General features: G+C 43.5%; 2 protein-coding genes across 2 annotated transcripts; both read right to left on the bottom strand.

Moving 5' to 3' along the window:
- Window positions 1–5,138: 5,138 nt before the first annotated feature.
- On the bottom strand, window positions 5,139–8,933 carry LOC139831553 (uncharacterized). Its single transcript, XM_071820844.1, has 2 exons — window positions 6,272–8,933; window positions 5,139–6,115 (listed from the first exon to the last, which is right to left on the bottom strand). The coding sequence occupies exons 1-2, from the start codon at window positions 8,931–8,933 to the stop codon at window positions 5,139–5,141; spliced, it is 3,639 nt and encodes a 1,212-aa protein (XP_071676945.1).
- Window positions 8,934–48,809: 39,876 nt separating this feature from the next.
- LOC127299587 (uncharacterized) lies at window positions 48,810–52,299 on the bottom strand. The gene is made up of 3 exons (XM_071819934.1): window positions 51,862–52,299; window positions 50,819–51,217; window positions 48,810–50,491 (listed from the first exon to the last, which is right to left on the bottom strand). The coding sequence occupies exon 3, from the start codon at window positions 50,082–50,084 to the stop codon at window positions 49,122–49,124; it is 963 nt and encodes a 320-aa protein (XP_071676035.1). The 5' UTR covers window positions 50,085–50,491; window positions 50,819–51,217; window positions 51,862–52,299; the 3' UTR covers window positions 48,810–49,121.
- Between the last annotated feature and the right edge of the window lie 19,790 nt (window positions 52,300–72,089).

Raw genomic sequence — 72,089 nt, 5'->3', positions numbered from 1 at the left:
AGTAAAAGAATGGCCCTTCTACGAGGGAAGCATCGATTGCTATATTTGTGCTAGAGCTTTGGTTTTGAAAACATATAGAGAGCATAAAAGTAAAATTTTGAGAGGTGTTTGTTGTTGTCAACGAATGGTAGTGGGCACACTAACTACCTCATCAACCGGACTCCCAAGAGCGGCTCCCATTTTATTTATTTTTGGGTGGCACTCCTTCCAACCTTTCTTTCACAAACCATGGCTAACCGAATCCTCGGGTGCCTGCCAACAATCTCATACCATGAAGGAGTGCCTTTTTATTTAAGTTTTATTATGATGATGACACTCCCCCCAACCTTTGCTTACACAAGCCATGGCTAACCGAATCCTTCGGGTGCCGTCCAACAATCACAAACCATGGAGGAGTGTCTATTTAAGTTAATTAATTTGGGACTGGGAATCCCATTGCCAGCTCTTTTTGCAAAATTATTGGATAAGCGGATGTGCCACTAGTCCATATGAGAGTCCGTCAAAAGTAAATGACAAGGTTGAAAGCTAAACACCACATACTTCCTCATGAGCTATGAAACATTAACACAAATTGAGAAGCATTTTGAATTATTTAAAGGTAGCACTCAAGCAATTTACTTTGGAATGGCAGAAAATACCACATAGTAGGTAGGTATGGTGGACACAAATGGCATAGGTTTTGGCTCAAGGTTTTTGGATGCACGAGAAGTATTCCCTCTCAGTACAAGGTTTAGGCTAGCAAGGTTGTTTGAAGCAAACACAAGTATGAACCGGTACAGTAAAACTTACATAAGAACATATAGCAAGCATTATAATACTCTACACTGTCTTCCTTGTTGCTCAAACACTTTTACCAGAAAATATCTAGACCTTAAGAGAGATCAATTATGCAAACCAATTTTAACAAGCTCTACGGTAGTTCTCCACTAATAGGTTTAAACTACATGCAAAAACTTATGATCTACTTGAGAGCTCAAAACAATTGCCAAGTATCAAATTATCCAAGACATATGAGGCATTTTCTTTTCCCAACCAAATAAAGATAAATATTGTAGCTTCCAACTTTTATTCATTGAACATTAAAAGTAAAACGAAGAACAAGGGTTCATATGAAAAAGCGGAGCGTGTCTCTCTCCCAAACATGGATTGCTAGGATCCGAATTTATTCAAACATAAACAAAACGAAAAATAAACACACAGACGCTCCAAGTAAAGCACATATGATGTGACTGAATAAAAATATAGTTTCAGGGGAGAAACCTGATAAGTTGATGAAGAAGGGGATGCCTTGGGCATCCCCAAGCTTAGACGCTTGAGTCTTCTTGAAATATGCAGGGATGAACCACGGGGGCATCCCCAAGCTTAGACTTTTCACTCTTCTTGATCATATATCATCCTCCTCTCTTGACCCTTGAAAACTTCCTTCACAACAAACTTCTCATAAACTTCATTAGAGGGGTTAGTACTCAAAAAATTTGAATCCACCTTGGTCCTGTAGTGGCACATTGCAAGAACTCAATAAAACATTAGCTACAGCTCTCCACGTCTAGAAAGCCTCACATAAAGTCCACAAGAGACAATGCAAAAAACAGAGACAGAATCTGCCAAAACAGAACAGCCAGTAAACACGAATTTTTACGGGGTACTTCCGTTGCTCAAATCAGAAAACTCAAAACTAATGAAAGTTGCGTACATATCTGAGGATCACGCACGTAAATTGGCAGATTTTTCTGAGTTTCCTACAGAGAAATTTGCCCAGATTCGTGACAGATAGAAATCTGTTTCTGCGCAGGAATCCAAATCTAGTATCAACCTTCGATTAGAGGCTTCACTTGGCACAACAAAACACAAAACTAAGATAAGGAGAGGTTGCTACAGTAGTAAACAACTTCCAAGACACAAATATAAAACAAAGTACTGTAGCAAAATAACACATGGGTTATCTCCCAAGAAGTTCTTTTCTTTATAGCCATTAAGATGGGCTCAGCAGTTTTAAATGATGCACTCGCGAGAAACAAGAGTAGAGGTAAAAGAGAGCATCAAAAAGCAAATCCAAAACACATTTAAGTCTAACATGCTTCCTATGTAAAGGAATCTTGTAAATAAACAAGTTCATGAAAAGCAAAGTAACAAGCATAGGAAGATAAAACAAGTGTAACTTCAAAATTTTAAGCATATAGAGAGGTGTTTTAGTACCATGCAAATTTCTACAACCATATTTTCCTCTCTCATAATAATTTTCAGTAGCTTCATGGATAAACTCAACAATATAACTATCACATGCAGCATACTTTTCATGATTTCCAAACACATAATTTTTATCAATCTCAAGAATAGTGGAATTAAAACTTTCAAACTTACTTTTATCAATAATATAACAAGGTAGTTGATCAATCTCAAGAGATATGGGACACATAGATAATGTCAAGAACTCTCGAATCCCATTTTCATTAGTAGTACAATTAATATTATCAAGTAACATAGGACCATCATCAAGAGCTTTATCATAGACATTTGCCAAACAAAATTCTTTAGTACCATGCATTTCGACATCAGGCACAAACAAAGCATTATCATAAGATTTATCAAAGTAGCATGGATTATCATATATAACAGTAGCATAATCATTCTCACAAGTTTTACTTATAGGAAATATTTCAAGAGAATCCACAGGAACATAACATTCAACCTCTTTCGGTAAGCATGGAGGACAATCAAATAGTGTAAGAGATGAAGAGTTACTCTCATTAGAAGGTTGGCATGGGTAGCTAATCCATTCTTCCTCCTTTTGTTCATCACTCTCCTCTTCTTTTTCATCCAATGAGCTTTCAGGTTCATCAATTTCCTCCTCTTTTTCATCCAATGAGCTTTCAGGTTCATCAATTTCTTCTTCCACCGGTTCCTGCAAATTGTGAGTGCATTCTTGTGTATTAATGTGTCTCTCTTTATAATCAAGGATATAAGGATTCCTACTGTAGCATTCTATGCAAGAATTAAGGATAGTAGAGACATAATCTTTAAGGTCCTTACAAATAGCACAAGTTTCATAATTCTCAACCATGAAGGATTCTATCTCGGAGGCTCCCATAAATAAGACAAATTGTTCTACCTCTTCGAACCCATAATGAATATAGCAATTCCGATTATAGTTCTTAATTAAAAATTCCTCACTAGAGCCACATTGAAATTTAAGATGTTTAGTATCATGTTGAGAGCAACAGTTTATATCATGGCGTCTAAGCAAGATTCTAGCAATTGTATTCAATTTTTCTATCATAGCACTCATTATTTTACCACTTCTTGATTCTCTATAATTATTATAACATTCTATAAGCTCCAAGTAGTTTGTTGGTTCTCCCATAACAGCAATTTTTAATTTTTAGGTTTTTCAAATTTTTATGGATTTTTGGGTATATGAGGAAAATAAAACAAGACAAAAATAAACTAAGCAAAAGTAAACTAAGCAAATTAAAACTAGACAGAAATAAACTAAGCACAAATAAACTAGACAGAAATAAACTAGCAAGACAAAATAAAATAAAAGCAGAGAGAGAGGTAGAGTGTACTCCCCAGGTGAACTTATGAGTAGAGCTATGCCTCCCCGGCAACGGCGCCAGAAAATAGTCTTGATGACCCACAAGTATAGGGGATCGCAACAGTCTTCGAGGGAAGTATTACCCAATTTATTGATTCGACACAAGGGGAGGTAAAGAATACTTATAAGCCTTAACAACTGAGTTGTCAATTCAGCTGCACCTGGAAAAGCACTAGTAACAGGGGTGATGTGAAAGTAGCAGTAATATGAGAGCAGTAGTAACAGTAACACAGCAGCAGTAATAGCAATATGAGAGCAATGGTACCAGAAAATAGTTGACATGTAGAACGAGTATATGATGATGAAAGATGGACCGGGGTTCCCAGCTATCTACACTAGTGGTAACTCTCCAATAACAAGTGTTGGGTGAACAAATTACAGTTGGGCAATTGATAGGATTGATAAGGCATTAAGAAAGAACATCAATTCATTAATCATGTAGGCATGTTTTCCATATTTAGTCGTACGTGCTCGCAATGAGAAACTTGCACAACATCTATTGTCCTACCAGCCGGTGGCAGCCGGGCCTCAAGGGAATCTCCTGGAGAGTAAGGTACTCCTTTTAATAGAGCACCGGAGCAAAGCATTAACACTCCGTGAAAACATGTGTCCCTCACATCACCGCCATCCCCTCCGGTTGTCCCGATTTCTGTCACTTCGGGGCCTTTGGTTCCGGACAGTGACATGTGCATACAACTTGTAGATACAATCTAAGCAATAAGTATAGAGCTCAAATCTAAGATCATGCCACTCTGGCCCTAGTGACAAGCATTAAGCATAACAAGATTGCAGCAACAATAACTTCACAAACTTTATAGATAGACTAATCATAATGTATCATCCATCGGATCCCAACAAACACAACACCGATTACATCAGATGGATCTCAATCATGTAAGGCAGCTCATGAGATCATTGTATTGAAGTACATGGGGGAGAGAATACCAACTAGCTACAGCTAGAACCCGTAGTCCATGGGGGAACTACTCACGGAGCATGATGGAGGCGATGGCGTTGATGGAGATGGCTTCCGGGGGCACTTCCCCGTCCCGGCAGGGTGCCGGGACAGAGACTTCTGTCCCCCGAATTGGAGTTTCGCGATGGCGGCGGCGCCCCTGGAGTCTTTCTGGAGTTTCGTCAAGTGGTACGGTGTTTTTAGGTCGAAAGGGGTTAAATAGGCGAAGAGGCGGCGTCAGAGGGGCACCAGGGCGCCCTCCTCATAGGCCGGCGCGGCCAGGGGCCTGCCCGCGCGGCCTTGTGGTGTCGGGGCCCTGGGCCTCCTCTCCGTCTCCCCTTCGGTGTTCTGGAGCCTCCCGGGAAAAATAAGATCTTTGGCGTTGATTTCGTCCAATTCCGAGAATATTGCCCGAACAGCCTTTCTGGAACCAAAAACAGCAGAAAACAGGAACTGGCACTGTGGCATCTTGTTAATAGGTTAGTTCCGGAAAACGCATAAAAACATCATAAAGTGCAAGCAAAACATGTAAGTATTGTCATAAAACAAGCATGGAACATCAGAAATTATCGATACGTTGGAGACGTATCACGCCACCGCACAGTCTGTCTCAATAGTAAGAGGCAGGTGCGTCCATAGTAGCGCCAACTTCAGGCCATCTTCCAGCGCCGTGATCTCCGCTTCTGTAGCGTCCTGACAGCCAGTCAACTGACGGCAAGCGGCCAGTACGACATTGCCTTCACTATTCCTGATTACCATCCCAACCCCAGCTGCTCCACTAGGCGCCCAGGACCCATCCACATTAACCTTGAGTTCGCCCGGTTTAGGAGGAATCCACTTCTTCTTTTCCTTCTGCCTTCCCACGCTTGGATCATGGGTTCGTTTGAACCCCTTGTCATGGGATACAACCATCTTCCCCTTCTCCAAATCTTTGTCGGGGCATTGCTTAATCAGCATGAGAGATTCCAGGTAGCTTAGCAGGAAACGTCGCGAACCCTCCACAGATGGCAGAGGCTTGTCGTGGGTGATCTCGTTGTGCACATACCAGATCCGCCAAAGCAGCATGAAGGTTCTAGCTCGCTGTTCCTCCGACAGGCCATGAATAAGTTGTAACAGCCACTCCGTTCCCGTGTTCTTTAGTTCAGTATCCGCCGGGATGTCCCACTTTTCTCGCATGGCATTCCAAAGGTCCCTGGCAGGCGGACAACGGACGAAAACATGGAAAGTATCTTCATTTTCCCGTCCACAGATGAGACACAGCGGGGGAGTTTTAATTCCTCGTCTGTGCTTATTCACTTGCGTGGCGAGGGCATTGCGACCAATTTTCCAAACCAGGTTCTGGACCTTAGGAGGCACCGGGCACTTCCAAATCAACTTCCAGCTTGGACGGTCGCCATTTGGCCGGCTGCTAGTAGCTTCAAGGCCATGACCATGAAGATGTTCCTCAAACGCAAGGCGGTACCCACTGCGCACAGTATAGATACCTTTTTGCTCTGGAGCCCAAGATAGGAAGTCATCCTCATTCCTCGCTGAGGTCTTTATCTGTAAAATCTTAACGGCATCCTCTGGAGAGAAATAATGATTTACTCGCTGGCTATCCCATGTCCCAGTTGCCGTCAGGAAGTCCGACACCCAGCGAAACCTACAGCTCCGACGTGGTGCATTAGCCTTGAAATCCCCTCATGGTATCCATGGATCGCGCCATGCTCTGATTTTTGTACCGTTTCCTACCCGCCACAGAACACCCTTTTTCAGAAGTTGAAGCCCGTGCTCGATCGCCAACCATGTCGATGAGGCATTTCCTGTGAAGACGGTATCAATCAGGTTGCCATTAGGGTAATATTTGGCCTTTAGCAGCTGCGCACAGAGAGAGTCCGGGAATTGGATGAGCCTCCAGGCCTGACGAGCGAGTAGGGCCTGATTGAACAACCGAAGGTCCTTAAACCCTAAGCCTCCCTGGTTTTTGGAGCGCAGGAGCTTGTCCCAGGCTATCCAATGAGCTTTCCGTTGGCCATTCTCTGTACCCCACCAGAAATCTCTAATCATTTTAGTAAGTTCATCACATAGTCCATATGGCAATTTAAAAACTCCCATGAGGTAAACTGGAAGCGCCTGTGCCACAGACTTAATGAGCACTTCTTTAGCAGCCTGTGTCATGAAATTGTCCTCATAGATGGTTAACCGCTTCCCTAACTTTGCTTGTATGCTTTGAAGCTTCTCTTTATTCATCCTACCCTCGGGGGTAGGCAGACCCAAATATTTCGTTTCAAACGCCTCAGCTGATATATGCAGGGCATTCTTAATCTCATCTCGAATAATCTGAGGGCAAGACGAGCTGAACATGATGGAGCACTTCCCCGGGTTTATGAGCTGACCAGTACTCCCAGTGAAATCTCCTAGCACTTGCTTAATCCTGTTAGCCTGAACCACATCTGCCTTAAAAAAGAGCAAACTATCATCGGCGAACAGGAGGTGTGAAATGCCCGGAGCTCGCCTGCAAATACGGATGGGTTCAATTGTGTTCTGCTGAACTTCCTTGTTTAACAGAGCTGACAAACCATCGGCAACAAAAAGGAACAGAAAGGGGGACAGGGGATCACCTTGCCGGAGTCCCCGGGAAGGCGAAAACACATCAAGAAGGGATCCATTAAATTTAACAGTATACCGCACCGTGGTCACACATGACATTATCCAATCAACCCACCGGTGTGCAAACCCCATTCTCTGCAGCGTTTTCTGAAGAAAATCCCAATCCACCCGATCATATGCCTTTGAGAGATCCAGCTTGTAAGCGCAAAACTGCTTATTCGGATTTGAATTCTGCTCCATGAAGTGAAGGCATTCGAAAGCTACCAAAGCATTATCAGTTATCAATCTTCCTGGGATGAAGGCGCTTTGATTTTTTGAGATGAGCTCCCCAAGAATTGGTCTTAGTCTGTTGACCATGCATTTGGATAGAACCTTGTATAACACCGTGCAGAGGCTTATAGGCCTAAAATCTTTCAAAGTCTCCGGATTATCTGTTTTGGGAATAAGGACAATGGCAGTATCATTTATGCCATCTGGCATTCTTCCAGTAGCGAAGAACACCTTTACTGCATTGACAACCTCTGCTTTCAACGTCGCCCAGTTTCGCTGGTAAAATCTTGCCGGGAATCCATCTACACCAGGCGCCTTGAGCGGCCCAATTTGAAAGAGCGCGTCACCGATCTCCTCGTCACTGAAATCCTTGCACAATGCCTCGTTCATTTCTGGAGTGACCTTTTCCTGGAACAAGCCCACAAGGTCATCTGAATTTAAGGACGGATCTCTAGTAAACAATTCCTTAAAGTAGGATGTCGCCATTCTCTCCATATCAGATGGCGTCGACTGCCAGCTTCCATCATCATCCTTCAGTTTCTTTATCTTATTCTTCCGCGCCCGCCACACTGCCTTTTGGTGAAAAAAGCGAGTGTTACGGTCTCCTTCTTTGAGCCAGCTAATTCTAGAGCGTTGCAACCACAGAAGCTCCTCGCGATATAGCATTTCCTGCATATGATCAGACGCTTTACGAATTTCTTGCTGGCTCGCTCCATTTAACATAAGGAGCTCAAGCTGTTTCCTAGCTTTGTCCAATTCCCGCAGGATGTTTCCAAACTTGCGTTTGCTCCAAGACTGTAAAACTGTCATGACCTCATTTAAACCCTTGCGCACTGCAGCTAAATCGCCCTTAGGGCCTGCCTCCATCCATGCATGCGCAATCTTCTCTGGTAACTCAGCTGCCCTCTCCCAGAGCACTTCATATTGGCGTTTTTTAGGTCTCCTAGCTCCCCTCTCTTCCTTCGTGAGGGACACAAGGATAGGGCAATGATCTGAACATGGGGAAACGAGGTGCTGGACCCTAGTATCAGCATACATGTCTCTCCAGTCCATCGTGGCCACGGCTCTGTCCAGGCGAACCTTCACATTTGCCCTTCCTTTTCGCATATTGTCAAAGGTATAAGGAACCCCTGCAAAGCCCAAATCTGTTAGACGGCAATCATTAAGTACATCACGGAAAGCTTGCATCTGTCCAGCTGGGCGAGCTGTGGCGGAGATGTGCTCTTCGGGCCATAGGGCCTCATTAAAATCACCAACAACAAGCCATGGAAGGTCAGACTCAGCTCTGATCGCACGGAGTGCATCCCACATGAGATGACGGTTTTCGACACGGGGTTCTCCATAGACGCAAGTAAGGTGCCATTGCGGCGCATTCGGGGACTCTCGCACATACACATCAATCATTCTTTCATTTATAGCTTTAACTTCTACAACCAGACTCTCATGCCAAAAAAGAGCTAACCCTCCACTTAAACCATCACTACTATGACCAGCAAAACCCTTTAAACCTAACCTATGACGCATGCTACGCATCTTATTTTTCTTTTGCCTAGTTTCACACAAAAATAGTAAACGTGGACTCCAAACTTGGGAAAGGGTAGACAGCTCTCTAACTGTCGGGGCATTCCCGGCTCCCCGACAGTTATACGATAGGCAATTCATTGCTGCTGACGAGACCACACATTTGGTCTCGTCAGTGTGCCGGGAGCCCCTTGCCCGGTCGCTGCCTTCTTCCTGTTCTTATCCCCCAGCTGGATCACTCTCCCGTGCTTCTGTGCCACTGGTTTCTGCGTTCCCAGCGTCTGCAGCTCCGGCTCCTTCACCATCGCAGTGGTCTTGCCCTTCTTCGGTACTCCTCCGCCATGCCCTCCATAGTCAAGAGCTAGGGACAGCTCTAACTTCTCCCCTTGCACCTCACTTTCCTCCACTCCACGCTTGCCAAGCACTGTATCTGCATTTGCCATCGACACATCCGAGGCACTGCTATAAGTGAAATCCAGATCATCCAAGCCTCTCAACGGTGGTATCATGTCACTCGACCTTGCACCAGAATGCGAGCTGCTACTAGCTGGCTGGATAAACGGTTGCTTCTTCAGCAGCGATTGGAACAAAGGGTTTACGTACATCTCTGGCAGCTTCTGTTCCTGTTGCCCAGGCGCAATCTCCTGAATGACTGGGCCCTTGGTACCTCCCTGGTTCCCAGGCATCTGCTGTTCCCTACTCATCCTCAGGTTCAGCTTGTCTACTGTCTCCGCCAATCCCTGCTCCACCGCTGCAGATGTCCTCTTCTCAGTCTCCTCGAAACCATCATGGGTGTCAACAGTCTCAGGATGTTCAACGATATAGGGCAGCACAGGCTCAGTGATTATCTGCGCCGATTTACTCGGGTTACCCAACGATGAGGCGCTCCCCTTACTATTGGGCGTGCTGAAGAACAGACCACGCTTCGCCGGAGGGCCACCTGGAGCAGATATAGTTCTGCGCATAAACTTACGCGTCGGCGAGCACCTGAGGGTCGCATCATAGTTCAAGGACGGCACACCCCGATCCTTCATCTCGCACTGGTCCTTATCATGCCCAATGAGACCGCAATGAAAACAGAAGTGTGGCACCCGCTCATAGCGTATGGGATAGATTCTCGCCTTCGGCTGTCCCGTGATTGTTGTTTTGAACCTTGCCATCAGGCGCCTGTTGAGTGGTAATTCTATACGCACACGCAGATAGTCTTTGAATCCCAGTCCAGCTGCATCGACATCCACTTCCTGCACCTCCCCAAGTTTTGAGCCAATCAGTCTCCCATACTCCTCGTTCTGTTTATTCCATGGCACGTCGAAGAACTTCACCCAGAGTTGGATTGAGTCCAGCACTGCCTCCGAAGGTTGGGCCCTGCCATCCAGAGGGGCAACCAGACAAGCCACACCTCGATGAATCCATGGCCCTCCCCGAGCAACGAACCTATAGTCACCCTCAGTGTTAAAAGTGATGATGAATAAGTTGTCCTTCATTGGCGCAAACACCATCTTTCCACGGATCTTCCAAACTTCCCTATAATGGTTGTAAATCACCGTGTAATTAGCAGCCTTCAAGGAGTAGTACCGTGCCAGCAGGCGCCATTGAACTGGCGCTTTTTGAGGCCCGATCTCCTCCGGTTCTTCCTCCATGCAAACCTCATCTTCCATGTCCATCTCCCCCGCAAGGCGAGCTTCAGGTCCTACGTTTCGTCCGTCCTCCTCCATGCCATGCCAGTTCCCATCGTACTCCTCATCCTCTTCCTTGGTCTTGACAACTGCCAACTGACGATCCAACGGCGTCGCAGCGGCCCCGTCATCAACAAGCGGCTTCGAGTGGGCAGGATCCTCACCGGAGCCCCCTTTTTCACTCCCACCGCCGGCCGACGACATGGTTCGCTTAGACGTATAGATTGGATCGGCGCCCGGATCGTAGATCGTGAACTGGGCGTCAGGGTTTTTGATGTGGTTTGATACCTGATCAGGTGGCGCTTGCTTTATAGCCGACTCTCTGCCGATCCGATCTGGTTTTCCTTCGTGGGCATCAAGGACTCCTTGCAGGTTTCCTTGCGTTTGGACCTTCCTAGACTCCTTCCGACGCGCATAGACTCGTAGACGTCCGGGATCCGAAGCATTCCCGTCCATGGCTAGGTGGCGGCGCGCGATCGCCTCGGCGTCGCCCTCCCTAAACCCTAGACGTAACGTAGACGAGGCAGTAGAAAGAGCGCCGCTCAATAAGCAACTTATAAGAACTAAGATACACAAGCGACATATTCCTTACCACAATAGTTTTTTAGGCTACTTTCCCATGAGCTATGTATTGCAAAAACAAGGAATGAATTTTTGAAAGGTTTTAAAGGTAGCACGCAAGCAATTTACTTTGGAGTGGCGAGAAAAATACCACATAGTAGGTACTTATGGTGGACACAAATGGCATAGGTTTTGGCTCAAGGTTTTGGATGCACGAGAAGCATTCCCTCTCAGTACAAGGCTTTGGCTAGCAAGGTTGTTTGAAGCAAACACAAGTATAAACCGGTATAGCAAAACTTACATAAGAACATATTGCAAGCATTATAAGACTCTACACTATCTTCCTTGTTGCTCAAACACTTTTACCAGAAAATATCTAGACCTTAGAGAGACCAATCATGCAATCCAAATTTCAACAAGCTCTACGGTAGTTCTCCACTAATAGGTTTAAACTACATAATGCAGGAGCTTAAACATGATCTACTTGAGAGCTCAAAACAATTGCCAAGTATCAAATTATTCAAGACAATATGAAACATTTTATGTTCATTTTATGTTTCCAACCAAATAACAATAAGTATAAGTGCTGCGGCTTTCAGTTTTCGCCATGAATATGAAAAATAAAACAAAGAACACAACTGTTCAAATGAAAAAGCCGAGCGTGTCTCTCTTCCACACAAGCATGTTAGGATCTGATTTATTCAGAAAAATAAAATAACAAACGAGAATAAAAGCACACGGACGCTCCAAGTAAAGCACATAAGATGTGACGGAATTAAAATATAGTTTCACTAGAGGTGACCTGATAAGTTTGATGAAGAAGGGGATGCCTTGGGCATCCCCAAGCTTAGACGCTTGAGTCTTCTTGAAATATGCAGGGATGAACCACGGGGGCATCCCCAAGTTTAGACTTTTCCCTCTTCTTGATCATATTATATCATCCTCCTCTCTTGATCCTTGAAAATTTCCTTCACACCAAACTCAAAGCAATCTCATTAGAGGGTTAGTGAATAATCAAAAATTCACATGTTCAGCAAGGACAAAATCATTCCCAACACTTCTGGACATTACCCAAGGCTACAGAAATTTAGTGGAGCAAAGAAATCCACTCAAACACAGGCAATGCGAAATAAACAGCAGAATCTGTCAAAAACAGAACAGTCCGTAAAGATGAATTTTTTCGAGGCACTTAACATGCTCAGATGGAAAAGCTCCAGTTGAATGAAAGTTGCGTACATATCTGAGAATTACTCATGAATTTTTTCAGAATTTTAAGATGTTTATACAGAGAGAAAAGATCAAATTCGTGACAGCTAAAAATCTGTTTTGCGCAGAAATCCAAATCTAGTATCAGCTTTCTATCAAAGACTTTACTTGGCACAACAATGCAAGAAAATAAAGATACAAAGATATTTCTACAGTATTAGGCAGTACCTTGACTCAAAAATAAAACTAAAATTGCATAAATAAAACAATGGGTTGTCTCCCAAGAGCGCTTTTCTTTAAAGCCTTTTAGCTAGGCATGATAATTTTCATGATGCTCTTATAAAGATGAGAGTTGAATATAAGAGAGCATCAAAAAGCAAATACGAAACACATTTAAGTCTAACCCACTTTCTATGCAAACGAATCTTGTAAGAAAACAAATTATTGAAGCATGAAGCTACTATCATAGAAAGACAAAGCAAGTGCAACTTCAAAATTTTCAACAAAAAGAGAGGTGAATTAATATTATCGAGATATATAAAACCATGTCTCCCTCTCTCATAATAATTTTCAGTGGCATCATTGATAAACTCAACAGTATAGCTATCGCATAAAGCATTCTTATCATGATCCACATGCATAAAAGTATCATTACTCTCCACACAAGCATAATCAATTTTATTAGTAATAGTGGGAGTAAAACTATCACATCCATGATTATAATCATCATAAATTGGAGGCATAGAATAATCATAAGAAATAGAATAGTTATCTTCCAAAGTGTGTTCATCTGTAACATACCATCATTGTTACTAGAAGGAGATGTATCAAACATATAATCATCAGTAGCAAAAGGATTTTCAAACACCTTATCCCCAAGCTTAGAGCTTTCTATATCATCATGGGAAGAAACATGGATAGTACTAATACTATGGCAATTCTTAACATCATCATTTTCAGAATTAGTGTCCCAGAGACCTTCAATATCAAAAGAAGTGTGCTTTTCCCAATCATGATCACTAATATAAATAACATGCATAGGTTCATCATCAAGTTCAGAATCATCGAATTCAGAATTATAAGTATCAATTGTAATAGGAGCAACAAGTTTGGGAGAAGATACCGTTTCCTCTATCCTTTTACTCCTCTTCTTCTTCTTCGTTCCCTTCTTCTTCTTTTCCTCTTTAGGAGGGAGAGGCTTGAAAGGAAGCTTCTCCACATAACCTGGTTTATTATTAGAAACAATAGAAGAAACTTGGGAGGATACCTCTCTTTCATTAATAAGAACAAAACACATATTAGTCCTGTCATATTTTGGTAAAGTCCCATCCTTTATAACACTTTGTATGTAGGTGTTGGCATGGCAATTATTTACACAATAGAGATAACATCCATGCAACACACTATTCATATCAAGATCACTCATATCTAACAAAGAAATTTTTCTTGATAACTCTTCACATCCCAAAAATAAATTAAGTTCATCATGCTGATTAGGAGTGATCATGTTATCACAATATAGACTTGAAGTACTCATTAAATTCTAAATACTATCATCATGACCAGAACATTGAAAATTAAAATGACCCACTTCATAGCAAAGTTCACAAATAAAAGGATGGAGGTCACAAACTTTTTCACCAAGATCTTTTAGAGCCTTGTACCACATTCTAGTTTTTTCATTCCTATGATGGATACAATATTTATCTTCGATTTGATTAATTCCACAAGGTCTATGCATTCCACAAAAATTAACATGCTTATAAGAAATAGTATTTTCAGAAGTTTGGGCATGTTTATTGCAATCATTAACAACAATTTCATTTTCCATGCAAGTGTCTTTGAAAGGTTCATGATACACGTCCCAATTTTCTTTAGGAACATTAATATGAGAAGCAAAGGTTCTACAACAATCAACAATAATTTGAGAATCAAGACCATAATTATCACTAAGCTTTTGAAAACCAGCAGTTTCAATGAAAGACTTAATGCATTCATATTCATAGTTTATACCTGATTCTTTACCTTTGTCGTTCTCCCAATCTTCAGTATTGCTTTGAATTCTTTCAAGAAGATCCCATCTAGCTTCAACCTTCTTACTTGTGAAAGAACCCTGTGAACATGCATCTACATAATTCTTGTAATGACTTGAAAGCCTTGCATAAAAATTAGTAACCATTATTTCCTCAGAAAGCTCATGGTTAGGACATTTGAGTATTAATGTTTTTAGTCTTCCCCAAGCTTGAGCAATGTTTTCTCCATCATGAGGGTAAAAATTATAAATGTGATTCCTATCTAGATGCACTTCATGAAGTGCATAAAATTTAGAGTAAAAGAGAGATTCAAGCTGTTTCCAATTCGATGGTTGTTCATCCAGCAGCCTATACCATTCCTTTGCTTTGTCCTTAAGTGACAATGGAAATAGTTTCCTCATAACATTTTCTCTTAATAAACCTGCAATCTCAAATAACTCACAAAGTTCTGTAAGTTTAGACGAGTGAACACTTGGATGGACTGATCCATCCCCTACATACTGATCATTCATAACCCTTTCAACAGTTTTCATAGGTATTTTAAAAGGAATACTTTCAACAGGTGGATATGGAATATCACAAGCATCATTCGAATTACCACATATTGGAGACAAAGCATTATCAAGGCAAAATACTTCATCCAAAGCTGAGGAGCAAAAAAGATTATTTTTATATAAACTAGCTTCCCCAAGCTTGGGTTTTTCCATAGCATTAAAAATAATGGTGTCCAAAAAATTTATACTAATAACATTACTAGCACTATTATGCAGACAAACTTCCATAGGTTTTTTTATTTTCTCTTTAAAAGCATCATTTCCTAATTCAATATAAATTTCATAAAGATCTCTATTTTTTGTTGTTTTCCATTAAGCCTAACTAGTAAAATAAAAACAAGAAACAAAAAGATATAATTGCATAATCTAAAGGAAATAGCTTCGAGCACTCACACACCGGCAACCGTGCTAGGAAATAGCTTAGAAGTCGGAGGATGTGAATACCTTTTACCTTACCTTCCCGGCAACGGCGCCAGAAAATAGCTTGATGTCTACGCACGCTTCTATTCCTGTAGACAGTGTTGGGCCTCCAAGAGCAGAGGTTTGTAGAACAGCAGCAAGTTTCCCTTAAGTGAATCACACAAGGTTTATCGAACTCAGGGAGGTAGAGGTCAAAGATATCCCTCTCAAGCAACCCTGCAATTAAGATACAAGAAGTCTCTTGTGTCCCCAACACACCTAATACACTTGTCAGATGTATAGGTGCACTAGTTCGGCGAAGAGATAGTGAAATACAAGTAATATGGATGATTATAAGTAGTAATTGCAATCTGAAATAAAAATGGCAGCAAGCGAACATGTAGCCGAACTTGTTGGAAACGGTGTTTCAATGCTTAGAAACAAGGCCTAGGGATCATACTTTCACTAGTGGACACTCTCAACAATGATCACATAATTGAATAAATAAATGCTACTCTCAAACACTCTCTTGTTGGATAACAAACACCATTCATTGTGTAGGGCTGCAAAAGCACACCTCAAGCCGGAGTAAACAAGCTCCACAACGTCATAAAGGAATCACACACGATGCGCACACTGTCACCATCACACCGTGGAGAGTGACTCCGGAGTTCATATTAAAATAACCTCTAGAGTGCATAATAGACAAGAGTAACATCTACATATTCAACTAGATTACAAGGCTCATGATCACATAAAGATCACACCATGGGAGAGAGAGATGAACCACATAGCTACCGGTAGAGCCCTCAGCCTCGGGGGAGAACTACTCCCTCCAAATCATGGGAGTCAGCAGCGGCGATGAAGATGGCGGTGGTGTCGATGGAGATGACTTTGGGGGCAATTCCCCGTCCCGGCGGCGTGCCGGAACAGAGATTCTGTCCCCCGAAACTTGTCGTCGATGGCGGCGGCGCTGCGGAACCCTTCGTGGAATATGACTGATATATTTAGGGTTTTTGCGACGGAAGGAATATATAGGCGAAAGGGCGGCGCAAGGGGGTGCCCGAGGGGCCCACCCCATATGGCGGCGCCCCCCCCCTCTTGGCCGCGCCGGCCTATGGTGTGGAGGTCGTGGGCCTCCCCCTGGCTTGCCCTTCTGGCTCCGTGTGTCCGTCGGAAAAATAGGTGGTTTGGCTTTTGTTTCGTTGAATTCCGAGAATATTGCCCGAACAGCTTTTCTGGAACCAAAAACAGCAGAAAACAGGAACTGGCACTTCGGCATCTTGTTAATAGGTTAGTTCCGGAAAATGCATAAAAATGATATAAAGTGTGAACAAAACATGTAGGTATTGTCATAAAACTAGCATGGAACATAAGAAATTATAGATACGTTGGAGACGTATCACCTTCTCCCTCAGCCAGCTGACGAAGCGGCTCAAGGAGGCCAGGCAACCGGTGAAATTCTGGACGGTTTCTCTCAGATCATCAAGGAGGATTCCTCTCCTTGGTTTTTACAACGACATCATCCACATATGCGTGAACATTTATGCCGATTTGCTCTTGTAAGCATTTTTGCATGCACCTTTGGAAAGTGGCGCCTGCATTTTTCAAGCCGAATGGCATAGTCGTGTAGCAATAAGCCCCATACGGGGTAATGAACGAAGTCTTTATTTAATCAGTCAGATTCAAAGGAATCTGGTGGTAGCCTGAATAGGCGTCTAAAAAAGACAACAGTTCACAGCTGGCAGACGAATCTATGACCTGATCTATGCGCGGCAGGGGAAGGGGTCCTTCGGGCACGCCTTGTTCAGGCTGGTGTAGTCGACACACATACGCCAGGAGCCATTCTTCTTCAAAACCAGGACTGGGTTTGCAAACCAGTCCGGATGCAGTACTTCCATGATGAAGCCGGCTGCTAGGAGCCGGGCGATTTCTTCACCAATGGCCCTCCTTCTTTCTTCGGTGAAGCGGCGGAGGGGTTGCTTCACCGGCTTGGCCTCTGGCCTGACGTGGAGGTGGTGCTCAGCCAACTCCCTCGGCACACCCGGCATGTCCTTTGGAGACCATGCGAAGATGTCCCAATTCTCACGGAGGAAGCTGGTGAGCTCGCTTTACTATTTGCTGCTCAAGCCGCACCGATGGTGACGAACTTGTCTGGCTGCGCCGAGTCCAGCAGGATCTTCTCCGTGTCGTTCGCCGGCTGGAAGTGAGTCGTCTCAGCCGGGTTGCCTACAGCCGGCATATTTGTCTGCGCAGCTTTGGCCATGGCCACGGTGTCGTGGATGAGCTGCTTCTCGGCAGCGATGACCAGCGTCTGATCCATCTTGGAGCTCTGCGTGGCGCATTCCATGGAGCGGCGGTAGTCGTCGGCTACGGTGATGACCCCTTTTGGGCCTGGCAGCTTCAGCTTCAGGTACCCGTAATGGGGCACCGCCATGAACTTGGTCAGAGCCGGCCGGCCCAGGAGCGCATGGTAGGGACTGACTAAGTCCACCACCTCAAACTCGACCTTCTCTGTGCGGAAGTGGTTCGGCTTGCCGAACATGACCTCCAGCGTGATTCGGCCAATCGGTTGGCACGAATGACCCGGCACGATGCCGTGGAAGATGGTGGGGCTGGGGCGCAGCTCGCTCTCCTGGATGCTTAGCTTGCGGGCTGTGTCGCTGTAGAGGATGTTGATGCTACTGCCGCCGTCGATGAGGACGCGTGAGAAGCGCACGCTGCACCGGCTCGTGCCGATGGTGGGGTCGAGGACCATGGCGTAGCTGCCCGACCTAGGCAGGACAGCCGGTGTGTCGCGGAGATCAAAAGTGATGGCCTGCTCTGACCAGTTGAGGTACTGGGGGACCGGCGGTATGACCGCGTTGACTTCGAGGGAACGGCTCTGCTGGCTCGTTCTGTCCTCCGGCTCGGTGGTGAAGGTGATGTAGGTGGCATCCTTAGCCAAGTACCGGCCATGGTGCACTTGGTTAGCCTCGTAGTGCTCGAGGTTGGCGTTCTCTGCGCCGGCTTGTCCACCTGGCCCGCCGGCTGGTGGAGGCGGGGGTGGAGGCGGCAGCGGCTCACCGTTGTTGAGCCGCTTGGTGAAGTGGTAGTCGGGGGTGGTGTGGTTGGAGGGGTTCTTGCCGCGGTGGTACCTGCACGGCGAGTCGAGCATCTACTCAAATGTGTACTTCGGCTTCCAGGGCCGGTCTTGCTTCTGGCGCCAGCTTCCTCCGGCCGCCTGGTCTGCCACTGCCGCCACATGGGCGGAGCCGTACCGGCGGTCCGGCTGGTCGATGTGCCTCTTCCCGCGGTAATTGTCGCGGCGGCTTCCATGGGAGGCTCCCTCGGCCGACTTGTGCTCGGCCGGCTTGTGGTGATCGCGCTTGGGCGCAGCCGGCGAAGCTTCAGCTGGGGACTTGCCGGCTTCCTCAGCCAGTGCATATTTGTCGGCAATGGCCATCAAGGCGGCCATCGTCTTGGGTTCACTGCGGCGCAGCTTGTGCCACATCATGGTGTTGTGTCGGCAGCCAGCCATGAAGAAGTTGACCGCCTGGATCTCGTGCACGCCCTCGCAGGAGTTTCGCATTTCGCACCAGCGCGTCAGGTACGTGCGATCCGTCTCCTCCGGGCCCTGCTTGCACATCTCAAGCTGCTGGGGGCGACCCGGCCGGCGATAGGTGCCGGTGAAGTTGTTGACGAAGGCTTCTTCGAAGTCCAGCCAGCTGTTGATGCTGTCGGCTGGCAGGTTGTTGAGCCAGGTGCGGGCGGAGCCGACCAGCATTAGAGGGGAGTAGCGCACGGCCCAGCGCTTGTTGCCTTTGGCGATGCCGACTGCTGTGGTGTAGTCCAGCAGCTAGTCCTCCGGTTTGGCGGTGCCGTCGTACTTGGGCGTGTCGCGCGGGAGCGTGAACCCGTCAATCATGGGCTCGTTGAGGATCCGCGGACCAAAGCACTTGGGGCTGGCTGGGCCTTCTTCTTCCGCGATGCGGGATTCGACAAGCTGGTCGAGGCGGTCTCGAGCGTCTGCCGGCTCGATGCGGGGACCCAACCGGGAGTGGGCCAGTTGGCGGGCGCCGGATGCTTCCGGAGCCGGCCGGTACGGGCGCCTTGGTGCCGCCTGATCGGAGTCGTGCTCCTGGTTCCAGCTTGGTGGAGGCCGGCTGCGGCCGCTTGCGCCGCTTCTCAGCCGGCTTGTCCGGCTTGAGCTGTTGTGTGTGGCCTGGGAGTCTCGGCGCCGACTCGGCGCGGGTGAGGATGACTCGGTCGTGTCCCTGGGGCCGTCCCTGTGGTTGCCGGCTGTACCTGGGGCGTACCTTGGATTGGCATGCTGCTTGGTGGCGATGTGGAGCAGCTCTTTTGCCCGCTCTGTTTGGCGGCGCAGCTCTTCGCCCACCAGGCGGCTCAGTTCTTCTGTGGCGGCTTTTGCCGCGCGCATGTTCTTGTCGGGGTTGTTGTAGACCGGCAGCTCCATGGAAGGAGCTGGCTCCTCCGTGTCGTCGCGGTCGATCTCAGCGCCTAAGGCGCCTCCCCTGCAGCGGATTCGTCCGGCTCGGCTAGGGTTGTCGCCGCATGGCGTCAAGCCATGAGCGTGGGCGTACTCGCGCCGGGTGATCTCTAGCTGGCGCTTTGCAGCAGCCAGTTCCTCAGCCTGCTTGAGGAGCAGCTGGCGGTGTGTCTCCAAGTCCGCCTCGACGGTGGAGGGATCGGCTCCGGCTGTGAGCGGAGAGCTCGGCTTTGCCCGGACTTCGTCCAGCCGGGACGGTGGTGGTGGCGCTTTTGGGCCCGAGCTGGATGCCCCGGCTGCTGCGGTGCGCTCCAGGACGGGGCCGCGGACACGCGTGGTCTTGTCGGTGGCATCGTCGCCGACTGCCATGACCTCCTGCACGACGCAGGGGCTGGCGATGTTGTGGCTGGCGTCGGCTCCAAGGGGAGGGCTTGCACAGCGCAGGATCTGGCGCGGGTAGCGCGGTGGTGCAACGGTGGCGACGTAGACGTCGTGGCCACCGAAGGAGATGATGTTTCCGCCGGCTGGGAAGGGCCGGTCAGCGAAGCAGCCAGCGTTGTCGCTGACGAAGTCGAGGGAGCCGAATCTCCAGACCAAGCCTGAAGCGACTCGCTCGCCGGTGGTGATGGTGAGGCCCGTCCAGATGAAGACACCGGCCGAAGACGCTGATTGCCCCACGGTGGGCGCCAAATGTCGTGGTATCGTCACGGCATATGCCATAGGATGGCTAAAGAGAGTGGTTCCTGCAATGGTCTAAGGTGGTATCCGGATGCGGGTATGGGCACGAGTGACACAGCGACGTACCCAGGTTCAAGGCCCTCGTATGGAGGTAACACCCCTACTCGCTCTAGAGTGTATAAAAGATAACACAGTACAATGGTGCTCCTTGAGCTGTATCCGGCTGCTCGGGGAGGCTAGAGGTAGACGAAGGTCTCTCTCCCAGAGCAGCTCTAAGACTAGAAATGAGAAGTGATCGATCGTCCCCCGCATGGGAGGGGGTAGTGCAGCTTATATAGGCGTTGGCACTTTACAGAGAAGTCCCTATGACATACTGGCCGGCTTCGCCGGCTCCGGCTTTCTGCTCCTTCCCGAGGCGCCTGCGTTAGCACCGTTGAGGCGTTGAGGCCTGTCTGTCCTTCTGCCAAAGTCAGCGGCGACAAGACGTGCCAAGCGTCGTGGGAGAGGCATCTCGGTCGGTGCCGGTACCCTGTAGTAGTACGGCGCAGCTCCAGCCATGATGGTCTATCGGAGGCGGGGCACTGTTCCTCTATAGTGCCCCTTGCTTTACGGGAGATGAGGTCAGCGTGGACCTTTCACCCGGATCACCTTTCCGGTTCCTTCTCCTGCAAGGCCCGCCAGCCTCGAGCCGGTCAGGGGAGAGACAAACCCAGTCAGATATGGCATGTAGAAGCCGGTCCAGCCATAGCGCAGACGGCCATGGCGAGGCCGACGTAGACTTTGAGTCAGCCGGCTCCCAAGGCAGCCGACTGATACGCGTGGATGCACACGTCCGTTGGGAACCCCAAGTGGAAGGTATGATGCGTATAGAAGCAAGTTTCCCTCAGTATGAAACCAAGGTTTAATCGAACCAGTAGGAGCCAAGAAGCACGTTGAAGGTTGATGGTCGCGAAATGTGATGCGGCGCAACACCAGGGATTCCGGCGCCAACTAGGAACCTGCACAACACAACCCAAGTACTTTGTCCCAACGAAACAGTGAGGTTGTCAATCTCACCGGCTTGCTGTAACAAAGGATTAAACGTATCGAGTGGAAGATGTTTGCAAAGAAAACAGTAAAACAAGTAGATTGTATGCTATGTAAAGAATAGGACCGGGGTCCACAGTTCACTAGAGGTGTCTCTCCCATAAGATAAAAGCATGTTGGGTGAACAAATTACAGTCGGGCAATTGACAAATAGAGAAAGGCATAACAATGCATATACATGACATGGTAAATATAGTGAGATTTAATTGGGCATTACGACAAAGAACATAGACCGCCATCCAACTGCATCTATGCCTAAAAAGTCCACCTTCAGGTTATCGTCCGAACCCCCTCCAGTATTAAGTTGCAAAGCAACAGACAATTGCATTAAGTATGGTGCGTAATGTAATCAACAACTACATCCTTAGACATAGCATCAATGTTTTATCCCTAGTGGCAACAGCACATCCACAACCTTAGAACTTTCTGTCACCGTCCTGCATTCAATGGAGGCATGAACCCACTATCGAGCATAAATACTCCCTCTTGGAGTTAAGAGTAAAAACTTGGCCAGAGCCTCTACTAATAACGGAGAGCATGCAAGATCATAAACAACACATGAACAATAGATTGATAATCACCATAATCATAGTACTCTCTATCCATCGGATCCCGACAAACACAACATATAGAATTACATATAGATGATCTTGATCATGTTAGGCAGCTCACAAGATCTAACAATGAAGCACAACAAGGAGAAGACGACCATCTAGCTACTGCTATGGACCCATGGTCCAGGGGTGAACTACTCACTCATCACTCCGGAGGCGACCATGGCGGTGTAGAGTCCTCCGGGAGATGAATCCCCTCTCCGGCAGGGTGCCGGAGGCGATCTCCAGAATCCCCCGAGATGGGATTCGCGGCGGCGTCTCTGTAAGGTTTTCCGTATCGTGGCTCTCGGTACTGGGGGTTTCGCGACGGAAGCTTTAAGTAGGCGGAGGGTCAACGCGAGGGGCCACACGAGGGCCCAGGGATAGGTCGGCGCGGCCAGGGCTTGGGCCGCGCCGGCCACCCCCGGCTGCCTCGTGGCCCCACTTCGTTAGGTCTTCGGTCTTACTGGAAGCTTCGTGCAAAAATAGGACCCTGGGCGAAAGTTTCGTCCAATTCCGAGAATATTTCTTTACTAGGATTTCTGAAACCAAAAACAGCAGAAACAAGAATCGGCTCTTCGGCATCTTGTTAATAGGTTAGTTCCAGAAAATGCATAAATATGACATATAATGTGCATAAAACATGTAGGTATCATCAATAAAGTAGCATGGAACATAAGAAATTATCGATACGTTGGAGACGTATCAGCATCCCCAAGCTTAGTTACGCTCGTCCCGAGCGGTAAAACGATAACAAAGATAATTTCAAGTGACATGCCATCATAATCTTGATCATACTATTTGTAAACATATGTAATGAATGCAGCGATCAAAGCAAAGGTAATGACATGAGTAAACAACTGAATCATAAAGCAAAGACTTTTCATGAATAGTACTTCAAGACAAGCATCAATAAGTCTTGCATAAGAGTTAACTCATAAAGCAATAAATCAAAGTAAAGGTGTTGAAGCAACACATAAGAAGATTAAGTTTCAGCGGTTGCTTTCAACTTGTAACATGTATATCTCATGGATATTGTCAACATAAAGTAATATAACAAGTGCAATATGCAAGTATGTAGGAATCAATGCACAGTTCACACAAGTGTTTGCTTCTTAAGGTGGAAGCAGATAGGCAAACTGACTCAACAATAAAAGTAAAAGAATGGTCCTTCAATGAGGAAAGCATCGATTGCTGTATTTGTGCTAGAGCTTTTATTTTGAAAACATGAAACAATTTTGTCAACGGTAGTAATAAAGCATATGAGTTATGAAAATTATATCTTACAAGTTGCAAGCCTCACGCATAGTATACTAATAGTGCCCGCACCTCGTCCTACTTAACTTGGACTACCGGGTCTTCGCATGCCATGTTTCAACCAAGTGTCACAAAGGGGTACCTCCATGCCGCCTGTACAAAGGTCCAAGGAGAATGCTCGCATTTCGGATTTCTCGCTTTTGATTATTCTCAACTTAGACATCCATACCGGGACAACATGGACAACAGATAATGGACTCCTCTTAAATGCATAAGCATGTAGCAAAGATTATTATTCTCATATGAGATTGAGGATATATGTCCAAAACTGAAACTTCAACCATGGTTCATGGCTTTAGTTAGCGGCCCAATGTTCTTCTCTAACAATTTTGCATGCTCCAACCACCAAAATGATAGACCTTCAGACAAGACGGACATGCATAGCAACTCACATGATATTCAACAATAGTTGATGGCGTTCCCCAGAAGCATGGTTATCGCACAACAGGCAACTTAATAAAATATAAAGTGCATAAGTATATATTCAATACTACGATAGTTTTTAAGGCTATTTTGTCCCATGAGCTATATATTGCAAAGGTGAATGATGGAATTTTAAAGGTAGCACTCAAGCAATTTACTTTGGAATGGCGGAGAAATACCATGTAGTAGGTAGGTATGGTGGACACAAATGGCATAGTAGTTGGTTCAAGGATTTTGGATGCATGAGAAGTATTCCCTCTCGATACAAGGTTTAGGCTAGCAAGGTTATTTGAAGCAAACTCAAGGATGAACAAGTGCAGCAAAACTCACATAAAAGACATATTGTAAAAATTATAAGACTCTACACTGTCTTCCTTGTTGTTCAAAACTCAATACTAGATATTATCTAGACCTTAGAGAAACCAAATATGCAAATCAGATTTTAGCAAGCTCTATGTATTTCTTCATTAATGGGTGCAAAGCATATGATGCAAGAGCTTAAACATGAGCACAACAATTGCCAAGTATCACATTATCCAAGACATTTTAGAATTACTACATGTAGCATTTTCCAATTCCAACCATATAACAATTTAACGAAGAAGAAACTTCGCCATGAACATTATGAGTAAAGCCTAAGGACACATGTGTCCATATGCAACAGCGGAGCGTGTCTCTCTCCCACAAAGTGAATGATAGGATCCATCTTATTCAAACAAAAACAAAAACGAAAACAAACCGACGCTCCAAGCAAAGAATACAAGATGTGATTGAATAAAAATATAGTTTCAGGGGAGGAACCTGATGATGTTGTCGATGAAGAAGGGGATGCCTTGGGCATCCCCAAGCTTAGACGCTTGAGTCTTCTTAAAATATGCAGGGGTGAACCACGGGGGCATCCCCAAGCTTAGAGCTTTCACTCCTCTTGATCATAGTATATCATTCTCCTCTCTTGACCCTTGAAAACTTCCTTCACACCAAACTTCAAGCAAACTCATTAGAGGGTTAGTGCACAATTAATAATTCACTCATTCAGAGGTGACACAATCATTATTTTCACTTCTGGACATTGCATAATGCTACTGGACATTAGTGGATCAAAGAAATAAATCCAACATAGCAAAAGAGGCAATGCGAAATAAAAGGCAGAATCTGTCAAAAACAGAACAGTCCGTAAAGACGAATTTAGAAATGGCACCAGACTTGCTCAAATGGAAAAACTCAAAACTAATGAAAGTTGCGTACATATCTGAGGATCACGCTCGTAAATTGGCAGATTTTTTAGAATTTTCTACAGAGAATTATGCCCAGATTCGTGACAGACAGCAATGCTGTTTCTGCGCAGCAATCCCAAATATAACATCAACTTTGACATAGAAACTTTACTTGGCACAAAAACATGATAAGGAGAGGTTTCTACAGTAGTAAACAACTTCCAAGACTCAACAAAACAAAAAATTGCTGTAGTAAAAACATGGGTTATCTCCCAAGAAATTCTTTCTTTATAGCCATTAAGATGGGCTCAGTAATAAGAGTTGATGCAAAAGAGAGCATCAAGAAGCAAATTCAAAACACATTTAAGCCTAACCCACTTCCTATGAAAAGGAATCTTGTACACAAATAGATTCATGAAGAACAAAGTGGCAAGCATAGAAAAGCAACACAAGTGCAATTTCAAGATTCTCAACATAAAGAGGGGAAACTTAATATTATTAAGATGCATATAACCATGTTTCCCTCTCTCATAATAACTTTCAGTAGCATCATGAACAAACTCAACAATATAACTATCACATACAACATTCTTGTCATGAGCTACATGCATAAAATCATTACTCTCCACATAAGCATAATCATTACTATTAATTGTAGTGGGAGCAAATTCAATAAAATAACTATCATTATTCTCATCACCATAATCATCATATATAGGAGGCATATTGTAATCATAATTAATTTTTTCCTCAATAATAGGTGGACTGAAAATATCATATTCATCATTGCAAGCATCATATATAGGAGGTAAAGTATCATCCAAGTAAATTTTCTCCTCCATGCTTGGGGGACTAAAACTATCACAACCAGCTTCCCCAAGCTTAAATTCTTCCATAGCTTTAGCAATAATGGTGTTCAAAGAGTTCATGCTAATAACATTGCTACAACTATTTTGCAAACAAAGTTCCATGGGTTTTTTAATTTTCTCTTCAAACACATCATGTCCTAACTCAAGATAAATACTATAAAGATCTCTAATTTTTTTGTTGTTTTCCATTAAGCCTAACTAGTGAAAATAAAAACAAGTACAGGACTAGACATGATAATGAAAGTAAACTAAATGCAAGTAACTAATTTTTTTGTGTTTTTGATATAGAGAGCAAGACAGTAAATAAAGTAAAACTAGCAACTAATTTTTTTGTGTTTTGTTTAGGTGCAGCAAACAAAGTAGTAAATAAAATAAAGCAAGACAAAAACAAAGTAAAGAGATTGAGAAGTGGAGACTCCCCTTGCAGCGTGTCTTGATCTCCCCGGCAACGGCGCCAGAAATTTAGCTTGATACGCGTGGATGCACACGTCCGTTGGGAACCCCAAGTGGAAGGTATGATGCGTATAGAAGCAAGTTTCCCTCAGTATGAAACCAAGGTTTAATCGAACCAGTAGGAGCCAAGAAGCACGTTGAAGGTTGATGGTCGCGAAATGTGATGCGGCGCAACACCAGGGATTCCGGCGCCAACTAGGAACCTGCACAACACAACCCAAGTACTTTGTCCCAACGAAACAGTGAGGTTGTCAATCTCACCGGCTTGCTGTAACAAAGGATTAAACGTATCGAGTGGAAGATGTTTGCAAAGAAAACAGTAAAACAAGTAGATTGTATGCTATGTAAAGAATAGGACCGGGGTCCACAGTTCACTAGAGGTGTCTCTCCCATAAGATAAAAGCATGTTGGGTGAACAAATTACAGTCGGGCAATTGACAAATAGAGAAAGGCATAACAATGCATATACATGACATGGTAAATATAGTGAGATTTAATTGGGCATTACGACAAAGAACATAGACCGCCATCCAACTGCATCTATGCCTAAAAAGTCCACCTTCAGGTTATCGTCCGAACCCCCTCCAGTATTAAGTTGCAAAGCAACAGACAATTGCATTAAGTATGGTGCGTAATGTAATCAACAACTACATCCTTAGACATAGCATCAATGTTTTATCCCTAGTGGCAACAGCACATCCACAACCTTAGAACTTTACATCCTTGTCCCAGCATTCAATGGAGGCATGAACCCACTATCGAGCATAAATACTCCTCTTGGAGTTAAGAGTAAAAACTTGGCCGAGCCTCTACTAATAACGGAGAGCATGCAAGATCATAAACAACACATGAACAATAGATTGATAATCACCATAATCATAGTACTCTCTATCCATCGGATCCCGACAAACACAACATATAGAATTACATATAGATGATCTTGATCATGTTAGGCAGCTCACAAGATCTAACAATGAAGCACAACAAGGAGAAGACGACCATCTAGCTACTGCTATGGACCCATGGTCCAGGGGTGAACTACTCACTCATCACTCCGGAGGCGACCATGGCGGTGTAGAGTCCTCCGGGAGATGAATCCCCTCTCCGGCAGGGTGCCGGAGGCGATCTCCAGAATCCCCCGAGATGGGATTCGCGGCGGCGGCGTCTCTGTAAGGTTTTCCGTATCGTGGCTCTCGGTACTGGGGGTTTCGCGATGGAAGCTTTAAGTAGGCGGAGGGTCAACGCGAGGGGCCACACGAGGGGCCCAGGGGATAGGTCGGCGCGGCCAGGGCTTGGGCCGCGCCGGCCACCCCCCTGGCTGCCTCGTGGCCCCACTTCGTTAGGTCTTCGGTCTTCTGGAAGCTTCGTGCAAAAATAGGACCCTGGGCGAAAGTTTCGTCCAATTCCGAGAATATTTCTTTACTAGGATTTCTGAAACCAAAAACAGCAAAACAAGCGGCTCTTCGGCATCTTGTTAATAGGTTAGTTCCAGAAAATGCATAAATATGACATATAATGTGCATAAAACATGTAGGTATCATCAATAAAGTAGCATGGAACATAAGAAATTATCGATACGTTGGAGACGTATCACCGACCACGGCTCCAGCCGGCTGCTCCTCAGCCGGCCTTTGCCGCGGGCCAGTGATACGTCTCCAACGTATCGATAATTTCTTATGTTCCATGCTACATTATTGATGATATCTACATGTTTTATGCACATTATATGTCGTATTTACGCATTTTCTGGAACTAACCTATTAACAAGATGCCGAAGAGCCATTGTCGTTTTCGCTGTTTTTGGTTTCAGAAATCCTAGTAAGGAAATATTCTCGGAATTGGACGAAATCAACGCCCAGGGTCCTATTTTTGCACGAAGCTTCCAGAAGCGTGAAGAGGGAAGGAAGTGGGGCCACGAGGCGCCGCCACAACAGGGCGGCGCGGCCCAGCCCTTGGCCGCGCGGCCCTGGTGTGTGGGGCCCTCGTGTGGCCCCCCGCGTTGCCCTTTCGCCTACTTAAAGCCTCCGTCGCGAAACCCCCAGTACCGAGAGCCACGATACGGAAAACCTTCCAGAGACGCCGCCGCGAATCCCATCTCGGGGGATTCAGGAGATCGCCTCCGGCACCCTGCCGGAGAGGGGGATCATCTCCCGGAGGACTCTTCATCGCCATGATCGCCTCCGGAGTGATGAGTGAGTAGTTCACCCCTGGACTATGGGTCCATAGCAGTAGCTAGATGGTCGTCTTCTCCTAATTGTGCTTCATTGTTGGATCTTGTGAGCTGCCTAACATGATCAAGATCATCTATCTGTAATTCTATATGTTGTGTTTGTCGGGATCCGATGGATAGAGAATACTATGTTATGGTGATTATCAATCTATTACTTATGTGTTGTTTATGATCTTGCATGCTCTCCGTTATTAGTAGAGGCTCTGGCCAAGTTTTTACTCTTAACTCCAAGAGGGAGTATTTATGCTCGATAGTGGGTTCATGCCTTCATTGACACCTGGGACAAAGGATGAAAGTTCTAAGGTTGTGTTGTGCTGTTGCCACTAGGGATAAAACATTGATTCTATGTCTAAGGATGTAGTTGTCGATTACATTACACACCATACTTAATGCAATTGTCTGTTGCTTTGCAACTTAATACTGAAAGGGGTTCGGATGATAACCTGAAGGTGGACATTTTAGGCATAGATGCAGTTGGATGGCGGTCTATGTACTTTGTCGTAATGCCCTGATTAAATCTCACTATATTTATCATATCATGTATATGCATTGTTATGCCATCTTCTATTTGTCAATTGCCCGACTGTAATTTGTTCACCCAACATGCTTTTATCTTATGGGAGAGACACCTCTAGTGAACTGTGGACCCCGGTCCTATTCTTTACATCGCATACAATCTACTGCAATACTTGTTTTACTGTTTTCTTGCAAACAATCATCTTCCACACAATACAGTTAACCCTTTGTTACAGCAAGCCGGTGAGATTGACAACCTCACTGTTTCGTTGGGGCAAAGTACTTTGATTGTGTTGTGCAGGTTCCACGTTGGCGCCGGAATCCCTGGTGTTGCGCCGCATCACATTTCGCCACCATCAACCTTCAACGTGCTTCTTGGCTCCTCCTGGTTCGATAAACCTTGGTTTCTTTCTGAGGGAAAACTTGCCACTGTGCGCATCATACCTTCCTCTTGGGGTTCCCAACGGACGTGTACATCTACGCGCATCAAGCACTTTTTCTGGCGCCGTTGCCGGGGAGATCAAGACACGCTGCAAGGGGAGTCTCCACTTCTCAATATCTTTACTTTGTTTTTGTCTTGCTTTATTTTATTTACTACTTTGTTTGCTGCACCTAAACAAAACACAAAAAAAATTAGTTGCTAGTTTTACTTTATTTACTGTCTTGCTCTCTATATCAAAAACACAAAAAAAATTAGTTACTCGTCTTTACTTTGTTTGTCTAGTTTACTTTTTGCTTATTGCATTATGTTTCCTTTTAATTTTACCGCAAAAGACATACCGGTAGGACGTGGGTCTATAGTTGGGAGAAATAATATAGAAGAATTTTTCAATCATGTTAGTATTACTGAAGATTTTGAAGATAGACACTTGGTAGAACTTGCACCTACCTATGAAATTGCTGCTGCTGCTTTAGTTCGCATGTTGGAAACTAAATTTGTTAATCTCAATCCTATAATCCAACACATGTTTCTTACACTCGGTGATATGGAAGAAGGGGAAAAGAAAGATTTTGTTTTAGAAACACTTCTTAGAGAATTTGGTGGTCTAGCAAGAGAGGCTAGAAAGGTCTTTGCTAAATTTAATATGCTAGGTTCTCATACTAATTTTGTTGGTCTCCTTGAAAAAATGGACATGGATATAATAAGGTACACTAATAATATTAATGATGGTGGGGAGATCAAAGCACCAATACCATGTAAACTCCTAGCTATGAATGATGCACTAGAAAATAACTATGCTTGGCTTGTTCCTGAAAATTTGTTCGATGAGAATAGCAAGCCCAAGACTAATGAAAAGGGAGACGCTGAAACTTATATATCCAATATACTATGCTTGGTTGAGAAAACTCCAAACCCCGCTGAAGATGCTTCATCTCTTGATAATACTTGATATACACTTTCTGCGCCTAGCTGAAAGGCGTTAAATAAAAGCGCTTATGGGAGACAACCCATGTTTTTACTACAGTACTTTGTTTTATATTTGAGTCTTGGAAGTTGTTTACTACTGTAGCAACCTCTCCTTATCATGTTTTTGTGCCAAGTAAAGTTTCTATGTTAAAGTTGATGTTATATTTGGGATCGCTGCGCAGAAACAGCATTGCTGTCTGTCACGAATTCTGGCACAAGTCTCTGTAGAAAATTCGAAAAAATCTGCCAATTTACGAGCGTGATCCTCAGATACGTACGCAACTTTCATTAGTTTTGAGTTTTTCCATTTGAGCAAGTCTGGTGCCATTTTAAAATTCGTCTTTACGAACTGTTCTGTTTTGACAGATTCTGCCTTTTATTTCGCATTGCCTCTTTTGCTATGTTGGATGAATTTCTTTGATCCATTAATGCCTAGTAGCTTTATGCAATGTCCAGAAGTGTAAAGAATGATTGTGCCACCTCTGAACATGTAAACTTTTATTGTGCACTAACCCTCTAATGAGTTTGCTTGAAGTTTGGTGTGAAGGAAGTTTTCAAGGATCAAGAGAGGAGTATGATATACTATGATCAAGAGGAGTGAAAGCTCTAAGCTTGGGGATGCCCCCGTGGTTCATCCCTGCATATTTTAAGAAGACTCAAGCGTCTAAGCTTGGGAATGCCCAAGGCATCCCCTTCTTCATCGACAACATCATCAGGTTCCTCCCCTGAAACTATATTTTTATTCAGTCACATCTTTTGTTCTTTACTTGGAGCGTCGGTTTGTTTTTATTTTTATTTTGTTTGAATAAAATGGATCCTAGCATTCACTTTGTGGGAGAGAGACACGCTCCGCTGTTGCATATGGACAAATATGTCCTTAGGCTTTACTCATAATATTCAAGGCGAAGGTTGAAACTTCTTCGTTAAATTGTTATATGGTTGGAATTGGAAAATGCTACATGTAGTAATTCTAAAATGTCTTGGATAATGTGATACTTTGCAATTGTTGTGCTCATGTTTAAGCTCTTGCATCATATACTTTGCACCCATTAATGAAGAAATACATAGAGCTTGCTAAAATTTGGTTTGCATATTTGGTCTCTCTAAGGTCTAGATAATTCTAGTATTGAGTTTTGAACAACAAGGAAGACGGTGTAGAGTCTTATAATGTTTACAATATGTCTTTTATGTGAGTTTTGCTGCACCGGTTCATCCTTGAGTTTTCTTCAAATAACCTTGCTAGCCTAAACCTTGTATCGAGAGGGAATACTTCTCATGCATCCAAAATCCTTGAGCCAACCACTATGCCATTTGTGTCCACCATACCTACCTACTACATGGTATTTCTCCGCCATTCCAAAGTAAATTGCTTGAGTGCTACCTTTAAAATTCCATCATTCGCCTTTGCAATATATAGCTCATGGGACAAAATAGCCTTAAAAACTATCGTAGTATTGAATATGTACTTATGCACTTTATCTCTTATTAAGTTGATTGTTGTGCGATAACCATGCTTCTGGGGACGCCATCAACTACTCTTTGTTGAATATCATGTGAGTTGATATGCATGTCCGTCTTGTATGAAGTAAGGGAGATCTACCACATTAATGGTTGGAGCATGCATATTGTTAGAGAAGAACATTGCGCCGCTAACTAAAGCCATGAATCATGGTGGAAGTTTCAGTTTTGGACATATATCCTCAATCTCATATGAGAATAATAATTTTTGTCACATGCTTATGCATTAAAGAGGAGTCCATTATCTGTTGTCCGTGTTGTCCCGGTATGGATGTCTAAGTTGAGAATAATCAAAAGCGAGAAATCCAAAATGCGAGCTTTCTCCTTAGACCTTTGTACAGGCGGCATGGAGGTACCCCTTTGTGACACTTGGTTGAAACATGTGTATTGCGATGATCCGGTAGTCCAAACTAAGTAGGACAAGTTGCGGGCACTATTAGTATACTATGCGTGAGGCTTGCAACTTGTAAGATATAATTTACATAACTCATATGCTTTATTACTACCGTTGATAAAATTGTTTCATGTTTTCAAAATAAAAGCTCTAGCACAAATATAGCAATCGATGCTTTCCTCTTGAAGGACCTTTCTTTTACTTTTATTGTTGAGTCAGTTCACCTATCTCTCTCCACCTTAAGAAGCAAACACTTGTGTGAACTGTGCATTGATTCCTACATACTTGCATATTGCACTTGTTATATTACTCTATGTTGACAATATCCATGAGATATACATGTTATAAGTTGAAAGCAACCGCTGAAACTTAATCTTCCTTTGTGTTGCTTCAATACCTTTACTTTGATTTATTGCTTTATGAGTTAACTCTTATGCAAGACTTATTGATGCTTGTCTTGAAGTACTATTCATGAAAAGTCTTTGCCTTATGATTCATTTGTTTTCTCATGTCATTACCATTGTTTTGATCGCTGCATTCATTACATATGCTTACAATAGTATGATCAAGGTTATGATGGCATGTCACTTAAGAAATTATCATTGTTATCGTTTTACCTGCTCGGGACGAGCAGAACTAAGCTTGGGGATGCTGATACGTCTCCAACGTATCGATAATTTCTTATGTTCCATGCTACATTATTGATGATATCTACATGTTTTATGCACATTATATGTCGTATTTACGCATTTTCTGGAACTAACCTATTAACAAGATGCCGAAGAGCCAGTTGCTGTTTTATGCTGTTTTTGGTTTCAGAAATCCTAGTAAGGAAATATTCTCGGAATTGGACGAAATCAACGCCCAGGGTCCTATTTTTGCACGAAGCTTCCAGAAGCGTGAAGAGGGAAGGAAGTGGGGCCACGAGGCGCCGCCACAACAGGGCGGCGCGGCCCAGCCCTTGGCCGCGCGGCCCTGGTGTGTGGGGCCCTCGTGTGGCCCCCCACGTTGCCCTTTCGCCTACTTAAAGCCTCCGTCGTGAAACCCCCAGTACCGAGAGCCACGATACGGAAAACCTTCCAGAGATGCCGCCGCCGTGAATCCCATCTCGGGGGATTCAGGAGATCGCCTCCGGCACCCTGCCAGAGAGGGGGATCATCTCCCGGAGGACTCTTCATCGCCATGATCGCCTCCGGAGTGATGAGTGAGTAGTTCACCCCTGGACTATGGGTCCATAGCAGTAGCTAGATGGTCGTCTTCTCCTAATTGTGCTTCATTGTTGGATCTTGTGAGCTGCCTAACATGATCAAGATCATCTATCTGTAATTCTATATGTTGTGTTTGTCGGGATCCGATGGATAGAGAATACTATGTTATGGTGATTATCAATCTATTACTTATGTGTTGTTTATGATCTTGCATGCTCTCCGTTATTAGTAGAGGCTCTGGCCAAGTTTTTACTCTTAACTCCAAGAGGGAGTATTTATGCTCGATAGTGGGTTCATGCCTTCATTGACACCTGGGACAGTGACAGAAAGTTCTAAGGTTGTGTTGTGCTGTTGCCACTAGGGATAAAACATTGATTCTATGTCTAAGGATGTAGTTGTCGATTACATTACGCACCATACTTAATGCAATTGTCTGTTGCTTTGCAACTTAATACTGAAAGGGGTTCGGATGATAACCTGAAGGTGGACTTTTTAGGCATAGATGCAGTTGGATGGCGGTCTATGTACTTTGTCGTAATGCCCTGATTAAATCTCACTATATTTATCATATCATGTATATGCATTGTTATGGCCTCTTCTATTTGTCAATTGCCCGACTGTAATTTGTTCACCCAACATGTTTTTATCTTATGGGAGAGACACCTCTAGTGAACTGTGGACCCCGGTCCTATTCTTTACATCGCATACAATCTACTGCAATACTTGTTTTACTGTTTTCTTGCAAACAATCATCTTCCACACAATACGGTTAACCCTTTGTTACAGCAAGCCGGTGAGATTGACAACCTCACTGTTTCGTTGGGGCAAAGTACTTTGGTTGTGTTGTGCAGGTTCCACGTTGGCGCCGGAATCCCTGGTGTTGCGCCGCATCACATTTCGCCACCATCAACCTTCAACGTGCTTCTTGGCTCCTCCTGGTTCGATAAACCTTGGTTTCTTTCTGAGAGAAAACTTGCCACTGTGCGCATCATACCTTCCTCTTGGGGTTCCCAACGGACGTGTACATCTACGCGCATCAGCCAGCCGGCCCTGAGCCAGCTGCTCCTTGTCTTTTGCCCTACCCGGGGTCTTCCCCCGACAGGAACTCAGCGTTTAAAACTGAAACAACAGGATGGTGAAGCTTCAATATTTCGGTAAGGATCCCGTAACTTTAGCGACCATCGGTGCGGTGGGATACGACCGTACCGCCCGACCTTACCGAGTCGACCGCCTTAAACCTAAGGCGGCTGCACTTGGTACGGACGGGATGCGCCCGTACCGTGCGCCCGTAGCACGTGTTGGAAGCCACAAATAGGTAGGGAAGAGGTAAACCGAATCAAAATTTCATATCCTCTCTGTCTCTTCCTCCTCCAATCTCAAAAGCCACTCCTTTAGATCTCCAAATTTGTTCGTTTTTTTATTCGATTCCTCGCACTCCATCGAAGTATGGTACGTTTCTCCTATGATCCCCAACTTTTTATCCGTCGATCCATGCTCTAGTTTTTGTCATTATCAATCTAGACTTAGGTCATATTATGAACTTCATCACCTTAATGAGCATGCTAGATTTTGAAATTAGAGAAGATTCTTTTATAAGATGTATAGAGGATGATCATATGTCTATTTCAGATTTTTATTTTTGTTACATTTTTAATCTGTGCTTAAGATACTAAAATGCTAATTACTTTGTAGATGAACACAAGGAGCCGCTCGCGGGCTGTGGCTGCACAGGCTGCACTACCGGTTGAAGACACCCCCGCTTAACTCGGTATTGAGTTTAAAGAACAACGTCATCTCAACCGTTTCAACCGTCTCAAGGACCGCGAGCTCAAGTCGACAAAATGGGCATGCCCCCATGTTCTGAACTAACTAGGCCTATGAAGTGATTTCAATACTCTTTGTAATAATGTTGGTTTGCTTGACTTTGTTTTCCAGGAGGCTGCCACCTATTGCCGCTTGACACTTGAGTTCCTCAGCACCCTGAAGAATAATGTGGGACAATACCACAAATCTAAGGAGAATCAACCCGGAGTCGAACAGATATCATTCTGTTTGATGAACCGTGAGTATGAACTGACTCCAGATGAGTGGTGCAACTACTTTGGCTTTGAGAATAGCACCACCGCCAACCTCTATGCATGCTCTACTTTGAACCCATCACCTAGGAGATATTTTACTGGGATGAACGTATCTAGCACACTCCCCCAGGGGAATTGTATTGAGTGCCATGTTATTCGCTATTTGTACTATGTTATTGCTAACACCTTGCAGGCACGTGTCGATTTCACAAGACTCAATGGAGATGATATGATGATCCTCGCAATGGCTGTGTTCCGAGACAGCAACATCCGCCCAAACTTGGGCGCCCTTCTCATCCTCTACTTGAACCACCAAGCACTTGAAGCTCGGGGCCCCATATGTGGAGGTGGAGTCATCACCATCTTGGCAAGAGGACTTAACATCAATGTAAGTAATTTACAAGCATTGGAAGGCCCTCGCCGTCTTGGTTTTACTACTCCGAATGCATGTGGTATGGTTAGGAACATAGATGGTAGATATTACTTCAACATATCGGGAGTTGATCACTTGATTGATGCCCCTCTGCCTAATGGCATGTTATCTCTCGAGGATATGCGTTTGCATTATGATGCGCAGGTTGAGGCAAATATACCACGACAACAAGATGAACCCGAAGAAGAAGAGGAAGTTGAACAAGAACATGCAGGACCAGAACATGAGCAGCAGCCACTCCACGACTTCACCACCTATCAGGACATGTACATGCTCGAAGGAAGCATTGAGAACCTGAGCAACCTCACCATCAACCTTCAAGACAACACCACCGACCTCAATTCCCAGTTCACTCATTGGAGAGGCTAATGGAACTTTGGGAATTATCCTCCACCACAATGAGCTCAACAAGAGGGCTTGTAAAATCCTAAGCTTGGGGATGTGTTCCTCAAGCATTTTTATTTGTGTTGAATAAATTTGTACTCTAGTTCTTTGAAAGAGCTTTGAAACACTCGTGTTGGTCTGTTCCAACACTTTGTTATTTATTTGCTTTTTGTTTTAGTTCGTTTTCCTTTTTATTTGTTTTGTTTTTAGTTCCTTACTATGTCGCCAATATTTTTCTTTTTCCCTCTCAATCCCAATTCACAAAAACACAAAAATAGTTTTCCTTTTATCCTTGTTCTTGAAAGAGCTGAATTGCATTTGCCTCTTTGCTTTGATATCATTAATGAGAGAGATCTACCAAGAGTTCTGAAGGAACACATCATAAGGAAGAGAAATATGAAGTCGCCTACAAGAGGTATGTCTTATGTATCCCACTTTAGAAATTTGAATTGTTTATGCTAGTCAGTAGACTTGTTAAGATATGATACTAGTGGGAGTGATTTGAAGCAATTGGAGTTGAGTTTTTATTTCTATGTTTAGTTAACTGTGAAAGCTCTTACTCTAGTTCATTTAGTTAACAGAGTCTTGCCTTGGAAATGATATTGCCAAACAAGTACAACAAGAAAAGTATAAAATTATGACTTGTATGATGACCGATTGTCTTAAGGGTTTAACTTTGAAGATACTTAACTCCATAGATGTTGAGATAGACTTTATAGAACTCTTGATAGGATTTGTTTGATAGAATTGAAACTTAGTGGTAGCTGAGGTGCATGCCAAGATGTAAGGTTCTTAATCAATATGTGATATTGCTATGCATGTGTCAACATGTGAATCAGTGTATGATATTGCTTTACGCGTGTCAGCATTCTGTTGTGCACACTCTTGGGATGCTAGCAACTCCACTGGCCCCATGATTGTCGCAAATCTTACTAAAAGGTCATTCATGACTCTTGCTTGGAAACTATCAAAGGAATCCAAAAATATCACTTCTCAAGTCTTGGCATGGACTCGCTACTATTAGATGAATATTCTTAAAAGAAAATGAATAGATAGTAAGTGTTTTGATAGCCGTGATCAATTGATGTGGGTGTAATTAAGATACTTCATTGCTTATACCTCTTTTGACATGAATGTTCATACTTAATTTGATGATAATAAACTTCCAGTGTTCCTTGTCAAACTGAGAGTTAACTACTTAAGCTAGAGTAATTGTTTACACAACTAGTTATTCATACTTATAATATTTATTGTAATTGTCTCGAGTTACCGATGCTTGTATTGTATTCTTGGCACTTCGCTAACTATGATAAGATTTCAAATGGAAGAAGTGCTAGACTCATAAGGCTACCACTTTTAAGTGATTTTCTTCTCGTTGTTTTGGTTTAAACGCCAAGTTCCTTGTGGTTCTTTGTTTCTTGCTCGAGGACGATCAAGTTTAAGCTTGGGGAAGTTGATGGCTGTGAAATACGCCACCTTTTCTCGCGTTTAAACCCTTAGCCAAGTCAAGAAATTGACTAAGTTCACCTCTCAGCATGCCATTAATGACTAATTAATGCAAAGATGTGCAATCTCTTCTATTTTTGGATGATGTGCAGGAAATCACGTCATAATGACAAATGGATCTGCAATTACTGAAGAAAATCGCGTCAGGAGTATGGCAAAGTTGACTACGCTCGAAGAGGCAGTTCCAGGAACTTTAACGGGCATCAGTACGGGAAAGCCCCGCCCGTAGCGTCCGCCTGTACCATGCGCCGCAGCCTTCCTGGCGTCAAACCCTATAAGTTTTGTGAAGGGACCGGCGCCAAAAAGAGATCCATTCGTCACCAAACAGAGCCGCCATCCATCAGATCCATCGGCACCACACCGAAGGAGATCCACCACCATAGTTCATCCATCCCATCTCCAATCTCCTCCATAGCCATAGCCATCACCATTGTAATAAAGATCTCCTTGAGAATTGGCGACCATTGTAAGAATATTGTGATTTCAATCAAAGTATCTTGCACAATGATTTCTATCTTTGATATTGATCTTGATATTATACGTGAGTAGTCCTCACGGGCTGCGGGTTGAGGTGAATCCTCGCAGCATTTATGTGCATCTAATCTTATTATATATGTAAAGGAGTTTTGCAATCTTGTATCCTTGTCTCTTTGCCTCGTTTCAATGATCTGCAGGTACCCATATCATTCGGATTGATCAAGGGAAGAGGTGGGATGAGTGGAGAACAGCGTGCTACCACGAAACCTCAGTGACTGAAAGGGGAAAGTAACGGTACATGTTTAGTGATTCATTCAGGATCACGGCACAATCACTAGCTTAATCCTTTGGTCTGTATTCATATACTTAATAACTATTGTTGCTTGCGGCTGTGAGGACAGTGGTTGGACCAAGAGGCTCTTGTCACCTTTGGCTTTAGGGGCAAGAGTATTTACAGGTGTGCTAATCACAAATCTCTTATCTCTTATTCGTTACACATATGCGCTTCAATTATATATGTATGCATAGCTGCAGGAGAAACATTAACCCTGGCCTATTTCCATCATTGAACACAACCCCTAGTAAAATAGAAAGATCTGGTAAACAGAAAAAAAATAAACTTGCAAGTCTTGTAGACATTTCTTTTACACTATTTTAGCAGTGCTTTCCAAGGTTCGATTAAACCTAGGTCTTCTAGGGGAAAAGCTTATCATACTACAATCCATTATCCGGATCAAAGGTATCAACCTCCCATGAAGCCCTTCTAGTTAAGGTCAATTATCTTGACCCTGATGGTGATCATTTTATTTTTTTAAAGTGTAACACCCACTCCAAAAAAAATTAGCTTTAAGTGTGATGACACCATCATCATTCGGTTTGACCTTTTTCTTTCTAGGGAAGTGAACTACAAATGGTTCTCTAGATGTAGGTCCTATTCTCACATTCCCTTCATGTAGATTAATCAAAGATTTTATTGTTCTTAAGAATGGTCTACCTAGAATTATAGGTTGTATGGGATCTTCAGGCATGTCTACAATAACAATATCAATAAGAGAAGGACATCCTTTGATTTCAGCAACTATGTTTTCTTTGTCCCAACAACTTTTTTATAACTTGAGTCAGCAAGACGGAGTCTCATTTCAGTAGTTTCAAATGGCCCAAGGTTTAGCTTGTAAAATAGACTTTTAGAAATTGTTGAAACACTTGCACCAAGATCACAAGTGCAGCTATCTCATTAAATCCAATTTTAATTTTAATAGCGGGCTCAAAGATATCATCAAGATTAGCCGAAAGTTTGTTGGCTCTCCTCTTATATTCCATCTCCAACTCATGTACCTTTGATTCTACTTCTTTTATGAATTGTTGGTACATGACATCATTTACATCTTCAATACCGTGATTCTTCACAATGATCATCTTCAAGAGATCTTCCACAATATAGTCTAGAGACGGTGCATTGTTATAATCCAGATCTTTGGGCTTCTCATCTTTATTTTCAACCTTCATCATCTTGAGGTCTTCTACTGAATTTGTCTTGCGCTTTCCTGCAAATTTTACAAGTATGAGAGTTTGACTCTCAGCTATCTTTCCCAGTTGTGCCTCCACGGTATTGGTTCTTTCCTATAGAGCATGCACATCATTTCCAGTAGCAATTGATTGATTAGATAATTTACCAATAATATTGTCATGGTTCTCCGTTATTTTGATCAGTTTGTGCTTGCATAATTTTTTAAAATAATTCTCAACATGGAGATTACCATTATTAGCTCCATTATAATCATTAAATCTTTTTTTTGCAGCACCTGCAGCATTAGAATCATTAAATCTTTTGGAATTTTGAGCCATATTTTTGACTCTTCCATGCATGGTTATAAGGATTACAAGCTACAAAGTTAACTTCATTAGTACTGCTACTGATAGCATTAAGTTGGGTATCTTCCTTACCCTTGATAATATTTAGTAGCTCATCTACCTTTGATGCAAGCTCTTCATTGTGCTCCTTGGTGATTGATTTCACTCTTTTTTAGGAGGTTCTCTCTACATGCCATTGGGCATGGTTGCATTGCATAACGTCAAGAAGTTGTTTTGCAACATCCACTTGCTTCCACATGAATGTTCCTCCTGCTGCGGTATCTAACATAGATTTGGACATTGGGTTAAGAGCATTATAGAATAAATTTAATATAAGCCATTCTTTTTGGTGTTTTTAATATATGATAAACAATTAAATTTTTGGATTTTCAAAAGATGACAGAAAGTAAACTAATAATAAGAAATAAACTAAAAACAAAACTAAACTAAAAACAAGGTCTCTAGTAACCTTACCAGGATAGCGAATTGCTTCCCGGCAACGGCACCAGAAAAAAGGTTGATATCTTCGATCTGGATTACGAATCTAGTACAGTAGATTTTTCCCTAGTAGACCTAGGTTTATCGAACCTTTGGAAATATTTGCTGAATGGTAATCTAAGGAACTTCTACAAGTCTTGTTTACTCGTTTTGTTTTATGTTTACCGGTCCTTTCTAGTTTACTTTGAATCGTTGGTTGTTGCAATGGATCGAAATAGGTCAGGATTGAATATTCACATAGAGATGCACATACATATGGGATAAAGATAAAGATAATAATAATAATAATAATAATAATAAGCACATTCATGTGTGCAATAATCTAATATATATAGGATTGTGGGTATCACATCCATAAACACTAAAGCCCTTGCGAGTCACATGCATAACAATAGTGTTTTGATCCAACAGTTATACCACGAAGTACCAGGTTATAACAATTATTAAGTAAAGTACAGATCATCCTTGAACAAAGACCGTAATCCCTTGTTGTCACTGGATTCGCATGAGGTTGCCCGTTCACCACTCATCTCACCTCTCATCTTTATATATCCCTGAGATCTTGGGTACCTACAAGTCCATGGATCGAGACACGATGCAAAGAAACAAGATACATATATTGTATTCAATTACCACACAATATTCACATGTATTAGATGCACATAATCGCTGCGAGGTTTCACCTCAACCCGCAGCACGTGAGGACTACTCACTCATAGCAATAAGATCAAGGCTAGAAAATATTGTGCAAAATACTTAGATTGAGATGAAATATTCTTACGATGATCGCCAAATCACAAGATGATCTAAAGTACAAGATGATGGCTATGGCTATGGAGAGGATGTGGGATGGAGAGGATCAAAAATAGTGATGGTGAAGTTGTGGATCTCCTTTGGGGGTGTTGTGATGCAATCTGAAAATGCCGGCTCTCTGCGCGGCAGCTGGAGTCTTCAAATATATAGGTCCCTTCACAAAATTTATTGCGTTTGACATTGCGGAGCCGGCGCCACATGGTACAGGCGGGCTTCGCCTATACCGCTAGTCGTTAAACGCTATGGAAGCGTCTCTTCAACCCCAACTTGCATGGATGTGTAGGCAACATGATATTCTTCCATAAATGCTCATGACGTTGCCTTAAAGTGTGATTTCATGCGCAACACAAATTAAAACAAGAGATTGCACATGTTTGCAATAATTAGTCATTAGTAGCAAGGCTAGAGAGATTCTTAGTCATTTCTTTGACTTAAAATGTGATTTAAACACGGAGATTGGCGGCTATTTTCACAGTCATCACTTGCGAGTGGTAAGGTTTCAAGGTGGCTCATATATGTGGCAACAACGTGATCACTCGGGCCGAGATGTTTAACCAAGTGGATGTGCATGCCCACGACGATTGTGTGGATTGTTGTTGGATCATATCATTGATGGCTATGTGAGAGTGTCATGCTGCTCTAGCAGCGGAGATAGTGGTGCCCACAATTGTCGCCATGGATTTCTACAACATGTTCCACTTTATGGCGTTCTCACATGGAATCCTATGATCCTATAGCATGATCGTGTGGGCTCCAAGACCATTGATTCCGCTCAAGCATTCCAAGGTCTGGACACATAAGACATTGTGTTCACTGTTCAGGAGGTGTTTTGTTGGTGATATTGCTGCTTTGGCATGGTGGTCTGTAGAGTGGCAATGATGGTTTCGAATGGTGGTTGGGCAGTGACAAGATTTTGGTGGTTGTTCTAACATGTTCCTTTGGATAACAATGCCACCTTGTTCGGTGCAAATCTTACTTTTGTTCCTAGTCATTCGCCGCATGTGGTGGCTATATTGGCTTAAGCCAACATGGAGAGAAATGAATTATTTACCTCAACGCTTCAAATAACACGATAGTGGTCTTGTTCCTGGCGACATGCATGGAATGTGTTTTGATAGCCACGATGGCTAGTGGTTTTTCATCTTCCACGGCAGAGCTTGTAGTAACCCGTTTTATCACTTTTTTTTTTGAAAGGAATACGGTAGGGGAAGCCCCTATAGTGATTTTATTTTTTAAAATAATAAGAACCCAAATTTGCGCCCCTAAGGACTTGAATCTGGATGGCTGGGTTGTACATCCACTTCCCTAACCAAGTGAGTTAAGCTCAATTTTTATCTTCTTTAGTTAGCTAGAGTGAGGCATTTGGGAGTCTGTTTCAGCTTATCTTATGTGTATGGACTTTTAACTACTTAGATTGTGAGTGGAGGCGGCTATAGCTCGTGATCCCTGAGGTCTCAAGCGGGATCCCACTAAATTCTCACTTCAAGTTCATTTAGAAATTTCTAGTTTAAAGTTGGTATCAGATTCTCAACCAGAAACCCCCTAATAAAATAAAGTATGATTTTGGGGATCCCGCTTGTGATCCCTAGCTTCTAGTGTTTGGTCGTGAGCCGGTTGGAACTTCAAGCAACGGGCTTTAATGACATATCGTTCTTGCATGGCAGTTTATTTGGATTGTGTGTCCTTGTGGCATGATGGCCCTGGCTATAGTAATAGTGATTCTTTTCTGGTTGTCTTGTAACATTTTTTGTAAGGATGCAATCTTTGGCCTTTGGATCAGTTGATGCATACAGACTTATATATAATATTCATTATTTAGAAGCAAAAAGCAGACATCAAAGCCGAACATGTTGATTAAAAAATGAGAGAAATCCCTTGTGTATTACATATCTCGTGACATTAACTCCACCAGCTTAATCACTAACGCAATGACAAAAGTCCGAAACAAATGAAAAATACACCACTAGTAGGTTAAGCTGTCAAGAAGGAGCTACCATGTCACATGTGCTGACGATCATAAGTCCAACCGTAGGTTAATCTCGATATTTTCATTTCCAAAGCCGAGTTTCGAGGCATACAACAAGGGAATGACACGAACACACGGTCCACATTGCCTGACCATGGATCTCTAGAGTATGTTTTTTTGTTCTCCGGCAAATTTTGTATTGATCCTCAAATCTCTATTAGATATTTTTTAAGGTATTAAATAAAACCTGCCTCTAATGTTGCCTGCTGGACTGTTATACTTGTTATGCTTAGAACCTTTCTGACTTCTTTTCCTTTGATAAAACACAAACCTTTCAATTAAATCATTCGTATTTATACATTTATGCTTGTGAAACATCACCTGATTATCTTGGTGATAATTCCAAAAAATGCGGCCAGCAGACAGCTGTGGACCTCTTCCATGCATACCTTTTCATGGTGCAACGCAAGTATGCAACTTCATTATAATTATTCGTAGATGAACCTTTTGGTGACCCAGCTGAAAAAGAGAAAGCTACCTGCAACAGCAACTATTATATGCACTCCCTTGTTAATTTGGATGCTATGGACTACGTGCAACCCTGTCTTCCTATTTCATTGAATAAATACATATTACCACAACGTAACATTTAATTATCATGGTTTTTCATTGTAGTAGAATCTGAAAGCACCATTGTTTTTCTATATTTCTCACACTACCTTGGTTTACAAATGTAGGACGCATCTATATCTAAAAGCTTTGACTAAGGGTATATGTAGATTTATATTATATTATTATTGACCTCTAAAATAATGTAAACGGACGAATCTATGTTGCTAATTTCTTTAATGGTATGTATGTATTCTAAATTAATTTTGAAACATCATATCATTTCCTGAACTTACCTCTTTAAATTAAATTTAAAAAAACAATGTTCTAATTTCTAGACATTTGATTCTGTGGATAACAGAACAAAAAATCAACTGCAAAATGGGCCACACCGAAGACTAGGCCAAACATGGATGATCCAGAATACTTCAGACCTGGAAAAATCCATACGTGCATGTGACTGTCAGCTCGCCAGGTCTTCTTGAGTGAGTAATCTCACTGTCTCATTAGTATCATATATATAGTTTTACAATCAAACAAAAAAATGAACGATGAGCAACCACCATGTACAGAACAAGTCTAGTGTAAGCAACACATCACCTACAACCACAGATGGCTCCAGAAAATTGAGCAAACAAGAATGTTTCAGAAGGAATCATATGCCAAATATAACATAACTAGCTAACATCATCAATAAAATACGAAACTGAAGACGTATAGCAGTATCCAAGAGAAAGAACACAAACAAATAAAATAAAATAATACCAGGTCAATCCCAACCATTGATTATGAATCGTTTGAAAAGTTCAGTGACCAACAAACAGTTGCGAGAACAAATCAAATTAAGTGTCTCACCAAAGCCAAACAAGAATAGGTTAAGAGAAGATATCACCTATCTAGGTATCGTACTACCTGAGGAAATAATCAAAACTGCAACTGGAAATGACTTCATCAAAACTTACCACCTGGGAAAACTACAACATAAAAATAGTATAACATCAAGCAAGAACAGGTCTCAAACTCTATGACTTGGCAGTACTCATGGCTTTAGCTTTCACGGCCCTGATTATTGGGGACAAAATAGTACTTTAACTCATCAGGCACATTTGAAACCATCAGAGCCATATAACGTCGGGAAATTTGTCCGTGCATGCCTTTATCAACCTACATAACTCCTGTATTTATTCTATTCTCTTTTCATGCTATCTTTCGAAGATTTCTTGGTAGACTAGAACTGAACACTGAGACTTAATCAAGGGTTAACACGAGATGAACTCATCCATGCAGATGTAGTCATGCGTGAAGGTTGAGAAGCGTGCAGAAAGACGGGGACTTGATCAAAAATTTACTTTGGGTAATGCAGTCTACAGATGCATCTTTGTTGCAGTTCTTGCCCGGTTTCTGAACTGGTATGCGCCGTCTCGTAAAATTCTTCAGACATTGGTAGGAAGAATATAACATGCTCACCTACTCTACTGTCTACTCTAGCTAATTGTTGCAATGGTGACCACTGACCACCCGGCGTTTGCACGAAGCCGGACACTGTGAGAGCTTAGTATATCATACAAAGCGTTAGGGAGCAACCCTTCCACCGACCTCACATTTTAAATAGTTTAGCCTACTCACCAGCTCTTGCTCGCTCACGGCCTCCTTCACCGTTGGGCCCCTCCGCGTGCGGCTTCCTCTCCAGCCCATAGGGAGAATGGGGAAGAACATGAATATGGCATGTGCTCGGGATTCAACGCTTCAGGGTGCAAACCACATGGATTTTGACTTCAGGGTTCGAATTGTGTAGCATCTATGAGTTTAAGGTTTTAAATGGACTTTTTCTGCGGAAATTTCAACCCATGTCGGATAAAACAGAAAACTGCTAAGTTAATTTAACCTATTCAATGTGTCGTGACTCCAGCGCTATAATCAAATTTAACCATATTCGATGTGCCGCGACTGTGGGTTTTGTCAATGCCATTTCGAGTGAGGGGTGCCCTTAGGGTCGTTCGGTATTAGTGAAAGGCCTCGCCTCGGCAACCCTGCTGACAGCTTGAATGACCTGGAAGCAATGCAACGCGTGTGTATTCGATGGTGATCAACCCTCTGTCCGCCAGCGCTGCTTGACAGAATCAAAGCTGAAGCCGCTCTGTGGGCTAGAGCAGGAGCAGCTGGTCTCCACGTTATCCTCAACCTGGGATGTTCATTAACTAGCTGTAAAGAAACCTGTAATTCGCCTCCTATATGATTGTATTCATAAACCCTTCTATTCAATGAAAAGAAAGTACTACAAGTATTTGCATTTTCTCGAAAAAAAAACATGTTGGTACTACATAAATACATAGTGAATACAAGAAACAAATAACATCAAGACAAACAAGCAACCCAGTATTTCAATGAAACGCTGATAATCATGCCAGTATTTCAACCCATTCAGTTTCTGTGACAGGGCGTGCCAATTTTGGTGGGGCTGACTGGGGCGTGACCCAAACAGCCCCTGAGATCACGGGGTGTTCACTCAAACGAAGAACCACTACAACCTAATTTTACTTCTCTTCAGATTGTTAGCTAATTATTCACCAAAACCAAAATTGCCCATCTAAGATATAACGCCGCCATCGTGCTGCCTTTCTTGCCTTATTTTTTCTCAGGTCTACCCAAAATGGTTGACTTGCGGTAGCTTTGTCTGTAATTAGTCTGTTTGAGAACTTCGTATTTTCCTCCCATTTATGCTCACTGCAGGTTCACGAAAAGAAAAGAAAAATTTCACCTACGGAGATTTTACTTCTTCTCATCTAACACAACTGAATTCTTCAAATGGCTGTTCGCAGTGGCGAACTACTATTGCCACTTTGCCAGGGACCCAGTCTCTGAACAGCTGCAGTTTGCTTTGAAACATAGCTTCAACTATGGAGCTCAGATTGCAAAGCCTGCAGATCAGATATTTTCCAGTAAGCAGAACGTGCAGATAGATAAGAAAGGAGTTCTTTCTGAAGTTCAGAAAATTCTTTAGTGCTTTTCCTTGTTCCTTCTCTGTGTGACTATGCACCGCCGCATGATTGTCATTTTGCATTGTACGCTCAAGTATTTGTTGACCACATTTGCAGGTTCGAACTGTTGGTTCACAAATACTGAAGCTTGAAGCTCAAAAATTCAAATTCAATGCTTGGAGAATAAGCTTTGCATCTGCATCGGAACCACCGCTGTGCAGCCATTCTGCCTGTAATGAAGACCTTCCTTTGGGTCAGCGCATCAGTTCTCTCAGCAGAAAGTTCCCTGCACACATATTTGAGAAGTGGACAACTGAGCCATGATCTTTGTTTCACGGGCTAAGCTGAATACAAACCAGCAGAAAACCAGCGCAAGTTTACCGGAAAGGGATGCCATTGTAACTGACTTGAACTGATTTGGCATGATAATCATATACTATATCGGCACTGTCATTTGCAGAAGGGGGGGAGGGGGGGGGGGGGGAGGGGAAGCATTCTTACAAAGAAATATAGTATGCATGCTCAACGTGCCATAAGGGCCAGGAAATCTGTCTCAGCTGGCAGATCCACCGGAATCCAAGATTCTTGCTCATGCACATGAGACAGAAAATCCTCCTCCGTAGAAGATCAAGCAACCAAAGGGACAAAGTCATTATCATGAGATGAAGAGTATACATCCACCGAACGTCGCTCATCAACACCTACGGAAAACGAACAAATGAGGAAACACACTAGAAGGCAGCAAATAAAACTAAAACCTGAAACAGAGAACGCAGGAACCAAACACACCTGCGGCAGACTCTAAAGAACTGCCCAGTAAATAGAACAGCGTGTAAATTCAGCCGTTTGCCAAGATGGATTGTGTGTCTCCGAGCGTCCATGTCAGTGGAAGAATGAACAGCAGAGGACCCGCCGGCAGGGGTAACACTGGCACGGACACAACAGCTGGCGTAGGATCACGCGAACACGCAAGGGAGAGGTCCGAAGGCACTGATGGAGAAACCGTACGGTGTTGCTCTCCCAGAACCCAGAGGCCTGCCACGGACAGGACAGACGACACCGTCGACCTCTCACAGAAGGCAAGCAGGCAACCTAGAGGGAGGAACAACGGGCGACAAGCACTAGTACCCCAATCAATCATAAGAACATCAACAAAGCCTCTCCTTAAACATCAGAAAATAATAGGTAAATAAACAGAGCACACACAGCAAAGAATATGGACGCATATCAAGCCAAAGAAGAACCCATCCGCGATACAACAGAGACAACGAAACGACCAGAGAGAAATCCATACAGTGAGAAACCATCGACAAGTCAGGTAACAGAGGTACCAAAAAGGGCAAACAGAATAATAAGTAACCACGAGCAAGCAATAGAATAATTAAGACTTAAGAATTGTATGCCCCTGGCTTTGGTTAGTGATCCTGGGAGAAAAATATACAAGTAGAGTTGACAAGCATATTCCAGCAAAATGTGTATCATATTGATAGCATATGGAAAAATGCTCAGGTCATGAAACTTGTCATGACAAAGGTACATAGAAGCTACAACAGACTACAGCACATCATCGACAGATGACGGATAGCTACAAATACACATTTCATCATGAGAATGAAATAGCATTGCTCCAACAGATGTTATCAGGACAGATGGGATTTCTACAGGCAAAGTGAATCATCAAAAAGAAAAGGAAAAACTACTTCTGTACAGATTTCAAAAGCAGGTTCAGCTGCCGAGCTTTCGCTCCGGAAAAAAAAAAACCAGGCCCGTTCTTTACATGATGCCCTGGTCAGTAGAAGAGTTCTTTCCATTTTCACAAGACCCCTTTCCAAATACCTCTTCTATGACATTGCTCGTCGAAAGAAATTCATCCTTCTCCCACACGCTAGTGAAACCAATATCCCAGGCTTTCGGGTCGCAATGGCTACCGAAGTATCCATGATCTTCAACACCTCCAAAGGCATCATCCCCATAGTGATCTCCTGCAATATCAGTGTGTGTCCCATCTGCAACACCAACATGATGAGCCTCAAAGGATGTGCAAGAGTCATCTTGAGCGTCTGCGTCAAACATGGTTGTCTCCTGGTTATGGTCCACAAAGGACAGCACCGGAAGACGAGACACCATGGCATCCCCCTCCTTACAGTAGTTTTCTTGCCTCTCCACACTAGAGCGGTCAAACTCATCTTCACTAGACTCTTCATGTAAGTTTCCCTCAAGGGGAACCTGGGTGCATGCACCATCATCTTGATCAGTAAGAGACTCAAGCAGCAAATCATTATCACCCTTTTCTGTGGCCGCAAATTCATCATCATCACTTCCTTCCCATTCATCATTATCACTGTCAACATTCATTGGATCAAACCTGTTCTGCTCAGCCCTCTTCCTCAACATGAAGACATTGAAATAGTAGCTCACCAACTCTTTGCTAGTCTTGAATGGGAAGGCAAGCAAAAGTTCATCCCAAAAGTTCCTTCCAAGAGAGGCAGGGTTTAATGATACCACATCTTGGAACAAATGCTCTTCCTCTTCCGTCCATCTCAAGGCTACCTCCTCTCCAATATCAAAGAAGCCCAACTCTTTGAAAGTGTTTGGACCAAGGGCACTCATTAGTCGTCCTCTTCCTTCCTTCACATGCTTCCTCACACACTCGATCGAACCTATATCAATACAACTGCAATCTTCCTTACAGCAAACAGGATTCAGCACTGAAGATAACTCAACAGAACCAGGCATTGGAACTACACAGTTTCTAATCCACTTGTCGTCACTCTCAACTTCGCTTCCATCACATAAGTGAGAAGATGATGACACATCAGCATAATCATCAACCGTGCTCTTTTTACCAGATGCACACTCTGGCAACTCAGCCTGATAGTTTGGCCCAATGGGAACAGTTTTCCTTGTGGTGCAAAGGCCAACAGACGAGTAAATGTCTTCCCTCTGGTAATAACTGGCCGATCGTATGTAATCTTCAACATAAGTGTGGGCTAGTGAAAAATGAACAGGTGAATCTACACCTTCATCTTCACTTTCCTCACTACCGTATCCTGGGGCATCAAAGATTCTCTGGCATGTCCTGTGTGATTTATACTCTGGAACGTTTATATCAACATCTGCGACAGAATCTTTCTCAGATATAGCTGAAATGGAGAAAATACGAACCCAATCAGCATTTCTATCTTATGAAATGTTCAGTGATATTAGCCATCCACGCAACAAGGAAATGAAACTTCTACACAAATGTGAACAAACTACCCATTAATACTATGTCAATCACACAAAGCAAGTCCACCAGAAACGTGATGAAGAGAGTTAATAGGGCCATCCAGAAAACTAGTTCTCTAGATTGGAGAATTGTCAAGTGTTTGGAAACACAGCGCCAAATGTTCAGGAAAGGATGGAGTACCAACTTTAATAAAAGACAACATTGTACATGTAAGAGAAGTCTGCAAGTGAACAGATCTTACTTTGGTATTCCTGCTTGGTACGCTTGCAGTCCACCACGTCTGGGAAATCATTGGATGCGGGTCTCTTGTTATGATCAACTGTCACTTCTTTACCAGTACTGGCAGTATTAACTAGATAAGCTGTGTTCCATTACGAAATACCAAAATTAGGACCAACTCTTCATCAAATTGGCCAGTCTACAAACCTTTTTGACAAACTGCAGAACCAGGCTAGCACAAGAATCTAGGCAAGCTTGCACAGTACAAAAGAAATGCCAGTCAATACCTGTTGCAATATGGTATTTCTCAGGAAGAAAGTTTGAGCGGCCATCATCAGTTCCCCTCAGATTACCACACGCAAGCTGCTCAGAGTGGTGCCTCACAAAGACTTCACTGTTTTCTTGATGCAACATGATGATCCTAAATACAAAACCTTTCATTAGACACCAAAACTATGAGCAATATATAGAAATAAATGGCAAAGATGATCAATCACTGCACACAAGACTAGCAAGATAATTATCCATCTGGAAGAGGAAATATATTGCGTTATCTGTACCAATTGCAGATAAGTATCAACGTTGAATACTACAGGCAAACAAATTGTTGTACCATTCAAGTGCAAACAAACAAACTGCAGTGCCAAACGGATTGCAATCTCAACTTGTCACTGGCATTCATGGCATTGTTATTTCACATGCAACGTTCCCAGCTAAATTTTGGAAGCAGTAACACATGCAGAAGTTTATGTGTTTCTAACTGGGACCCATACAGGGAATATACAGGGACAATATCTTCCTGTGAGAGTATGGACGTCCCGTGCAAATTTAAACAGGCAGACATGGGCACCCATAGATCAACAAGTCGGTTCATTTAAGGTTTGCCTACCCTACTAAGTGAATTAATAAGGTCATAATTAAATTGCTCGCATGGGGGAAAAGTCAAAATTGAATTCCCCGTGTGAAAAAAAAGTCAAAATTAAATTGAGGACCCGATGGATCTAAGCCTGATCTATTTCAGATCTATCTTCCCAGATATCAAAAATCAAAGGGCAAAATACTTACTGGCTAAGAGGAGGCTCGGACTAGAGGGGAACGACGAAACCCTAGCACCAATTCGAGGAAAATATCGCAGGAATCAGATCCAAAATCCACCAATCGAGCACAGATCGGCCGGTCCTGGGAGAAATTCTGCGTCAATCGACCGGATCGGACCCGATTTGACCTCCTCGAAACCCTAATCTCGGGAAAACAGCGAATCAGCCATATGGGGCAAAATTGGTATCAATCGACAGATCTCGTCGCGGGACGAACGGATCGGGTGTCGAATTGGTGATTCGGGGCGGAGGGGCGGATGAATCGAGATCGGATCGAGGGCTGGGGAGGGGAAAGAGGGGAAATTTGGGGGAAAAGAGTTTGGTCCACGGCCCGTGTCCTTTTTGGTAGTAGTTTTATTTAAGGGAAACACCGGCGAATACAATAAAGTAAAGAAATTATTGGTACGCGTTTTTCTGGGCTCTCGGCTCGGCCCACAGAAATAGGCAAAGCCCAAAATGGTGCGCAATGCTCCTTTTTATAGCGGGCAACATTTCAGGAGGCACCGCACGGCACGCTGACGCGTGGCCCTCTCCGAGCGTGAATGGGTTTTTCTACCTATTTTTTCTGGTTTTCTTTCGTCGATTCATGTGCATGTAATACAGAGATAGTTTTTTTTTTGAAATGGGGAAATATCACCCCAGCTTCTGCATTCAAGGTTTGCACACGGCTTTTTTATTAGATTATTCACAACAACTTACAAGAGCAATACAAAAGATCAAACTCGAAGCCACCTCGCTAATCCTACAGAGGGATTAAGGGGGTGACAATTCACAGCTCACGCGTGGCCCTCTCCGAGTGTGCATGGCTTTCCCTACCTATTTTTTCTGGTTTTCTTTCGTCGATTCATGTGTAGATTTTTTTTTAGCGGAAATCGATTCTGTGCATAATACAGAGATAATTGGATTTGTGCATTATTCATCTTATAGACTTATTTTATCTTAGAAAGTGTGATGCTATGATAATATCATCTCTCTTCAATTAGTTACATGTCATGCTATCAAAATGCCTAGGTGATATTACATTACATGTTACTACTTAAGTTACTCTCACTACGATTAATCTAATTTTCCATCCCATCCTTCTGGTGGATCGGTAAGTTGCTTTCGTCGGGTCTACTTGTAGTGGAGGAAATGTTTAGCTACCGATCGAATCAAGCATTTGTGGTCGTAGGCAGTGATGGCGTGTAACTCACACGTTCGTTGGGAACCCCAAGAGGAAGGTATGATGCGCACAGTAGCAAGTTTTCCCTCAGAAAGAAACCAAGGTTTAATCGAACCAGGAGGAGCCAAGAAGCACGTTGAAGGTTGATGGTGGCGAAATGTGATGCGGCGCAACACCAGGGATTCCGGCGCCAACGTGGAACCTGCACAACACAACCAAAGTACTTTGCCCCAACGAAACAGTGAGGTTGTCAATCTCACCGGCTTGCTGTAACAAAGGATTAACCGTATTGTTAGGAAGATGATTGTTTGCGAAGAAAACAGTAAAACAAGTATTGCAGTAGATTGTATGCTATGTAAAGAATAGGACCGGGGTCCACAGTTCACTAGAGGTGTCTCTCCCATAAGATTAAAGCATGTTGGGTGAACAAATTACAGTCGGGCAATTGACAAATAGAGAAAGGCATAACAATGCATATACATGATATGATAAATATAGTGAGATTCAATTGGGCATTACGACAAAGTACATAGACCGCCATCCAACTGCATCTATGCCAAAAAAGTCCACCTTCAGGTTATCATCCGAACCCCTTCCAGTATTAAGTTGCAAGCAACAGACAATTGCATTAAGTATGGTGCGTAATGTAATCAACAACTACATCCTTAGACATAGCATCAATGTTTTATCCCTAGTGACAACAACACATCCACAACCTTAGAACTTTCTGTCACTGTCCCAGGTATCAATGGAGGCATGAACCCACTATCGAGCATAAATACTCCCTCTTGGAGTTAAGAGCAAAAACTTGGCCAGAGCCTCTACTAATAACGGAGAGCATGCAAGATCATAAACAACACATAGGTAATAGATTGATAATCACCATAACATAGTATTCTCTATCCATCGGATCCCGACAAACACAACATATAGTATTACAGATAGATGATCTTGATCATGTTAGGCAGCTCACAAGATCCAACAATGAAGCACAATTAGGAGAAGACGACCATCTAGCTACTGCTATGGACCCATAGTCCAGGGGTGAACTACTCACTCATCACTCCGGAGGCGATCTTGGCGATGAAGAGTCCTCCGGGAGATGATTCCCCTCTCCGGCAGGGTGCCGGAGGCGATCTCCTGAATCCCCCGAGATGGGATTCGCGGCGGCGGCGTCTCTGGAAGGTTTTTCGTATCGTGGCTCTCGGTACTGGGGGTTTCGCAACGGAGGCTTTAAGTAGGCGAAAGGGCGACGCGGGGGGCCACACGAGGGCCCCACACGCCAGGGCCGCGCGGCCAAGGGCTGGGCCGCGCCGCTCTGTTGTGGCGGCGCCTCGTGGCCCCACTTCCTTCCCTCTTCACACTTCTGGAAGCTTCGTGCAAAAATAGGACCCTGGGCGTTGATTTCGTCCAATTCCGAGAATATTTCCTTACTAGGATTTCTGAAACCAAAAGCAATGAAAAACAAAGAATCGGCTCTTCGGCATCTTGTTAATAGGTTAGTTCCAGAAAATGCGTAAATACGACATATAATGCGTATAAAACATGTAGATATCATCAATAATGTAGCATGGAACATAAAAAATTATCGATACGTCGGAGACGTATCAGCATCCCCAAGCTTAGTTCTGCTCGTCCCGAGCAGGCAAACGATAACAAGGATAATTTCTGGAGTGACATGCCATCATAATCTTGATCATACTATTGTAAACATATGTAATGAATGCAGCGATCAAAAATAATGGTAATGACATGAGTAAACAAATGAATCATAAAGCAAAGACTTTTCATGAATAGTACTTCAAGACAAGCATCAATAAGTCTTGCATAAGAGTTAACTCATAAAGCAATAAATCAAAGTAAAGGTATTGAAGCAACACAAAGGAAGATTAAGTTTCAGCGGTTGCTTTCAACTTATAACATGTATATCTCATGGATAGTGTCAATATAAAGTAATATAACAAGTGCAATATGCAAGTATGTAGGAATCAATGCACAGTTCACACATGTGTTTGCTTCTTGAGGTGGAGAGAGATAGGTAAACTGACTCAACAATAAAAGTAAAAGAAAGGTCCTTCAAAGAGGAAAGCATCGATTGCTATATTTGTGCTAGAGCTTTTTATTTTGAAAACATGAAACAATTTTGTCAACGGTAGTAATAAAGCATATGAGTTATGTAAATTATATCTTACAAGTTGCAAGCCTCATGCATAGTATACTAATAGTGCCTGCACCTTGTCCTACTTAGCTTGGACTACCGGATCTTCGCAATACACATGTTTCAACCAAGTGTCACAAAGGGGTACCTCCATGTCGCCTGTACAAAGGTCTAAGGAGAAAGCTCGCATTTTGGATTTCTCGCTTTTGATTATTCTCAACTTAGACATCCATACCGGGACAACATGGACAACAGATAATGGACTCCTCTTTAATGCATAAGCATGTGACAACAATTATTATTCTCATATGAGATTGAGGATATATGTCCAAAACTGAAACTTCCACCATGATTCATGGCTTTAGTTAGCGGCACAATGTTCTTCTCTAACAATATGCATGCTCCAACCATTAAGGTGGTAGATCTCTCTTACTTCAGACAAGACGGACATGCATAGCAACTCACATGATATTTCAACAAAGAGTAGTTGATGGCGTCCCCAGAAGCATGGTTATCGCACAACAAGCAACTTAATAAGAGATAAAGTGCATAAGTACATATTCAATACTACGATAGTTTTTAAGGCTATTTTGTCCCATGAGCTATATATTGCAAAGGTGAATGATGGAATTTTAAAGGTAGCACTCAAGCAATTTACTTTGGAATGGCGGAGAAATACCATGTAGTAGGTAGGTATGGTGGACACAAATGGCATAGTGGTTGGCTCAAGGATTTTGGATGCATGAGAAGTATTCCCTCTCGATACAAGGTTTAGGCTAGCAAGGTTATTTGAAGCAAACTCAAGGATGAACCGGTGCAGCAAAACTCACATAAAAGACATATTGTAAACATTATAAGACTCTACACCGTCTTCCTTGTTGTTCAAAACTCAATACTAGAATTATCTAGACCTTAGAGAGACCAAATATGCAAACCAAATTTTAGCAAGCTCTATGTATTTCTTCATTAATGGGTGCAAAGTATATGATGCAAGAGCTTAAACATGAGCACAACAATTGCAAAGTATCACATTATCCAAGACATTTTAGAATTACTACATGTAGCATTTCCCGATTCCAACCATATAACAATTTAACGAAGAAGTTTCAACCTTCGCCTTGAACATTACGAGTAAAGCCTAAGGACATATTTGTCCATATGCAACAGCGGAGCGTGTCTCTCTCCCACAAAGTGAATGCTAGGATCCATTTTATTCAAACAAAAACAAAAACAAAAACAAACCGACGCTCCAAGTAAAGAACAAAAAATGTGACTGAATAAAAATATAGTTTCAGGGGAGGAACCTGATGATGTTGTCGATGAAGAAGGGGATGCCTTGGGCATCCCCAAGCTTAGACGCTTGAGTATTCTTAAAATATGCAGGGATGAACCACGGGGGCATCCCCAAGCTTAGAGCTTTCACTCCTCTTGATCATAGTATATCATACTCCTCTCTTGACCCTTGAAAACTTTCTTCACACCAAACTTCAAGCAAACTCATTAGAGGGTTAGTGCATAATTAAAAATTCACATATTCAGAGGTGACACAATCATTCTTAACACTTCTGGACATTGCACATAGCTACTGGACATTAATGGATCAAAAAAATTCATCCAACATAGCAAATACGGCAATGCGAAATAAAAGGCAGAATCTGTCAAAAACAGAACAGTCCGTAAGACGAACCAGAAAGGTGCACTAGACTTGCTCAAATGGAAAAACTCAAAACTAATGAAAGTTGCGTACATATCTGAGGATCACGCTCGTAATTTTGCAGAGTTTTTTGAATTTTCTACAGAGACTTATGCCAGAATTCGTGACAGACAGCAATGCTGTTTCTGCGCAGCGATCCCAAATATAACATCAACTTTAGCATAGAAACTTTACTTGGCACAAAAACATGATAAGGAGAGGTTGCTACAGTAGTAAACAACTTCCAAGACTCAAATATAAAACAAAGTACTGTAGTAAAAACATGGGTTGTCTCCCATAAGCGCTTTTCTTTAACGCCTTTCAGCTAGGCGCAGAAAGTGCAAATCAAGTAACATCAAGAGTAGAAGCATCAACATCATTACCAGGGGTGTTGGGAGTTTTCTCAACAATGCATGTTATCTCGTCTATGTAAGTTTCAGAGGCTCCTTTTTCATTATTCTTAGGCTTGCTATTCTCATCAAACAAATTTTCGGGAACAAGCCAACCATAGTTATTTTCTAGAGCTTCATGCATTCCTAGGAGTTTACAAGGTATTGTTGTCTTAACCTCCCCACCATCATTAATATCATTAGTGTACTTTACTCTCTCCATGTCCATCTTTTCAAGGAGACTAACAAAATTGGTGTAAGAACCAAGCATTTTATATTTAGCAAAGACTTTTCTAGCCTCTCTTGCTACACCACCAAATTCTTTAAGAAGGGTTTCTAAAACAAAGTCTTTCTTCTCTCCTTCCTCCATATCACCAAGTGTGAGAAACATGTGTTGGATTATGGGATTGAGATTAACAAATTTAGTTTCCAGCATGTGTACTAAAGAAGCAACAGCAATTTCATAAGTAGGAGCAAGTTCTACCAAGTGTCTATCTTCAAAATCTTCAGCGGTGCAAACATGAGTGAAAAATTCTTCTATATTATCTCTTCCAATTATAGACCCTCGGCCTACCGGTATGTCTTTTAGAGTGTACTTAGGAGGAAACATGATGCAATAAGCAAAAAGTAAACTAGGCAAACAAAGTAAAGACGAGTAACTAATTTTTTTGTGTTTTTGATATAGAGAGCAAGACAATAAATAAGGTAAAACTAGCAACTAATTTTTTTGTGTTTTGTTTAGGTGCAGCAAACAAAGTAGTAAATAAAATAAAGCAAGACAAAAACAAAGCAAAGAGATTGAGAAGTGGAGACTCCCCTTGCAGCGTGTCTTGATCTCCCCGGCAACGGCGCCAGAAAAAGAGCTTGATGGCATGTAACTCACACGTTCGTTGGGAACCCCAAGAGGAAGGTATGATGCGCACAGTAGCAAGTTTTCCCTCAGAAAGAAACCAAGGTTTAATCGAACCAGGAGGAGCCAAGAAGCACGTTGAAGGTTGATGGTGGCGAAATGTGATGCGGCGCAACACCAGGGATTCCGGCGCCAACGTGGAACCTGCACAACACAACCAAAGTACTTTGCCCCAACGAAACAGTGAGGTTGTCAATCTCACCGGCTTGCTGTAACAAAGGATTAACCGTATTGTGTGGAAGATGATTGTTTGCGAAGAAAATAGTAAAACAAGTATTGCAGTAGATTGTATGCTATGTAAAGAATAGGACCGGGGTCCACAGTTCACTAGAGGTGTCTCTCCCATAAGATTAAAGCATGTTGGGTGAACAAATTACAGTAGGGCAATTGACAAATAGAAAAGGGCATAACAATGCATATACATGATATGATAAATATAGTGAGATTCAATTGGGCATTACGACAAAGTACATAGACCGCCATCCAACTGCATCTATGCCAAAAAAGTCCACCTTCAGGTTATCATCCGAACCCCTTCCAGTATTAAGTTGCAAGCAACAGACAATTGCATTAAGTATGGTGCGTAATGTAATCAACAACTACATCCTTAGACATAGCATCAATGTTTTATCCCTAGTGGCAACAGCACATCCACAACCTTAGAACTTTACATCCTTGTCCCAGGTATCAATGGAGGCATGAACCCACTATCGAGCATAAATACTCCCTCTTGGAGTTAAGAGCAAAAACTTGGCCAGAGCCTCTACTAATAACGGAGAGCATGCAAGATCATAAACAACACATGGGTAATAGATTGATAATCACCATAACATAGTATTCTCTATCCATCGGATCCCGACAAACACAACATATAGTATTACAGATAGATGATCTTGATCATGTTAGGCAACTCACAAGATCCAACAATGAAGCACAATTAGGAGAAGACGACCATCTAGCTACTTCTATGGACCCATAGTCCAGGGATGAACTACTCACTCATCACTCCGGAGGCGATCATGGCGATGAAAAGTCCTCCGGGAGATGATTCCCCTCTCCGGCAGGGTGCCGGAGGCGATCTCCTGAATCCCCCGAGATGGGATTCGCGGCGGTGGCGTCTCTGGAAGGTTTTCCGTATCGTGGCTCTCGGTACTGGGGGTTTCGCGACGGAGGCTTTAAGTAGGCGAAAGGGCGACGCGGGGGGCCACACGAGGGCCCCACACGCCAGGGCCGCGCGGCCAAGGGCTGGGCCGCGCCGCCCTGTTGTGGCGGCGCCTCGTGGCCCCACTTCCTTCCCTCTTCACACTTCTGGAAGCTTCGTGCAAAAATAGGACCCTGGGCGTTGATTTCGTCCAATTCCGAGAATATTTCCTTACTAGGATTTCTGAAACCAAAAACAGCAGAAAACAGCAACTGGCTCTTCGGCATCTTGTTAATAGGTTAGTTCCAGAAAATGCGTAAATACGACATATAATGCGTATAAAACATGTAGATATCATCAATAATGTAGCATGGAACATAAGAAATTATCGATACGTCGGAGACGTATCAGGCAGCAAATCGGTTTGTTTGGAGAGTTCATGTTGTTTCTAGGTCTTGTGAGCCGCTTCGCATGTCTCTCTACCAATGTTCCTTGCGGGTGGTGTGTCCACTAGAAAATATCGGGTCTATTCCATTTGTTTGGGTTGGCAGTTCCTTCTAACACACCCTTCTCATTTACTTTGTTGGCAGTAGACGATTCCCACTCGCAGCTATCATCGGAGACCAAGCAAAGCGTGTGATGTGGTTCGGCGGCCTGACGTGGACGCTCAACGAGTTGGTCTAAGCGGAAACGATCGCGGTTGACAGATCGGTGGGCGAGGATGGATATCACAAGCTGACCTTGCAAGGAAGTGCTTTTGCGAGGAGGCCGGGCACACGACGGGCACGGGCGCGGCTCCACTCGGATGGGAAACTGGGAGTGGTGGATAGAGGAGGCCGGGCAAGCGACGGGCACAGGCACGGCTCCACTCGAATCACAAGGACAAGTCTCCATCAACGATCGCCGTTCACATGGCTCCCGAGCACGTCGTCGAGGACGAGGTTTGAAGCTTTTAATTTAGTTCGGGCTCATTGATTGATGTGGATATTACCCTTCAGGTACCCGATATTGCTCTACCTCCTTTGGCCCAACAAGGGGACCATGAGGATTGTCATGATCCAAGATGGTCCCATACGTCGATTACAACTAATAAGACTAAATGGATCGTACCGAACAAGAGGGGGGTGAATGGTCGCTAAACAAGTTTTATAGCTTTTTCAATTTTAGCGCGATGCGGAAGTAAAGATGGTGACTTTGGTGATAGGGGTGTTCCTAGTATGATCCTAGCAATGCAACGCGTAAAGGAACCAAACAAGGTAGTAAAGAGAGGGAGTGAAACAACCGGGGTAGCGGAGACGAGGCGAGATTTGTTTCCCGCAGTTCCTCCCACAAAAGGGAGTACGTCTGCGTTGAGGAGGTGGTAACCACGAAGGCTAGGCGGCCACGAAGGCCTCACCTTGTTCCTCGAGAAAGCACCACGAAGGAGCTTCCCCTTCTCCACTAAGTAGCCTGTCGAGGTGGCGGTTTCTTCACAAGGTTGGGGCGAGCTCCACAAACACCGGAGGCTCCCAACACCCTATGGGGCTAGCACAACTCCAAGCTAGCCTCCATAGGAGCACTTCCTTCAAGATCCCACCATAGGAACCCTAACTCCAAGATCCACTAAGGACTAGATGATATTGGTGAAATCTCTCTTGGTAGAAGTATAGATCAGGGTCTCCTCCACCACTCCTCAAAGTTTGGGCAAGATTGATTGGGTAGGTAGGGAGATCCTCAAGGTTTGAGCTCAGCAACAATGGAGAAGAGAGAGAGAAGAGATAAAATCGAGCTGGGGAAGAAGGGACCCTTTTATAGGCCCCCCAAATCCAACCGTTATGTGCTGATTCCGCACGACCGGTACTACCGCTTGGGCAAGCGGTAGTACCGCTCTGGATTCGAATTCTGCCCACAGATCTGCCACGTGGGCTCGAAGCGGTAGTACCGCTGCCGGTACCGCTGAGGTACCGGCAGGGCCTCTGCGAGCCCCGGACTCCACCCGGTACCAGAGCGGTACGAGGGCGGTAGTGTTGTATCTCATAGTTACGGTACCAAAGCGGTACATTGACGGAACTACCGATCGAGAGCGGTACTTCTGGTGGAGGTACCGTCGAGGTACCGTAACATGTACTGTGGGCAATTTCGTTGTGCAAGTCTAGAGTGGGTACCACTGACCGGTACCAATAGGGTAGCCGTACTACCGCTCTTGGTACCGGTAGTACCGGTCAGGCAGATTCAACTTTTTGCTCTTTCCCTCTCCAACCATGTCACCTCGCGACACACACACAAAACCATAAAACCTATAAGCTACGCTTGAGTCTTCCGATCCTGATGCGTTCAGCGAGGGCACCGTGCACCTGCAAATCTATCAAAGACAAACTATGCACACGGTGAAATTCATTCAAGTGTTGTTATCAAACACACAAAACACGAGGTATAGATCTTGCTCTTTCAAAGACTTACAAGAAGACGGATTCTTGACGAACAAGGGAAGGCGGCATCGATAAAGGAAAAGATAGGTTAGATCTTGATGTAACCTAGTCGAGTTGGGACAGGACTCTCGTGACCTGGCCTCCTATATATAGGCTAGGAGGGGGCCTGTCGAACGATACACTTACGCAACCAACACAATCTAGCATACACCAACCCTAGAAACCTTGCCTCTCAGCGAGTTCACCATAGCAGTCTATCGGCTGCCCCATTGTAACCTATTTTATTTGATAAATCAAGATCATACAAGCATGAGTAAGGGTTTTACCTCATTGAGGGCCTCGAACATGGGTAAATCTCGCTCCCTATTCGTTTGGTATCTGATGTCTAGTGTTAACCTGCAGGATTTCGTGAACCTTAAGCCCCTCATGGTGGGCATTACCGAGGAGCTCCCTCGACAGTGATAGCTGCATCTTCTTAATTGCTTGGAAATCCTTGCAACGTGTTATTGGTATAATTTATGTCTAGTTCGAACACACTGACACAAGTTCCACTGCGTGGAAACCTGACCCACTATCAAAATTACTCGATTTTCACTAAAGAATATCAATATGTACCTAAAACCGTTTTACAAGGATGCCTAATCCAAAATTTTGCATTTTATATTTGTTATATTCATGTTTAAAAACAGGTGACGCGTCACAACAAAAGGATAACCATCCACACTCCCACCTTTTTACCACTCACCATCCTCTCTAAGTATGTGTTGAACAGCGTCCTCTTTCCCCGAACACACAAACAAACAAGAGCAGAGTTCTTATTTAGGAGTACATGACAATACTAGGGGTTCTGTGAGCTTTCACCGAGAAAAAATGATACCGGTTTGGGTGTCGATAACTTCGATGATCGGGCTACAACTGCCACGATGTTTCTCCTTTTAAAATGCTAAACCAACTCCTAGATGTTAGTGTTCATGTTTGGGAGTGATCAAACCTGACCATGTAGGTATAATACCCCTGAGCCATCAAAAAAAAAGCAAGAACTATGATTTGCAATCTACAATGTAAGTTGGGAGTTCAGACTTGGTTCACGGGCTATCCTTGGGCATGTTAATTAGTTGACATTTAAGCACAATGTGCTTTTTTTAGCTAAACAAAACCTAAGTCTCAAGGACACAATAGGTGGGTATTTAAGAAGGGAAAGAAGGGATCTCACCGAACCAACGGAAGGAGCGACCGAACCCTAATATTGGCAAGTTTCCTCTTAGAGTATGGAATCTAAAAGTGACTTTTGGTCTTGCGGATGTTATGGAACAATGGGCGATTTTATTCATTTATGTTGTTGCTAAATGTGCATTACGCACATGTCACTGTCACGTCACAAGAAGCATCGTGACGTGCCTCCATTAGAACAATGGGTAGTAACATATTCGCAAAAAAATGTTAGTAGGTATGTTTACATAGGCGACACACATGGCCAGCGTGTTTTCTTGGTCAAGTACTTGAAGTCTTAGAGCACCCGGATGCGGTGTTCCTTTGAAATCAGCTAGAGACGAAACGGGAGGGTGAGCGTGAGCAAGTTTCCGCCCCCTAAGTGTGCTAGTCATAGTCGATGGAGAAGGAGTGGATTAGCATGGCCTCCCTAACCACCTCGTCGCACCTCGTAGCAAGGTGATATAAATGATGTCGGAGAGGTCATGCCCCACTAGTTGCGTGACACACTAGACCCAAACAAGTGGATCATCAGTCATGTAGATGAGGGATGTCTAGTCATTGTTCATTTGTAGGCGGACACCTGCTGAGTGTGTCATCTTGCATCGGAGGGTCCTATAGAAAGTGTTGGACTGAGATGTGGATAACTGCTCTCCGCGGTATTGCGATGTCACCAATGATGAAGGTGTTGCCATGGAAAAGGAGCAACATAGAGGTTGTCAAAGACGGTGATGTGTGTGGGGCTTGGTGACAACAACGGTGGCAAGCGGGGACAAGGTGGGTGATACGCGTAAATGCACACGTCCGTTGGGAACCCCAAGTGGAAGGTATGATGCGTATAGAAGCAAGTTTCCCTCAGTATGAAACCAAGGTTTAATCGAACCAGTAGGAGCCAAGAAGCACGTTGAAGGTTGATGGTCGCGAAATGTGATGCGGCGCAACACCAGGGATTCTTGCGCCAACGTGGAATCTGCACAACAAAACCAAAGTACTTTGCCCCAACGAAACAGTGAGGTTGTCAATCTCACCGGCTTGCTGTAACAAAGGATTAAACGTATCGAGTGGAAGATGTTTGCAAAGAAAACAGTAAAACACAATTGCAGTAGATTGTATGCTATGTAAAGAATAGGACCGGGGTCCACAGTTCACTAGAGGTGTCTCTCCCATAAGATAAAAGCATGTTGGGTGAACAAATTACAGTCGGGCAATTGACAAATAGAGAAAGGCATAACAATGCATATACATGATATGATAAATATAGTGAGATTTAATTGGGCATTACGACAAAGTACATAGACCGCCATCCAACTGCATCTATGCCTAAAAAGTCCACCTTCAGGTTATCATCCGAACCCCATTCAGTATTAAGTTGCTAAGCAACAGACAATTGCATTAAGTATGGTGCGTAATGTAATCAACAACTACATCCTTAGACATAGAATCAATGTTTTATCCCTAGTGGCAACAACACATCCACAACCTTAGAACTTTCTGTCACTGTCCCAGATTTAATGGAGGCATGAACCCACTATCGAGCATAAATACTCCCTCTTGGAGTTAAGAGTACAAACTTGGCCAGAGCCTCTACTAATAACGGAGAGCATGCAAGATCATAAACAACACATAAACAATAGATTGATAATCACCATAATCATAGTACTCTCTATCCATCGGATCCCGACAAACACAACATATAGAATTACATATAGATGATCTTGATCATGTTAGGCAGCTCACAAGATCCAACAATGAAGCACAACAAGGAGAAGACGACCATCTAGCTACTGCTATGGACCCATGGTCCAGGGGTGAACTACTCACTCATCACTCCGGAGGCGACCATGGCGGTGTAGAGTCCTCCGGGAGATGAATCCCCTCTCCGGCAGGGTGCCGGAGGCGATCTCCTGAATCCCCCGAGATGGGATTCGCGGCGGCGGCGTCTCTGGAAGGTTTTCCGTATCGTGGCTCTCGGTACTGGGGGTTTCGCGACGGAGACTTTAAGTAGGCGGAAGGTCAACGCGGGGGGCCACACGAGGGGCCCAGGGGGCAGGCCGGCGCGGCCAGGGCCTGGGCCGCGCCGCCCTAGCCTCTGGCTGCCTCGTGGCCCCACTTCGTTATCTCTTCGGTCTTCTGGAAGCTTCGTGCAAAAATAGGACCCTGGGCGAAAGTTTCGTCCAATTCCGAGAATATTTCCTTACTAGGATTTCTGAAACCAAAAACAGCAGAAAACAGCAACTGGCTCTTCGGCATCTTGTTAATAGGTTAGTTCCAGAAAATGCATAAATATGACATATAATGTGCATAAAACATGTAGGTATCATCAATAAAGTAGCATGGAACATAAGAAATTATCGATACGTTGGAGACGTATCAGCATCCCCAAGCTTAGTTCTGCTCGTCCCGAGCAGGTAAAACGATAACAAAGATAATTTCTGAAGTGACATGCTATCATAATCTTGATCATACTATTTGTGAACATATGTAATGAATGCAGCGATCAAAACAAAGGTAATGACATGAGTAAACAACTGAATCATATAGCAAAGACTTTTCATGAATAGTACTTCAAGACAAGCATCAATAAGTCTTGCATAAGAGTTAACTCATAAAGCAATAAATCAAAGTAAAGGTGTTGAAGCAACACAAAGGAAGATTAAGTTTCAGCGGTTGCTTTCAACTTATAACATGTATATCTCATGGATATTGTCAACATAAAGTAATATAACAAGTGCAATATGCAAGTATGTAGGAATCAATGCACAGTTCACACAAGTGTTTGCTTCTTAAGGTGGAAGAAGATAGGTAAACTGACTCAACATTAAAAGTAAAAGAAAGGTCCTTCAAAGAGGAAAGCATTGATTGCTGTATTTGTGCTAGAGCTTTTATTTTGAAAACATGAAACAATTTTGTCAACGGTAGTAATAAAGCATATGAGTTATGAAAATTATATCTTACAAGTTGCAAGCCTCATGCATAGTATACTAATAGTGTCCGCACCTCGTCCTACTTAGCTTGGACTACCGGATCTTTGCATGCCATGTTTCAACCAAGTGTCACAAAGGGGTACCTCCATGCCGCCTGTACAAAGGTCTAAGGAGAAAGCTCGCATTTTGGATTTCTCGCTTTTGATTATTCTCAACTTAGACATCCATACCGGGACAACATGGACAACAGATAATGGACTCCTCTTAAATGCATAAGCATGTAGCAATGATTATTATTCTCATATGAGATTGAGGATATATGTCCAAACTGAAACTTCCACCATGATTCATGGCTTTAGTTAGCGGCCCAATGTTCTTCTCTAACAATTTTGCATGCTCCAACCACTAAAATGATAGATCCTTCAGACAAGACGGACATGCATAGCAACTCACATGATATTTAACAATAGTTGATGGCGTTCCCCAGAAGCATGGTTATTGCACAACAAGCAACTTAATAAAAGATAAAGTGCATAAGTACATATTCAATACTACGATAGTTTTTAAGGCTATTTTGTCCCATGAGCTATATATTGCAAAGATGAATGATGGAATTTTAAAGGTAGCACTCAAGCAATTTACTTTGGAATGGCGGAGAAATACCATGTAGTAGGTAGGTATGGTGGACACAAATGGCATAGTAGTTGGCTCAAGGATTTTGGATGCATGAGAAGTATTCCCTCTCGATACAAGGTTTAGGCTAGCAAGGTTATTTGAAGCAAACTCAAGGATGAACAGGTGCAGCAAAACTCACATAAAAGACATATTGTAAACATTATAAGACTCTACACCGTCTTCCTTGTTGTTCAAAACTCAATACTAGATATTATCTAGACCTTAGAGAGACCAAATATGCAAATCAAATTTTAGCAAGCTCTATGTATTTCTTCATTAATGGGTGCAAAGCATATGATGCAAGAGCTTAAACATGAGCACAACAATTGCCAAGTATCACATTATCCAAGACATTTTAGAATTACTACATGTAGCATTTTCCAATTCCAACCATATAACAATTTAACGAAGAAGAAACTTCGCCTTGAACATTATGAGTAAAGCCTAAGGACACATGTGTCCATATGCAACAGCGGAGCGTGTCTCTCTCCCACAAAGTGAATGCTAGGATCCATTTTATTCAAACAAAACAAAAACAAAAACAAACCGACGCTCCAAGTAAAGAACATAAGATGTGATTGAATAAAAATATAGTTTCAGGGGAGGAACCTGATGATGTTGTCGATGAAGAAGGGGATGCCTTGGGCATCCCCAAGCTTAGACGCTTGAGTCTTCTTAAAATATGCAGGGGTGAACCACGGGGGCATCCCCAAGCTTAGAGCTTTCACTCCTCTTGATCATAGTATATCATACTCCTCTCTTGACCCTTGAAAACTTCCTTCACACCAAACTTCAAGCAAACTCATTAGAGGGTTAGTGCACAATTAATAATTCACATGTTCAGAGGTGGCACAATCATTCTTTACACTTCTGGACATTGCATAAAGCTACTGGACATTAATGGATCAAAGAAATAAATCCAACATAGCAAAAGAGGCAATGCGAAATAAAAGGCAGAATCTGTCAAAAACAGAACAGTCCGTAAAGACGAATTTAAAGCTGGCACCAGACTTGCTCAAATGGAAAAACTCAAAACTAATGAAAGTTGCGTACATATCTGAGGATCACGCTCGTAAATTGGCAGATTTTTTCGAATTTTCTACAGAGAACTGTGCCCAGATTCGTGACAGACAGCAATGCTGTTTCTGCGCAGCGATCCCAAATATAACATCAACTTTGACATAGAAACTTTACTTGGCACAAAAACATGATAAGGAGAGGTTGCTACAGTAGTAAACAACTTCCAAGACTCAACAAAACAAAAAATTGCTGTAGGTAAAAACATGGGTTGTCTCCCATAAGCGCTTTTCTTTAACGCCTTTCAGCTAGGCGCAGAAAGTGCAAATCAAGTATTATCGAGAGATAAAGCATCAACATCATTACCAGGGGTGTTGGGAGTTTTCTCAACCAAGCATAATATATTTGATATATAAGTTTTAGCGTCTCCCTTTTCATTAGTTTTGGGCTTGCTACTCTCATCGAACAAATTTTCAGGAACAAGCCAAGCATAGTTATTTTCTAGTACATCATTCATAGCTAGGAGTTTACATGGTATTGGTGCTTTGATCTCCCCACCATCATTAACATTATTAGTATACTTAATTCTATCCATATCCATCTTTTCAAGTATTTGTTTAAAATTAGGAAAGAAACCAAGCCTCTTATGCTTAATAAAAACTTTTCTAGCTTCTTTAACTATATCCTCAAATTCTCTAACAAGGACTTTTAAAACAAAATTTCTCTTTTCCCCCATCTCCATATCCGAAAGTGTAAGAAACATATGTTGTATCATGGGATTGAGATTAACAAATCTAGTTTCTAACATGTGTATCAAACAGGCAGAAGCACTTTCATAAGTAGGAGCAGTTTTTAATAATGGTATATCTTCAAAATCTTCATCCATACTAACATGGGTGAAAAATTCTTCTATATTATCTCTTCCAATGATACACCCTCGTCCTACCGGTATCTCTTCCAAAGTAAACTTAGGATTAAGCATGATGAAATAAGCAAAAAGTAAACTAGGCAAACAAAGTAAAGACAAGTAACTAATTTTTTTGTGTTTTTGATATAGAGAGCAAGACAGTAAATAAAGTAAAACTAGCAACTAATAAATTTTTTTGTGTTTTGATTTAGGTGCAGAAAACAAAGTGGTAAATAAAATAAAGCAAGACAAAAACAAAGTAAAGAGATTGAGAAGTGGAGACTCCCCTTGCAGCGTGTCTTGATCTCCCCGGCAACGGCGCCAGAAATTTAGCTTGATACGCGTAAATGCACACGTCCGTTGGGAACCCCAAGTGGAAGGTATGATGCGTATAGAAGCAAGTTTCCCTCAGTATGAAACCAAGGTTTAATCGAACCAGTAGGAGCCAAGAAGCACGTTGAAGGTTGATGGTCGCGAAATGTGATGCGGCGCAACACCAGGGATTCCTGCGCCAACGTGGAATCTGCACAACAAAACCAAAGTACTTTGCCCCAACGAAACAGTGAGGTTGTCAATCTCACCGGCTTGCTGTAACAAAGGATTAAACGTATCGAGTGGAAGATGTTTGCAAAGAAAACAGTAAAACACAATTGCAGTAGATTGTATGCTATGTAAAGAATAGGACCGGGGTCCACAGTTCACTAGAGGTGTCTCTCCCATAAGATAAAAGCATGTTGGGTGAACAAATTACAGTCGGGCAATTGACAAATAGAGAAAGGCATAACAATGCATATACATGATATGATAAATATAGTGAGATTTAATTGGGCATTACGACAAAGTACATAGACCGCCATCCAACTGCATCTATGCCTAAAAAGTCCACCTTCAGGTTATCATCCGAACCCCATTCAGTATTAAGTTGCTAAGCAACAGACAATTGCATTAAGTATGGTGCGTAATGTAATCAACAACTACATCCTTAGACATAGAATCAATGTTTTATCCCTAGTGGCAACAGCACATCCACAACCTTAGAACTTTCTGTCACGGTCCCAGATTTAATGGAGGCATGAACCCACTATCGAGCATAAATACTCCCTCTTGGAGTTAAGAGTACAAACTTGGCCAGAGCCTCTACTAATAACGGAGAGCATGCAAGATCATAAACAACACATAAACAATAGATTGATAATCACCATAATCATAGTACTCTCTATCCATCGGATCCCGACAAACACAACATATAGAATTACATATAGATGATCTTGATCATGTTAGGCAGCTCACAAGATCCAACAATGAAGCACAACAAGGAGAAGACGACCATCTAGCTACTGCTATGGACCCATGGTCCAGGGGTGAACTACTCACTCATCACTCCGGAGGTGACCATGGCGGTGTAGAGTCCTCCGGGAGATGAATCCCCTCTCCGGCAGGGTGCCGGAGGCGATCTCCTGAATCCCCCGAGATGGGATTCGCGGCGGCGGCGTCTCTGGAAGGTTTTCCGTATCGTGGCTCTCGGTACTGGGGGTTTCGCGACGGAGACTTTAAGTAGGCGGAAGGTCAACGCGGGGGGCCACACGAGGGGCCCAGGGGGCAGGCCGGCGCGGCCAGGGCCTGGGCCGTGCCGCCCTAGCCTCTGGCTGCCTCGTGGCCCCACTTCGTTATCTCTTCGGTCTTCTGGAAGCTTCATGCAAAAATAGGACCCTGGGCGAAAGTTTCGTCCAATTCCGAGAATATTTCCTTACTAGGATTTCTGAAACCAAAAACAGCAGAAAACAGCAACTGGCTCTTCGGCATCTTGTTAATAGGTTAGTTCCAGAAAATGCATAAATATGACATATAATGTGCATAAAACATGTAGGTATCATCAATAAAGTAGCATGGAACATAAGAAATTATCGATACGTTGGAGACGTATCAGTGGGGAAGTTAGTCGAAGATCAAGATGGATAACTACCTAACTGAGTGCACAACACCCGGATAGTTTGGCTAAGCCTGAAAAGATAAGGCATTGGCTACTCTGAGTTGCTAGTTCTGGCGCATAACCCGGGGTTCCCTAATCAAGAGCACCAGGGTAGGTACTGAAAAAAATCTAGACACTTGGATTGTCCGACACCAAGGTCCAGACAAATGCCGAGATGCTCCGTGTGAGCCAAAAACGGCTGCCAAGCTAGGAAGGTGGTAGCTATTTTTACCTAGCTTCCTATAGTACATCAAAAGTATCCGGTAAAAATATAGTACACCAACATTTTTTTTGGCAGCGGGAATCAACATTTTCTGGTTTTCATTTAAGATCGCCGAGCTTGAGGACGCCTTGCTCAGTCGCTGAGCATGCTCCTCTGGGTTGGAAGCTAGTGAAGACTTGGGTAGCCGAGAGCTAACGATGCGCTCAAGTGTACTATATGTAATTGCGGGAGCCCGCATTACTGACAAATCGGGTGAGTGCACGCCGATCGACGAGAGGAGGGCGTCGGGATCAGGGTGCCACGAGTGAACCGCCGCTTCCTTAAGTCCATCGAGGTAAGTGCCAGAAAAAGCATGCCCTTCTTGTTCTATCTGGCTCATGGATTTCCCTACGTCGGCATTGCTCTCGAGAAGGTGCAAGAGAGCATCGGTCTCCGTCAGGGTGGGGTAGCTGGTGCGGAGGAAGGCGGCAAGGCCATAGAGGGAGCAGCACTCGACGCGGTCAAGGAGTCTGGTGCATACCATGCTCGAGCTTGTGGCATCGGATGCGTGGCACCGTACCAGACAGTGTTGATTATGATGTTGGAGACGGGGTCCATGGGGCCATAGCAGTAGCCTCCCTTGATGAGGTTGCCATGGTGACGCCTGCGCAGGGCGTCTCCGGGCATCAGGGCCAGCGCTTCTAGGTAGAGAGCGTGGATCTTGCCCAGAAGCAAGAGCTTGAGGGACTGCATGTACACGAATGTCCCCTGCTTCCTCTGTGGTGCGTTCCTCTGCACGGGTCCTGGCGTCACGTCCCTCTTCCTCTTTTTCTCCTGTCTACCCTGATGACGCGATTCAGCAAGACTCATCGGTAGCCATGTGAGCTTCTCTTTGAGAGTCTTGGCATCTTGGCCGATCCACTTGGTGAGGCATTTGATGGATGCGGGTGGGAGGCAGTGGTCTCCGGACAACAAGCTATTGACCTTGACCATCCTTGAACCCAGCGAACTGGCCGCTCTCAGCAGGACGGTCGGCCTAGGGTGCGCCGACGACATGGCGGCACAATAGATCGCTACCCTGGCGGTTGAGGAGGTGAAGTTGAAATCGAGGCTCTTGCAATGATCAAGCTTGATGAGCCGCATGGCGACGAGGAGGTCAGCCCCGGCCAGACGCAGGTAGCGAATGGCTTCCGTGTAGGAGAAGTAGCGGAAATGGAAGGTGAGGAAGCAGACGAGACCTTGCAATGACCTTCGCGCGATGGTCATACCATTCATATCCTTTGGGGATAGAAACATGTTGTAGACGCGTCTGTCGAAGGCGTTGGTTTGGATCTTGGAGAGGATCGAGCACCTCGTTTCTTCATCGTCGTCGTTCTCCTCCTCCTCCTCTTCCTCCTCGGGTCTGGGCGTCTTAGGTGGAGCAGAGTAGTAG

The sequence above is a fragment of the Lolium perenne genome, chromosome 5 (genome assembly GCF_019359855.2).
Source record: "Lolium perenne isolate Kyuss_39 chromosome 5, Kyuss_2.0, whole genome shotgun sequence".
NCBI lineage: Eukaryota > Viridiplantae > Streptophyta > Magnoliopsida > Poales > Poaceae > Lolium > Lolium perenne.
This window is presented reverse-complemented; position numbering and strand designations above follow the sequence as displayed.

Bases quoted from the DNA above. Each gene is read 5' to 3' on its own strand.
- LOC139831553 (XM_071820844.1), bottom strand. From the start codon at position 8,933: ATGCGTCATAGGTTAGGTTTAAAGGGTTTTGCTGGTCATAGTAGTGAT. The intron at 6,116-6,271 runs GTACAAAAATCA...ATTTCTCTCCAG, and splicing joins TCTGTGGCGGGTAGGAAACG to AGGATGCCGTTAAGATTTTA.
- LOC127299587 (XM_071819934.1), bottom strand. From the start codon at position 50,084: ATGCCTGGTTCTGTTGAGTTATCTTCAGTGCTGAATCCTGTTTGCTGT.